The sequence below is a fragment of the Melopsittacus undulatus genome, chromosome 7 (assembly GCF_012275295.1).
Source record: "Melopsittacus undulatus isolate bMelUnd1 chromosome 7, bMelUnd1.mat.Z, whole genome shotgun sequence".
NCBI classification, from domain to species: Eukaryota; Metazoa; Chordata; class Aves; order Psittaciformes; family Psittaculidae; genus Melopsittacus; species Melopsittacus undulatus.
The window spans coordinates 37195817-37256764 of NC_047533.1; the positions used below are offsets into that span (position 1 = coordinate 37195817).

A 60948-nucleotide genomic window follows, 5' to 3' on the forward strand; every position below is an offset into this window, starting at 1 on the left:
TTGATGGGTTCTTACTGGAAATTATCTTTGCCTTTGAAGAGAGGTAGGCCTCATTTTCAGGCAGTCAGCAGCTGTTCTTCAAATTTCCAGTCACTAACTTATTAAAATGGGGGATGAGGAAAAAATAATAGTGCTAACTATTCACCAGGTTGAAGACAACACCTACACAGTCTTATGTCACAAAAAAATCCCCAAACCAAACCATTAAATTTTTATATCAATATCCTTTTAGAAGATTTAGGTATTTGTAAGGACTAATCCCATCCATTTTAAGAAAAAAAAATGTTAAATCTGCAAACTCTTTACCATGGAGAATTCAGAAGTATTATAGCTTAATGCTATTCTGGAATAGCGCATTAGTGAGTTGCTTTGCCAGTTGTTCTACTTATTTGTTATGCTTTCTACAAAGTGAAGAAAAAAAAAAAGTTGTTTACGTAACAAGGAACTGCATTAAAAATCAGATTGTTGAGATGCAAAAAAAATGGAAACGCACAAATACTTATCCTATATCTGGGTCAAAGATGTTATTTTCAACTTTAAAATTAAGTGGCAACAAATTCTAGAAGCAGGAGACTTCTGCTTTTAGACCTTCCAAACAAGCTTATGAGACACACTTCACTTCCTCGCTAAATTAACTTTACGTGTACTCTGTCATAGAGCTGTTCACTAAATACAGAATGATTATGAACTTTATCACAGTGAAGTTTCCTTCTACATATGAAGATATTTTTTTCCTTTTCTTTTTTCCCCTTCTCTTTCTGACAGAAGGATGGCAACTCTAGATGCCAGAACATCAAAGAACCATGGAGATCACTGTGCTTTTTCCAAGACACAGCACTGCTTCACTTGAAGCTGTTCAGAATTTTTTTCTCATCCATCTTCTTGGATTTTAGCAATTATAAGCAATGCATTTCACAACTACAAGTAGTACAAAATATTTATTGACTTTATCTCTGTAAACTTCTCCCTTTACTGAGTCAATGTTTTCAGTGATGTGTACTAAATTGCATGTAACAAATTGTACAACCACTTTCAGCCTGAGAGCAGGAAGCTCCTTTTGAATACAGTTATTAGCAAAAAAGCATTTTAACATCACTAGAAAGTAACATTTTTAATGCTTCCTACTCAGTCCAGGATTATTAAAGCACCAATTCTTTCAGATGAAATCCAGCTTCAGAACTATGCTTAAGAATATGCAGATACAATTGCTCATGTTCTTATATTGCATGGATTTTTGCAATGATATACTTACAGGGAAAATTACTAAATTAAATGCAAAGGAAACTTGCATTAGCTGTGAAGAATACAAATACCACATAATCCTAGTAACTGTTAAATCCACATCTTGCCATTAAGAATCACAAGGGCTATAAAAACAGTGAGTCACCTTTAAGGCCTTTATTTAATCAGCTGTTCAAGATATTAGTACCTAGATTTTTAGAAAAACTAATTTGATAAAGTGAGGGGAAAATTATAAGTAAATAGTCAATTACTAGTACCTCATAAAGCAATTTTTGTTATTCATCTTACATTCTGCTTTTACATGTGTACACAGTTTAAAAAACAAATCTAGGCAGCAATAAACCCAAGCATAATAAAAGCATCCTGGGAATAATCTTTTCATCTGTTATTTTGCCCTAGTTACCCCAAAACAAAAACAAAACAAAAACAACAACAAAAGTATACTTTGCTTAGAGATTTATTTTAACTTTTCTCAGTGCCTAGAACTATTGCTACAGCTCTGTGCTCCTAAGACTGTATTCAGCAAGAAACACTGTATCCCTAAGGGTTGGAAAGGACCTTAAGATCATCTAGTTCCAACTCCCCTGCCATGGGCAGGGACACCTCACATTAAACCCTGATACCAAAGCCTCTGCCCAGCCTGGCCTTGAGCACTGCCAGGGATGGAGCATTCTCAGCTTCCCTGGGCAACCCATTCCAGTGCCTCACCACCCTCACAGTAAAGAATTTCTTCCTTGCATCCAATCTAAACTTCCCCTGTTTAAGTTTTAACTCATTACCCCTTGTCTTTTCACTACAGTCCCTAATGAACAGTCCATCCCCAGCATCCCTGTAGGCCCCTTTCAGACACTGGAAGGCTGCTATGAGGTCTCCATGCAGCCTTCTCCAAACTGAACAGCCCCAACTTTCTCAGCCTATCATCATATAGGAGATGCTCCAGTCCCCTGATCATCCTCATGGCCCTCCTCTGGACTTGTTCCAACAGTTCCATGTCCTTTTTATGTTGAGGACACCAGAACTGCACACAATCCTCCAAGTGAGGTCTCATGAGAGCAGAGTAGAGGGGCAGGATCTCCTCCTTTGACCTGCTGGTCACACTCTATTTGGTGCAGCCCAGGATACAGTTGGCTTTCTGGGTGCAAGAGCACACTGCTGACTCAGGTTAAGTACTGAGGAGTTAACGGATCTATTGCCTAAGTTCCGGTAACTAAGCCATCAAAATTTTGGCACCATACTTTAGTTTCAGGAAATGTTCTCACCCTTTCTGCAGCCTGTAAATTTAACACCACTTGGTGGATCATCTCATACACTCAGGTCAACTGAAATAGTTTCACTTATATTGATGTGATTACATAAATGCCAGTCTGCAACCACAAAATCTTTTCTGCCTCAGCCCTCAAGAACATAACCTAGCTGCTGCCCCATTATCATGACTAAGAGGATGCTACTTCAACTCACCTCCCATTGCTCTGCTCTCCCTCCCAGGGTAGAAAGGGGCTGATAATGACCACATCCATGCAACACAGGTAGGGAATGCTGACATCATTAGACCCCCAAGAGAAACACAATATTTGTGTACACTCACTAATGGCGCAACCCCACCTATACCATCACCTTTCCAGTGATAAGGTTTATCAGCTATAAATCATCCCAGATAAGTTTATGCCACTGTCTATTTCCAGCAACAGTTCCATATCTTCCTAGAAACTCTGTGTCAAGCTTAAAAGTTGTGGGGTTTTTGATGGATGAGGCTGAAGATTCAGACTAAATATTCACATGCAAATACTTTATAAAAGCAGATTCTACTCCCACCTCCAGTAGATGTTACTGTACAAGGGAAAAAAAATAAGTGTTACATAATATGCATTTCAAGACCTAAAACTCAGGTACTCTTAGATGCACACTCCAATAAGCCATATTTTGTAAAAAGCCCACTGACTTCTTATTCTGCACTTCAAGATAGGGAGTGAATGTACAGCCCCCGTTGTCAAAAAAAACCCCAAACACTTCCAGGGTACACCAGCTCTGACTTTTCTAGAGCCAGATAGGGAGAAAAATTTAATACTATTTACTGACTCCTTTTGCTTGAATCTCCAAACAATTGCAACTTTCTACACTGAGCCTAATCTCTATATTTCATTAACTAATACTTCCTATTCTGTCAGCTATGCTATTAATGAAAGTAGCAAATAGCATGAGAGCAAAGAAAAAATAAAAGAACAAACAAACCAAAACCAACAACTTCACCCCTAAAATATGAAGCCAAACAGTCTTCCAGTCTGATATTAAAAAAATTACTACATGTACCTTCTACAGCTCACTATCAAATACCTTATTTCAATCAAAATATCGCTATAGTCTTTGCTGTTTCCAGGGATTAATTCTTCAAAGCCATTTTGCAAGTCACAGAATCAAAGAATCCCAAGAGTTGGAAGGGACCTCGAAAGATCATATAGTCCAACCCACCTGCAAGAGCAGGGTAACCTAGAGTACATCACACAGGAACTTGTCCAGGAGGGCCTTGAATACCTCCAATGTAGGAGACTCCACACCCCCCCCGGGCAACCTGTTCCAGTGCTCTGTCACTCTCACAGTAAAGAAGTTCTTCCTGATGTTCACATGGAACCTCCTATGCTCCAGTTTACACCCATTGCCCCTTGTCCTATCACTGAAAAAAGCCTAGCTCCATCATCCTGACACCCATCCTTTACATATTTGTAAACACTGATGAGGTCACCCCTCAGTCTCCTCTTCTCCAAGCTAAAGAGACCCAGCTCCCTCAGCCTCTCCTCGTAAGGGAGGTGTTCCACTCCCTTCATCATCTTTGTGGCTCTGCGCTGGACTCTTTCAAGCAATTCCCTGTCCTTCTTGAACTGAGGGGCCCAGAACTGGACACAATATTCCAGATGCAGCCTCACCAAGGCAGAGTAGAGGGGGAGGAGAACCTCTCTTGCCCTACTAACCACACCCTTTCTAATGCACCCTAGGATGCCATTGATTTTCTTGGCCACAAGGGCACATTGCTGGCTCATGGTCATCCTCCTATCCACCAGGACCCCCCAGGTCCCTTTCCCCTTCACTACTTTCCAGCAGGTCAACCCCCAACCTGTACTGGTACATGCGGTTGTTCTTCCCCAGATGCAAGACTCTACACTTGCCCTTGTTGAATTTCATCAGGTTTCTCCCCACCCAACTCTCCAGCCTGTCCAGGGTCTCGCTGAATGGCAGCACAGCCTTCTGGTGTGTCAGCCACTCCTCCCAGTTTAGTGTCATCAGCGAACTTGCTGAGGGTACACTCAGTTCCCTCATCCAGATCGTTGATGAAAATATGAAACAGCACTGGTCCCAGCACCAACCCCTGAGGGACTCCACTAGTCACAGACCCCCAGCTAGATTCTGCCCCATTGACCACAGCTCTCTGCCTTCCTCCTTTCAACCAGTTCTTGATCCACCTCACTACCTGATCATCAAGCCCACACTTCCTTAGCTTATCTATGAGAATACTGTGGGAGACAGTATCAGATACTCCATTTAGGAGTGAAACTTCACAATACAGAGGAGTAACAATGAAACAAAGTTCATTACTTGTGTGGAAATGGATGAGAACTTGTGAAATGAGATAGTTCTCACAGTAAGCTCAGATAATATATCTGATTAGATGTATAATTCTAAATAACTGTGACAGCTTAAAATTGTACAAATCACTTTACTTTTTAGCCCTAACTTTTGTAAATGTAAAACACTCCAATCCTTAAAAAGGGGGGGTGCTAGTATTGGCTGTTACCACGTTTGTAGCTATGCTGATTCCCAAAGCAAAAAAAGGAGCAAGTAGTATTTAATGAGAAATGGGAGCTAGAAGGGCAGAAAAGAAAAAGAAGCTTTTTCTTTTTCTGATCCTCTCCTGTCAGTATTGGGAGAAAAAGAAACTTACTTTTTAGAAATAAAAGTAGAATAGATTAAAAAAAAGACTTAAACAGCCACAGACAATCACTCTTACTTCGCAATCACAGTTAACTAGTTTTATCTCAATCTTCAGTTACTACCTTACACAAAAAGAGCTCTTGTGACTGCCTGTCTTGTCAGATGCTCACTATATCTAATGCAAACCATTCTTAAAGGCAAATACTTTTTACACTTAAAAAATAAACACTCATTTCTGGTCTTCCATAGCTGCATACAAAGCCAAATCTCCCTTTTAATAGTTTCTACCACCACTCTGAAACCTCTCCCGAGTATTAAACCAAACTCATTCACCTCAGCATGAGCACCCAGGACCATAACAGTCACTTGGAAAAAAACCCCAAACTCATAAAGCAAGAAAAAACACTGAACAACAAGTGAGTTAAAAAAAAATTGTACCTGTTGTCCTAGTTGCAAAGCAGAAGCAAAACCCCACAGGCAGCATTCAAAACCTAGTTCTGCAAGGCACCTCCTAATTAGGAGGCCCTAATTACCGCCTTGCCTACCAAGCAGGTGGGAGCAGCCTGTGGTTAGTCACACAACACCCCAGGCAATACTAGGTGGGGATGAGTCCTAATTTTGAGGTGGTCACTTGCAAAAGCACTTTTGGTGTGTCTTAAGGATGCCAGCATCTTTGGAAATAAATATGTGTTTTTCTTATAAAGGATTTTGAAACTGATGGATTACAACTGCAAGACACATGCGAATTGCTGTTAATAAAGTTAGGTGTAAAATAAAAACATGTCTTCAAATGACAAAAATGTTTGTTCACTGTCATAGTCCTCTAGTGCTAGAAAGAGGTATATTATCTTTAATGCATTTCTACCAGTTTTAAGATTTTAAAGGAGTGACAGCTATTTACTCAGAGTTAAGGGGCTGGAGCACCACGAACAAGCACAAGGGGGTACAGCTGGAAAGCAGAGGGTAGTTTCAGGTGACATTGGTGAGTGTCATTAGCGCTGAGCTGGTGGAGAGAAAAGGGTTAGGAGGTCAGGCAGCACTTTTGATTTGCATCTGAGTTTTGAAATATTCAAATAGACAATCTCTATAGAAATAGACAATCTTTGGAAAGAGAAATCATAAATCCAACTCTGCTGGAGTTTGGAGTAAACAGAAAAGAGGAGAAAATTCTCACTGTGTTTCCATGTAAAACAAAGGCAAATTAAGAATTGCTAATTAAAAACAATTATTGGCAGATGAACTACATAATAACTTGCAAAAAGGAATTATTACTGTGAGGCAATAGTAAAGGGAAAAAAAAACTCCTAACGATGGAATGTCTGCTTTGTCTTTACCTATGCTTTGTCTCTTCAAGAACATGAAGATTCATAATAACAGTCCCAGGAAAGTGATGGAGGGCACCAGAAAAAGGGCCAGCCACAGTTTGGCTTGTTTAAGCTAAGTTTGGGAGGATTTTGTTTTCGTAACAAAAATATACCTGTTGTGACCCTGTAATATTAGCGTTCACCTGTGTGCGTAGAAAGGGATTCTTCACTTTAAAGAGTATATGACTGTTTGCTTGTTTGTTTGCTTGAGTGTTGGAATGGAAGGTTACAGGCTCTTTAGAAAAGACAGGCCTGGCAGATGGGGAGGGGGAGTAGCTATTTATGTTAAGGATAGGCTGGAGAGTATGGAACTTTGTGTGGGGACAAGTGAGCAGTAAACAGAGAGTTTGTGAGTCAGGGTTAAAGGGAGAACAAGAGATAGGAGACATTACTGTGGGGATCTGTTACAGACTGCCTGATCAAGAGGACTCTGTGGATGAAGCACTCTGCAAACAGATAGGAACAGCCTCATGCTCACAGATCCTTGTTCTCATGGGGGACTTCAACCACCCTGACATCTGTTGGAGCAACAGAACGGCCCGGCACAAGCAATCCAGAAGGTTCCTCAATTGTGTGGAAGACAACTTCCTTCTGCAAGTAACAGAGGAGCTGACAAGTAGAGGTGCCATGCTTGACCAAGTACTCACCAGCTAGGAGGGGCTGGTTGGAAATGTGATGCTCCAGGGCAACCTTGGTTGCAGTGATCATGACATGCTCGAATTCGAGATCCTCAGGACAGTGAGAAGAGTGTGCAGCAAGCTCACTGCCCTGGACTTCAAGAGAGCAGACTCTGGCCTCTTCAGGAACTTGCTTAGTAAGGTTCCATGGGATATAGCCCTAGAGGGCAGGGGAGCCCAAGACTCTTGGTTGTTATTCAAGGATCACCTGCTGCAAGCTCAGGAGTGTTGCATCCCAACTAGAAGGAAGTGCAGCAGGAGGGCCAGGAAACCTCCTTGGATGGATAAGAAGTTGCTGAGGAAACTCTGAAGGAAAAAAGAGGCTTACAAAAGGTGGAAGCAAGGACAGGTGGCCTAGGAAGAAAACAGGGATGTTGTCTGGGAAGCTAGGGACCAGGTTAGGAAAGCTAAAGCCCAGTTAGAATTCAACTTGGCTGGGGATGTTAAAGATAACAAGAAGGGATTCTATAAGTACGCAGCAAATAAAAGATAAACTAGGGACAATGTAGGCCCTCTCCAGAAGCTGTCGGGAGAACTGGCTACCGTGGATTTGGAGAAGGCTGAGGAGCTGAATGACTTCTTTGCATCAGTCTTCACTGGCAAAGGCTCTGACTGCAGCACCCAAGTCTTGGAAGGCAGACGCAGGGACTGTGAGAATGAAGACCTTGGGCCCACTGTAGGAGAGGATCTGGTTTGAGACCATCTTAAGAACCTGAATGTGCACAAGTCCCATCTGTGTGTACTGAAGGAGCTGGTGAATGAAATTGCAAAGCCACTGTCCATCATATTTGAAAAATCATGGCAGTCAGGTGAAGTTCCCAATGACTGGAAAAAGGGAAATATAACCCCCATTTTCAAGAAGGGGAGAATAGATGAGCCGGGGAATTATAGACCAGTCAGTCTCACCTCTGTGCCTGGCAAAATCTTGGAGCAGATTCTCCTGGAAGGCATGCTAGGGCACATGAAAAACAACAAGATGGTTGGTGACAGCCAGCCTGGCTTCAGTAAGGGGAAATCCTGCCTGACCTATTTGGTGGCCTTCCATGGTGGGGCTGCAGAACTGATGGACAGGGGTAGAGCAGTTGATGTCATCTACCTGGACTTGTGCAAGGCATTCAACACTGTCCCACACAACATCCTTGTCTCTAAATTGGAGACATCAGTTTGATAGGTGGATCACTCGGTGGATAAAGAACTGGCTGGATGGCTGCACACCAAGAGTTGTGGTCAGTGGCTCAATATCCAGCTGGAGACCTGTAAGGAGTGGTGTCCCTCAGGGATCAGTGCTGGGACTGGTTTTGTTCAACATCTTTGTCATTGACATGGACAGTGGGATTGAGTGCACCCTCAGCAAATTTGCCAATGACACTAAGCTGTGTGGTTCCGTTGATACGCTGGAGGGAAGGAATGCCATCCAGAGGGACCTTGACATGCTTGTGAGGTGGGCTGATGCCAACCTCATGAAGTTTAACCATGCCAAGTGCAAGGTCCTACACCTGGGTTGGAGCAATCCCAGGCACAGCTACAGGCTGAGCAGAGAAGAGATTCAGAGCAGCCCTGCAGGGAAGGACTTGGGGGTGTTGGTCAATGAGAAAATGAACATGAGCCAGCTTCAGTGTGCACTCACAGCCCAGAAAGCCAACTGTATTCTGGGCTGCATCAAAAAGAAGTGTGACAAGCAGGTCAAAGGAGGTGATCCTGTCCCTCTACCCTGCTCTCTGAGACCTCACTTGGAGTACTGTGTGCAGTTCTGGTGTCCTCAACATAAAAAGGACATGGAACTGTTAGAACAAGTCCAGAGGAGGACCACGAGGATGATCAGGGGACTGGAGCACCTCCAGTATAAAGACAGGCTGAGAAAGTTGGAGCTGTTCAGCCTGGAGAAGGCTACTTGGAGACCTCATAGCAACCTTCCAGTACCTGAAGGGGGGGGCTCTAAGTATGTTGGAGAGGGACTGTAGTGATAAGGACAAGGGTAATGGGTTAAAACTCAAACAGGAGAAGTTTAGAATTGATATAAGGAAGAAATTCTTTACTGTAAGGGTGGTGAGGTATTGGAATGGGTTGCCCAGGGAGGTTGTGAATGCTCCATCCCTGGCAGTGTTCAAGGCCAGGTTGGACAAAGCCTTGGGTAATATGATTTAGTGGGAGGTGTCCCTGCCCATGGCAGGGGAGTTGGAACTTGATGATCTTAAGGGCCTTTCCAAGCCTAACTATTTTATGATTGTAAGAGAAGTGTTTCACGAACAGTTTTAGACTATTTTTAATGGACAAAATTTCAATTTTGGAAGAAAATTGAGATGCCAAATAAACCGGAACAGTCCTTAAATACCAGATATATAAATAATTATTTTTTATATGTTTACTGACAAAAATTAACAGCAAGATTGCTCCTCCAGTACCTGAATGTTTAATCTAGACAGAACTGTTTTTGCAAAACCTCTTGAAATAATTTTCAAAAGAATAATGGTTTCAACATTTGTAATTCAAAAATAGCGCAGAAACTCTACTTAAATCTGACTGAGAAGCTATATAATAGCTAGCTTTAATTTCATTGCTCAGAAGAAACTTCTTAAAAGAATAAACAACCAATAGCAGTCATTTTCTCAATCTCTATTTTCAATATCTACAGTTACAATCTGTGAATAAGACTGTACGCACAAGGGAGCAGAGTCGTAAATACACGTTTTTTTCAAGTTAGCTTTCTTTCCTGCATTGGGCTTTCTGTGTTGTGCTGCATGTTTTCAACAGCAAATGGAAACCCAGTCTATTTTAAAGAGTTTGCATTTTTTCAGTCCTTAGACAAGAACTAAGGACTCAATAAAGGAACTAAGAATCTCAACAAATTGCTATCTGAAATGCATGAGAAATGTTTCAAGTTCAGATTTCCAACAAAAAGGTTTCAAGCCTTTTCCCATTAAGTAAATCAGTTGCTATGGATTACGTCTCTTGCACATAAAGCAACATTATTTATGTAGCAACACATCTAAGAGAGCAATCAGGAATAATACTACTTCTTTTCATACAATGTATAGAAGAGACAAGATAAGTGAATGCCATTTGTTTCCGTAAAAGAGCATTCTTTTTATAAGTAGTTTGAGAATCATCCCAGCAAAATACAGTAGTTATTTTACTTTTTGAAAGGCTTTAAAGAGACCAACTGAGGAATTTATGTCCTTTCTCCCTAAACCAAGAATAAAACAGAGCATCCTGCCCTGTTAGGTGGCTGAGAAGTAAAAAACAAACTATTAGAGTATCATTTAAGTGCTCATCTATGCAGACCTTCCCCTCAGGAAAAAACAAGTTCTTCTTCCCAAGAACTTGTACATAAACTCAGAGATTGTTTCTTCTTCATCCCTCTAAATGACTTCAAACATAATTTCTCATCACTGGGAAAGGCTAGAAAAGCTTCAAGCATCATGTCTGAAGCTACAATTTTAGTACCTTAAAATTGTGCTACTGTCTCCTGGGAGGAACATACTATACTGGAGGAAAATGTAGATTTATCTCTGGAGTTTTTTGACAACAGATCCTTGTCTTTATAGTTAAAGTATCTCTTTCACAGACAGCCCATACTAATGCATTCTAACAGTACTGCAAAAGGAGCACAAGGAAGTGGTTGAATGCCATGCCACAGAAAAAAAATTCAGTAAACATTTCAGGAATATAATTTATGAATAAAACCACAATTTAATTTGGCAATTAACAAAACTCCACAACTTAGCCCAATTGTCTCTAAGAAAAATATTTTTCTGCTTTCCTCCTGTATGACAGTATTAAGATTTCTGTAACAGTTTTTATAACAATATACACATTTTATATCAAAGCACAGAAATAACAGGGTACTCAATGTGCTGATTAGGCTGATCTGCAGAAAACAGCAAAAGTTCACAGAACTGAAATTCATGCAAAAACACTGGATACAAATGAAAAATTGTCCTAAAACATTCCTGTGAAAATTTTTTAATTTCACATTTAAATGAAATTTTGTTTGTAAAGATAAAGCACCTTTTGGAAACGTTTTCAACACTTTCTTGATTGATACACCTGCATCGAGAATGTACTGAATAGTTAGGAATAATTCACAAAGATCCCTTTTTAATAGCAAGTTGGCTTCATCTATCAGCTCTGATGAACTCACAACAAAGGGGGAAGACTCTGCTCTAGTCTTCAGCACCTCTTCTGAAAGGCTTGGCACTGCAAATCTCATCATTTCTCCTTGGTTACCATTTTTTTGTTTGGGTTTTTTTGTTTCCACACCTCACCCCTCCCTTAATTTGCAGTATTAAAAACCTCATAGTTTTAATTTCAGGTTATGTTTACTCTTTTTGAATTTGGCAGTAAATTAACTTCTACCATACTTTGTTTGAAAACATATGTGTACATAGAGAACTGTCAGGAAGGTGGTAGTGGATATACAAGCAAGAAACACTAGTCATTCCATATGAAGCACCATTATTGCCAAGAGGCAATCCTAATAACCTGTTTCTTCTGTCCTTCCAAATATGACAAGCATTTGCAGTTATAGCTGAATGAAGGAGGACACACAGAGCAGGACTTGCAGCCAGAGAGGCTACTTCTTCAGTTGAAGTGCTGATGAACTGCATGCTACTTGATGCAAATCAGGAAGACTTAAAGGCAGTCTCATACCCGTGGTCAAGCTGGTAAATCTGTCTAAATTTCTGTGTTCCCATGGGAAATCCTCTATTTCTTAGATGTTTTCCTAGACTTTTGGAGAACATCTGCCCCATTCCTTGCTATGGAAGAGCCTAATATTAGTCCTAGTGCCCTCTGAAACAAGTATGTTGATTGCTCCTGCTGAGCAGATCCCAGTAAAAAATCAACTGGTCACTTCGTAAGCAGTCTTTCTTTACCTAAAGCTTTTACTCTTCTAACTGCATTATGCTTAATACACTGAAAAAATGTCTTTTTATCCTTACAGTTAGCTGCTTTATAAGCAGTTATTAAAATGTTTTATAATACAGAACTGCATGTGGGCTACATAAATGGCTCTCAAAACACAATGTGATGGTTCATTATCTGTCAGTCAGCCTGTAGCTCTCAAAGAAGCTGTTGGCAGTCCTAAAAGTACAAAACTTAACCTACTGTAACACCCTAAGCAAAACGGTGCAAAACAGAATAGACATTTCCTTCAGGCACTCACAGAAACTGACTCCAGTTGTATTTGACTTCTACACAGACTAAATAACTACCTCAGGACCTAAAAAAAAAAAAAAACCACAGTAAGACTATCTTCTGGTTTAAAAATGTTTATTTAAAAGAAAAGGAGGTCAATACCCAAATGTCCAGGAGAAAAAACAACCGAAACAAAAAAAAAACCCAACCCTGAACTTTCATTTCCTTTTCCTGTGCTGTTAGGCCTGAGGAAATTGGGTACCTTTCACTGAAGGGTTGTGGTATGAGAAGAAACCGCAATAAAATTTATTCACAATATACAATTATAAAAATATCTTGCTTAGGATTCAGTACTATAATTTAATAACTTTTTGTTGTTTCATAGGTATCTGGGAAGGGTACAGACACATGTCCTGATCCTGTTACAAGAGGTAGAATGCCAGCATTTGGTACAACATTCCAGGAGAGAGTCAAAGTGACGTTCCTGTTTCCCCTGTAAAAGCAACAAAGACTATGAGCACAAATACTCAAACAATTTAATTTATAATCACTAATATTAAATTAAGATACAAATTGTTTTCCTGATCCAGAAACAATGACATTAATTTTATTTAGTTACTTCATGAACCTATTTTCCAGGAAAGACTTTTTTTTTGTTGTTGTTGTTACTGTTACTAGCTCCTTTGCACTTGAGTGTATCACCTAGCTCTACACAGGGCAAGTATTGGAAACAGAAACCAGAAGCCCATTGCTCATACTAGCAGTGTATCTTCTAGTCTACAGAAGGAACAAAGTACCTTGTATCCCAAGGTTATCTTTTAACAATCAAGCTACAAAGATGTAACAGACTGACAAAGTATCAGACAGAATCAGCACCTTACCATGGCAAGGAACTAAAATGCAATTAATGCAAGCGCATCAAGACACCATGAATAATAATAATCATGATACTGATAAAAACAGGATATACTTACTTGAGACCATTTCCATCATCAAAAAAAAAGTACTTTGACTTCATATCTTTTAAGAACAGTTTTGGATTATCTCCTCTCAACATGACCTTGTCCCAGAGCACCACCTGATTTAGAGCCTAAAAATACAATTATAATTAAGTCAGCAAGGTAACTTATAAGATCATATTCAGTCATTGGAATTTCATAGCATTATTCATCTAAAACCCCTGAAGCACATGATTGCAATCCATGACTAATTTAATAAAAATAATGCTTTACAGAGGGGGACACTAGTACTACTACACACCGAAGTGTGGCACAGAATAAATGGAAACTACAAAGAACAATCTAGAAAATAAAATTTTGCCATATTTGTGAGAGCTAGTGATTTATGTAAAAAAAGTCTAAAAGATGAAACAAGACAACGAAGTCCCAGACCCTAATAAAGAACCCTGTACACTGTTTTAGTACAAAAAGAATACCTGCCAGCATGTATAAAATAATAAAGGTACTTAAAACCAGTGAGATAGTTTTCTGCAGCAAGTCAAGATATAAAAAACAAGCCTTCACTATATCCTAGCAATGTGACTGTATTAGCTTTAACTAGAATTCAGTGGTACAGTGGCAACATGGTGTTTCAATGCAAACACTTTTTTTGTACACTGTTCCACACAGATCTTATCAGATCAGCTATCTGAAGTGAAACATAAGTAGCAAGCAATTTAAAGGATGCAGCAAGGCCAATTATGAGAAGTGTGATGAGACAAAAATAAATGTATTCTGGGGCTACAGTAACTGGTACAGGCAAATGCTTCAATGATCTATGAAAAGAAAGACCCACCACACCTGCCCAGACCAAAGGCCACTGTATCTTGTTTCTAACAGCAGACAACTGCAGAATGTTAGGGAAAAGTAAAACTGACAGAGCAAATAAGTGAAAAAAGAAATCATTTTGAGCATGCCAGTGTAAGTGAACAACAAGACACGTGTGACTTTTCTCCCACTCTGGTGGGCACATGTGAAGTCCATGAGGCTAAACTTCCCACCATGCAGCTAAACTGTCAAGAAAATAACAATCATGAAGGCCAGTAAAAACAGTCCAAGCTAGTAGGAAATACTGATGCTTTAACTCTTCCCAGCAGAACTTCAGAATGTTAAAAATAGCTGCAGTACGAAATGGGTAATTGCTCCAACTTTCTTTTTGATACTTACATTGTTTTTCGTTGAATATTCTGCAGACAAATATAGAAACAATTGTTTAACATTCCAGTCAAATATACTCTGCAGATGTATGAGAGTTAAGAAAAATATCATATTGTACTTACATAACCTTCTTTTATTTTTACTAGATCTAAACAGACTACAGTAATTGCAGTGAGCTCTTATCTTTCAACATGCCTCATCTTATTTCTTATCAGAGCACTTCAGGAGCTCTAACATATATTTTAACCATATTAAAGGGACAGATTTTTGGTTTTGTGGTGGCTTTGGGTTTTATATTTGACTATTTATGAAATCGAATGGCTATTTCCTCTAATGATTTAAGAGTTCTATATTTGAACACTGTAAGATAGTAACAATCTGCTGCTAAGCAATCTATTACAAAATTGTAAACATAAAAGGCAAGAAAGAACTCTTCAGTAAATATCTTCAATGTGATTATTTCTACTATCAAGGAACCCTGGTATCCAACTGTGGATCAAGATATAACCGTATTAAACAATATATAAATACAAAATTGATGAAGGGTAGAGTTCAAACAGCCTGCAATACCAACAATGAAGAAGTTAGTAAGTGGGAAGTATTTCACATTGGAAGGGACATCAGGAGTTAGCAAATTTACTTACCTACTTACTAGAAAGTCAGCTTGCTAGACTGGAACAAAACTCTGCCCAGTTTTTTGATCAAGAAAAAAAAACCTGATGACTGCCATTTGAAGACTGATCATGTAATAAAGCTGATATTCTAAATACTTGTGTTTCTCTAACAATAAAATGCAGTGTGTGACTGCTATGGAAAAGACCTTTTAAGTAACGATAAAAATTAGCTGTAACTTTTTATTTCCCAATGCTCTTTTTTATTATTATTTGCAACTATCTCAAAGAACAAATTAAGCAGATTCCCCAATCAGCCTTAAAAATCTGTTTTATCTTGTTCCACTCATCCAAAAACTGAATGCCACTAATTCAAAAGGCAAATAAGGAAAGAATTATTTAAATGATGCTGCTGCAAGAATAACTGGAGCTATTTTACTTGAACATTTTTTGCCATCTAACTCAAAACAACAAACAAGATTCTGAAGAACTACTCTGTAGGATTTCTTAACACCTGCTAAAGTTAGCTATTAATTAACTAAGTTAAAAGAGTTTGCAAAAACTGCCTCCTCAGCTTTCCTTTCCCTAGTTTCTTTGTCTGTCATTTTATTTTATCTTTTCTATGACTAACAACTTGTTTCCTTTAATTAAGGAAGCCCATGTACCAGTATCATTAAGATTTTTGTCAAAAAAAAACCCACCTACCAGAAAGTTGTGTTTTACAACTCTACACACTGCAAGTTTTTTTTATGCCAGGCAAGAACAATAAAGTCAGTTTTTCCTCAAACAAATTTTAAGGGTACTGTACTATTAAGAGTCATTAAAACATGGAATCTTTATGTCTGCATACTGCAGACTAATCCTTGTATAAGAACACTTCTTTTAGTGTCTTGCTCTGCCTCCCCCTATATTCACTGCGTACAATTCAATTCACCTACTTTAGAATTTTAGTCTCTGGTTTTAACATGTATAAGCATTTGAGAAGTATAACTCAGACTTAGGAGTTCACCTCTCCTGCTTTCAGCTGATAAAAACCCATCCCTCTTGTTCCTGTGGAACACACACCTGCAAAAATCTGACTAAGCTTTTTATCCAGCATTCACATGTATTCAAGATTTGTATTTTATTTAGTTTATCTACACAAAGTAGTATTCTCCAAAACAGGGAAACCAAAACACAGAGGTAATACCTTGCCTAACAGAGTGACAAAAAACAGCAGGCAGGGAAAAATCTCAGGAATCTCAGCCCAGCTGCAAGGCAAGGATTAGTGTAAACCACCTGAGGTAAAGCACATTGCCTTCTATTTGGTACCAACCTCTGCAGAAAAACACAGCATTTTTTATTATGTCAAGACCCTAAATCCTAAGAATTATTTTCTTCTACTGTCAAAAAGCCAACCAAAATCAACCAAAACCACCCTGACACAACACACTTTCCCCAGTAAAAAACAGACTAGCAAGAAAGCAGAGAAATACAAGACAGGTACTTGTACACAACTATTAAGTGGCAAGAACTTTGAAAGCCTAACAACAAAATAAGTTTGAAAGGTGCATCAAAATTTCTAGATTGAGGATGACAGTCAAAATCATATGTTATATAAACCCCATAATATACACCTCAAACCACTAATAGAAACTTCACTTAATGATAATATTGTCCAGATGTTAAACTTCACTTCTTATTATTACGTATAGGGCACTTCACTAACAGTCTGATTTTAAAAACAGGCATTAAAACCAGAGAAAACAACTTGCCCTATGGCATCTACTAGAGATGGAACAGCTGTTCTAAGGTCTATTTTACTGCTGTAGTTATATAAAACACTACTTTTCACTATGTTATATTTTAAGACAAATTGCTAGTTTTCCTCAAGTCTTAAATATCTGAAGATTATACGTAACTAAAACAGATGCCAAGATATTATTTCAAAATGTTTTCAAACCACTTTTTCCATTAAGGATATCTGCAGTAATGTCAAATGTGACAAATCCCAGATCGCTTCTTTCTCTAGGTCCAGTGAAATCTTCTAGATTTTTTCTAAGACAAACAAAAACACAAAATTAGACTTTCTCGTTATTTCTCTTTCATGCATTACATACACCATTATTCTTATGACATATTTCCCTCGTCTGTTTTCTGTACTTTCTTTGAAATATTTTTGTCAAAATATCCAATCAACATTACAAAATAAAACTGCCTTCCATAAATTCTGCAGTCCCAGTTTTGAGTGACAGGCCTTGCCACCATAGTAGATCAAGTTTCACAAATAGCCTATAGACTTTTTCCTGTTAACAGAAATCTGTATTTTTCTGTACCTGAACTGCACTACATTCCATTTCAATAAAGTACTTAGCCATGCCCAAAGATATAAAGCTGATTGGAACACCAGCAGTACAGCTGTTTGCTGGCAATCATTTTCATTATTATTTCTTAAGTTTCCACAAAAAGAAAAGAAAAGCCTCTAGTGCTCAGGTTTGTACAAGAAACTCCAACCATTCTGATAAAACAGAGTTTGTTTGCAGTTCCCCAACAACTTATAAGATTTCTGCCTGGAACGTTTTTAAGTAGCAGTATAAAGAAGATGCTTATAATCCTCTACAGCACAAAAAAAACCCATAAAATTTTGGAAAACTTTATTACAAATCCACATTTACAGGAATATCTGACCTTGCCACACTAAATCGCATAAAAAAAAGAGATTGGAAAGTAACAGGGACACAGCAGGTATTTTCATAGGTATTCACAAAGCTTAACAACTCACCGAACTTACCCTCTACAGAGAATACCATAAGTATGTTGGCAATCACCTATGAACTTTGATTTTTCATGTAACAAAAATTTCATGAATTATGGATTTCCTAGTTACATTTACTCCAGTTTAAAAATTAATCAATTGAAGTATCATTTCCTTAACACTAAGCTTAGTAATCTCAAACAAAAATCAAGTTCACTAGCAGAACCATCTCCCTCACACACATGCAGTTTCGGATATGGTAGTTAAGAAAAACCACCAAAACATCCCCATTTAAACCTTATTACAAATGTCCATCCCTTTACAAAAAGCAACACCTTTTATATAGCAACTATTACCTAGCACTTGACTACACTTCTGAATCACAATCTGGTGGGATATCAGGCCTTAAATCTGGAGGTCTGCAGAACTTTTGAGAAGTTTAAAAATGCAAGTAAGGTATGACGCCTCTCATTAGTACCAATGTGTACATCAAAAAGGGTATGGGCAGTATAGATTTCATCCAAATTAGGCATTAGTATGCTACCATACAATGTCAAGTTCACTGGAACATTCAGATATATGCTTTCATGCCAGTTTTATGCTGTTGGCAATCTTCAATTTAGCATAAACACAGGATTTCTTTTCCACAGGTTTTAAACCAATCCAAAAGATGGTGGCAGCTCTCCTTATTTTCATTCATCTCCCCTATCAAACCCTGCTGCTAGCCATCCACTTGTGCCACCTACTTCGGGGTGACTCCAAAGCTCCATGAGCTGCTTTAGGTCACTAACTTGACCAAAAAAAGAACCCAAACTCATTAGTCTACTTAAAGCAGCTCAGTAAAGCATCCTATGAGCCCAGTTCCCTTGTGCGACTCTGGTAAAGGACTACAAAGCTAAAAGCAGGAGCAAAGACCACCACTTTTTTGGTGTCAGTAGCAGCTGTTCAGCTGTTTGCAAACGGCAGCCCCTTGCATCATACATATTTAGCTTGATGGAAGTTTTCTGTGACAGTTTCTTTATGGAGAAAAAAGAATAGGAAAACTGAAAAATAATGCCTGTAGCACAAGTTTGCACTAGCACATTGTGTCTTGAGGGCAACATGCTCTTGAAGTGTTTATTATGCATTCTACACCTGGTGCATTTCACAGGAAAATACACCATCCCAGTCAGTCTGCTGTCACAGACCTCGCCAAAAAGAGAAAAATACGTTGCTAATGGAAAAATCTAAGGGGACTACTGATACAACCGGTACTAAACTAACTAAATCTAGTTCATTAAGGTTCTTGCACTCCCTAACTGCCAAAAGCAGTTGGCTTGACTCCCCTGTCACCACCCCGGCTGGTGCTCGCAAGCACGGTGTCACACCAGTCCGCCTGCCCGGACACCGCGGTCCCCGCCGGCATCCCCTGCGAATGAACCAGCGGCGAACCGCCCAACGCGAGCGGCGCCACCCCAGCTCCCACCCGGCCGGAACGCGAGGCGGCGGAGCGCCGTCGTGGGGCTCGCTCATTGGTCCCGGCTGGGAGCGAGGGAGCGGGCAGGAAGCGGGGCTCGGCGGCAACGCCGGCAGGCCTCCGGTCGCGTAGGGTGCTAACGTCCCTCTCCGCGCCCCAGCTGTTACCCTCTCCACAGAGACCCCCCCGGCTGCCAGCCCAGCAAGAGCCGCGGCTCCCCAAACCTTCCCCTCCCCAGCGGGCAGCCGCCGCCCGGCCCGGCCCTCCTCCACCCCTTCTTCCCTCCCTCCCCTCTCCCTCCCGCACTCACAGCGTGACCCGGGAAACAGCGATGCTGACGGGCACGCTGCGCTCCTTGAAGACGGTGGTGATGAAGCAGCCGAAGGTGAGCGCCGCCATCACGCTCAAAGAGAAGGCGAAGAGCGAGTTGGCCCGGGACAGCACCGTGTTCATCTCGCTCGGCCCGGCCGCCCCGCCTCGCAGGCTCCAGCCGCTGTTCGGAGGGAGGGGGGGAGGGGATAGCAGCGGACCAGGCGGCGCTGCTGGGGCGCAGCAGGAAGCGGGCAGCGCCGGCTTCACTGCGGCCGCGGACGAACGGAGGCGCGCGGCCGGTGGGATGGGGCGGCCTCGCCCAGAGCCTGCCTAGTCGGGGCGGTGCTACGCGGCCCCGCACCGCTCTGCGCCTGCGCACCGGGCGGCAACGGTCACTACCAGCTTCCGTTCGCCGCAGGGCTGTGTTGAGGTACCCTTAGCCAGGCAGACGGGTTGCGAATGTAGTTTACAGCTGGTCTGCTGCCAGGGCGTCTTCGGGTTTGCTCTTAGTTTTTGGTTTTGCGCCGCGATGCCTTTTGAGACCTACACCCTCGCACTGTGGAATTTAGAGAAAGAAACGCGCCGTGCCCTTTACGTGTCGTGTAGCGAAAATGATAGGCTTCCGTAAAGGAGCCTGTGCGGCTTGTCTGCGGTCGTCTGCTTTATAGAAGGAAAAAAAGCATATCTACAGAGATCTCACAAACTGCTTGGTTGTGCCCTGCTTAGCTGTGACCGGTGTATTTTCCTTTCGTGAGCTGTGGCTGTAGCGGTTTTCCCGCGTCCTTTGTGTCCGCGGGAAGGTGCTGGCGCGCAGCCGTGGCCCCCAGACGGCTGTGTCCCCTGAGGTCCCTGCGGAGGGCTGCTGGGGCTGGCTCTTAGGTATTCCCACCGCTGACACCTGCAGGACGTGTTCTCGTCCTGGTTCCTTCGTAACTTAGCGAAAATAAAAAAGCGTTGTTCCGTATTGGAGGGGTTTTTGCTTATTAATAGTTTGTCACTTGCTAAGGCTTTTGTCTTTAGAGGGAAGTTGCTATTTATAGCTCTGGTTGATTCTAGTATTAATGTAATATAGCATAGATAACCTTAGAAATGAAGCCTTGCTTTTTCACTTGATGTCTGTGTCTTGCTTTCGTTGATACTGTGCTTTGCCATTTACTGCCTTTTTTCCTATACGATGTTTCTGTGCCTTTGCACTTTGTTGCATACATATTCAGTATGTAAATCATCTTGTTTAGAAGCCTCATTTTGTAGCTGGACATGTCACAGGAATCCTTTTTCTTTACCTGGTGGCTCAATTATCCCACACAACTCGTAGGGTAAGGCAGTTTTGCACCTTATTCCTCCAAGTTGGTTGAAATTTCACTTCAAATTGGTGATAGCAAATCTTACATTATGCAGTGAGGTGGTTTCTGACTCCTTTTTGTAGGTCCCTACTTGGCACCCAGTTCTGCTCCCTGAACCTGCAACACTGGGAGTCTGAGAACTGAGGAAGAGAGATATCTGTTTTTCTTTCTAATTATTATCAGTTGGGTTTTTTTTTTTCCTATATTTCCCTGTATTAAAACAGATTTCTCAGGATGGACAACAGGTGTCAGCAGTGGTTCACTTATATTTAACTTCCTCTTCCTAGCCCTAAGATTCCAATGCTGTAAATGAGAGTAGGAAAAGGAGCTCATATACAAGGATCCATAAAGGTGGAAGGAAGGTCTCATGGTGAATGGATAGGGAGAAGAAAGTGTGGACTGTCAGGCCATTGTTAAATATGTATGTTCTGTAACGATAATGCTGTTTCTTTTCCTCCCCTGTAATTAAGAGTCAGATCTGTGATACAGGGAAGAAAAATCTTTGCAGGTAAAGGTAGGGAATTGAAGAGGAGAAAAGATAATACTAATTCTCTGTGTTTTCACCCAGTTCAAGTATTTATAGCATGTTTCTGTTCAGAAGTATTAGTAAGTATAGGAAGTGAAGGTACCTATGGGGACATTCTTTGCAGCTGGGAATCTGTTCTGCTACGCTGTTGGTTTCTGTGTGTCTGTGCATTTGCCATACTGAAATCAGTTGCAGGCCCAGAAAGAGTAGTTTCTTTAGAAATGTTCAGATGCTAAACTCTTTACTGGTTTGCATTTGGTAATTCTTGATTTTCCTGATATTCCAGACTAATTCCAGAAACATGGAGTTTCTGGTGTAAAGGTTTTTCTTGGCTTGCTATTATTTTATGTTTTTATTTTTTTATTCAAATCATAAATTCTTGTGAGGGAAAGGGTTTTGATTTATGGTCTGGATCCATGTTACTGAATTACTTGATTTATGTTACTGAAACCTTGGATAACTGTTAGTGAAAGGTGGGTACTTTTCCCCAGAATATTTGAAGATCTAGAATCAACAGGCAAGCTTTTACTGCAAACTGGGGAACGTAAATATTTTGGAAATTGTGAAATCTCTTCTATAACCAAAACAATAGTTCCAGATGTGAGCACTTACTTTCTTGTATCTACAAACAAAAGACTCAGTTGCCTTTGCTTTTCCTTTTAGTTCTTATAGTTGCTATTTAGAGTTTTTCATTAGATACTAAACAACTCTGATGTTGGGTATAACTTAAGTAACTAAGGCAGAACTTACAGGATTAAAGTAGTAAAAATTCTGAGTGAGTCTGAATACTGTAATTACTCAATATGCCTGAGCCGTGTACTCAGCTCCAGACCAGCAGAGCACCCAAGGCATAGCAGTGCTCAGGCTGGTTCTTCTTTCAAGAAAGTTAATATTTTTCATTACAAACTAATTGAACAAAATGTAGACATGAGATTGGGAGCAGGTCTGAAACATAGAATTCTCCCTTCTTATCCTGTTCTTCCCCAGAATTATCTGACTTTGGAATTGTGTTCTTATGCACTCTTTGATCTATTAATCATGTGTTCTTTCTTTATAGTGTTTGCACTTCAACAAGATTGATCCCAGTCAGCAGCTGATGGCTAGTGTAGTCTTTTGAGAGAGAAAACTTGCTTTCTTTGGTTGATATGTTTTTACTCTGATGCTCAAGTTAGGGGGTGATTCCTTTAATCATGTATAAGCAAAATGGCAAGTGTTGACATTGACCATCAACATGGATCACTATAAGGTCTTTTCCACTGAAATCAGATTGGTTCTAATATGGTACATGTAGATGGGCACTTCAAGAAGGCTGACAATTTGGAGTGTATGGCTTGTGAATTTCAGCTGAAGGGGAGGTGTTAAATTCAGCCCAGGTGGTAGCACCTTTGGCCTTTTTGGGGATTAAGTTTCTAACTAATTTTACTGGTGAAAGTTTTGGTGCCTAGCTAGTTATATGAGGACTGTATAGGGCCATGTATATCCTTCCTAAATTTTACCACAAATGTCCAAATCTTTTATTGAATTTGTATTTTAATAATTATTAAAATGTTAACACTTTATGAGACAATAGCACCACACAGTCTCTTAGGCAGCTCTGGGTATGCAGGTGAAGACTGAAATAAACATGGCCACGAGCAGCTTGGGAAATCTTTGTCTTTATTGCATTAACTCTATTCCAGTTAGCACCTCTTCTGTGTGGGCCATTTTTCAACTGGTGTGGAAAGGCTGTGGCTAAGAGAAGCAGTCTTTCTGGACTGCATTGGAGGGGTTTTGTTTCTAACCTTCTCACCTCCATTCTTGTGCTTTGTATTTACAAATTATGGAGAATAAGAAGATAAGCAAACAGAAATTTTCACTTGCCTCTATATTGTTATTGCTAGTCCTCCAGCAAGAAAATTTCAAAGAATTAAAAAATTCTGATTTCAGAATGAACTTGATATTTTATTACATTGTCTCATTTTAGTGGCATAAGAATGCTTCATCAGTGATGGAACCAAATGTTCATGGCTCCAAAACCAACTCTAAGTATGTTATGTTTTGTTCTTAACTGGTAAGTTATGTTTTGGGCTCCAGAACATACTTAGAGTTGGTTTTGGAACCCAACACAGTTAATTTTTGGCTGCTGGCAGATTGCTATTGCCCATTCCACATCACACAGATCCATGTTATGTAAAGTCCTTTCATACATCACTGATGCAACTGAAGCTTTTACACTTCATTGTGCTTTTAATTCTGTGGCAAGCAGCCTGTGTGCTGTGAATCCACCTCACTCTGGTTTCACCTCATTTCCTAAGTCAATTGCAAGTTCTAATGAAGTATTTTTGTGTCTCTTGTAAAAGTACCAAGCAGAAACTGTCATGCCTCAGCTTGCAGAAAAGAATGTTTTGCTAGCTCTATCATGATGATATCTCTCAACTGATACCAATTTTGGTGGATGGAAAAAAACCTTTCTGATATGAGCACTAGCCATAGGAGTCACTGTAGGGACACAGGCTTGCAGAGTAATCTTTTTAACTCCAGTCCCTATCAAGTAATGAAATTGACTTTATAATTCCCTTTTATTTGTACCATTCATAGGCCCTAAAATGTACTTTATACAGAAAGCAGGCAAATAAACCAGTTTTTATTTATTCTAGAAGAAAGTTTGGCAAAAGTTTGAAGAAAGTACGAAAGGGGTATAAAGTTAAAGGAAACAGATAATTTCACTGGTTTTAGAAACAGTTTGTAATGAAGAAAAAAAATCAGTTAGTTAAAGAAGAAATAAAAGACAGACTATAATGTAGGATAAAATTTTTGAAAGGAATCCAAATTGGTGATAGAACATTCATAATTTGGATATTATTTCAGGCAAACTTTGCATTCAGAGTAATTGACACTTGTCTTATAATGACAGCATAATTTAAAGGTCTTACACATAAATAAATAAAAAAAAATAAATACAGTGGATCTAAAATAGGTTCATAAGTCCAGGAAGTATTAACTTGAACAGCTGAAAAGGTCTGTCTCAATTTCATAGTGGCAGAGAGATACTATTTACAGATGCATATTTGGTCTTTTGAAAACTCATTTGAAACACAAAATTTCTGTCAAGTTCATTTCTCATATACTAAGTGTATATGTGATGAAAAACAAATCTGCACATGATGGCTCTTCTGGGATTTGAATGTTACCAATTTATTTACGTTCTCATTTATTTAGAGACAGCTATTTAATAAGAACATATGATATTTTTGCAGTTCATTAAAACAAAGAGTAACTGTAAAAACCGCAAAAATACCAGGGTAAGTTGCATGAATTTAGATTAATAGAGTGGTTCCACTGCCTACTAGAAAAATAAGAGCAAAGTTTGTTCTGTCAAGCTACTTCAAATATCGAAAGCATAGTAGCTATAGTACCGCATGCCTAAGAAAGAGGGTGAATTAGTTGCTGAAGAAGGAATTTTTAAAGTTCTTACAGACATGGGGTTGGTGATGAAAACACTTATTTGGACCTAAGAAAGGATCTGTACAAAGGGAAGGAGATGCAAAATGAGACTTTTCAAAGTTTCACTGATACAGACATATCAGTAGACTGAGCCATCAAAAAATACAGCTAAATATCCTTCAGAGGAAGCTTGTATGGTGCATTTTGACATAGTCTCCCCCCAGTTTGATATTATATTTTAACAGGAGGTTACTGTCTCTATAGCAGAATGGGTGGTAGGGGGTGAGAGTGTTTTTTTCAGTGTAAAGGCCCGCACATTAAACTCATCAACAGCTTAAATTGACAGATTTTGAACTGAAGTGGTTGAATACCAATACACATTCCTTCCTGTGGGTTTCCAGGAAGGGAGAAAGAGGGGAAGAACTTTTAGCTGAGGAATTGAATGGGCAGCTGGAGGTGGTAACTTCTTTGACTCCTGGGGGCCAAGATTTGTTACAGTTTGTCTGTCAGTGGGCTGTGTGGGCCTGCTGACACATTTGTAGTTCGAGTAATGTCTCCAAGCACATACATGCCTTATTTTGGAATCATCTTCTATAATGCTGCCTTGGTGAGGCCGCATCTGGAATATTGCATCCAGTTCTGGGCCCTCTGTTCAAGAAGGACAGGGAATTGCTTGAAAGAGTCCAGCGCAGAGCCACAAAGATGATTAAGGGAGTGGAACACCTCCTTTATGAGGAGAGGCTGAGGGAGCTGGGTCTCTTTAGCTTGGAGAAGAGGAGACTGAGGGGTGACCTCATCAATGTTTACAAATATGTAAAGGATGGGTGTCAGGATGATGGAGCTAGGCTTTTTTCACTGATATCCAGTGGTAGGATGTTGACGCAGGAGTCCCGGACGATGCGGAGACGATCAATATGATCAAGTGATTGCCAAAGTTTATTCAGATACAGTGCTCCCTTTAAACCGTTAACACCCTTAGGTTTCTTATGTAACAGCCTTGGATACTGAGCTCTAATTGGTTAGTCCAGAGGTTACTACCATTTACAAAGCTAATGTTTATAACTTGTTATAATTGCGATTAAATACCTTACCCTAAAAATACAGTGGGAAACTACAACCTTGGCAGAGATCATTCTCTGCACATTTTCAGTGGAAAATTACAGAGGCCTAACAAGACAATTGACCTTGCTTATGCCTGCCAAGAATCTTCTTACTCTACAGTAATAAGGCTCAGGGTATCGGGATTGCTCACTACGTGGCCTTGGCTCTTTAAGAATTCTCACAGTAGGACAAGGGGCAATGGGTGTAAACTTGAGCATAGGAGGTTCCACATTAACATCAGGAAGAACTTTACTGTAAGAGTGACAGAGCACTGGAACAGGTTGGCTAGGGGGGTTGTGGAGTCTCCTACATTGGAGATATTCAAGGCCCGTCTGAACAAGTTCCTGTGTGATGTACTCTAGGTTTCCCTGCTCTTGCAGGGGGGTTGGACTAGGTGATCTTTCGAGGTCCCTTCCAACCCTTGGGATTCTGTGATTCTGTGTAATTGGGTTGTGTTAGGTATCCAGAGGACTGCAACAAGTACTGTAGTGCAAACTTACTGTGTTAGCAGAACTCAGATTGAATTTACTTGTAAGCAGGTCAGTTATACTTCCCTTCTGTATAGAACTTTGCTGCCAGTGATTAGATAGACTGGTTAAGCAGATCAAGCATGCTCATATAATAATGTTGCTGAGAGCAGGGATTGCTTGATATTAGACTTGTACTTGAAGTGGCATCTGTCACCATTGTGAGAAGCAGAGGGTGTATAACTAGATGATACAGCTTTAAAATGTCTGTGTATTCTTTCAAAGGAATGAGAAAGTGACAAAACTGGAATCTCTTAAATATCTGAGTCACTTTTTATATTTTTAAATATATGTGGTACAGGGAGTGTCTGTTTTGTCTAGAGATACTGATTGATATTTAAATCCTTGACTGGTAATGCCATTCTCTGGAAATCCAGATATGCAAGAAGTATTGTCTAAGATAGGAGTACAGACAGGAAGGATGAAACACCTGAATAAACCCACCTTAAATTCATTAAAAGTTAGCAGCAGAATAAGCAAACTCTTTGTGATGTTGCAAACAAAAGGGTGCACCATTCATGTACCAGAACTTTGTATAGAGCCTAAACTATATCAGAGCACCAATTTAAATACAAGGAAGGGGAAAAAAAAGTATTATGGCATTCACCCAAAGGCATACATTTCTATTTCCGAAACAGTTTGAGAAATTATGGAAATAATGTACTACACTAAAATATAAAGAGATAATACATATGTAACGAAACTCACTATAAGAAATTTTTTTTGTGTTAAAGCTTTTTAAAGTAGCACCTTTCATAGTCTTATGAGAAAAGAGGAATGGTGTCTAAATACACAGCTGCTTAGTAGAATGAGTGTCAAAAGTTGGAGCATGACTACTAAGAGGAGGAGGGTGACATGTTTTACGATACTTATTCTGATTTTCCCTATTACAACAATTAAGATACCATTGCATTGCATTTTGAAAGAGACTTTTGGCTAAAGTCTTCAGTTGGATGATCAGAGGGCTATCATTAATTATGAGAACTGAAAAAATCTGAATGAAACATAACTTTGGGGATCAGAACTTTACACTGGATTTGTTATGTAGATTCTGAGTAGCCATGTCATGAAGGTACTTCAGGAAGCTGTAAAAGGGAGATATAGGCCTTTTGTTTGTTTTACAGTGTTGTGTTTGATTCAGTGGGTGACATAATTCTTGGGTTTTTGTACCACAAATATGGCTTTGTCATGTAAGTGTAGAATTTTTAAGGATACCCATAGGATGCAATGAAAAAGCGGTTCACATCTGAACCAAGCTTTGGCTTTTCTGAATCAAAGTTTGTCTTCTCTCACTATTCTTTTCATTCCCCCCAAAACAGAGGCATGAAGTCTGTGCTTCTCTTTGCATTTTATGAAGAAAGCACATCTGAGTTGTGCTAATGTGCTTGCATTCCTGTTTGGAAAAGGACTCAGCAGCTGTTTGATATCTTCCAGTTCTCCAGTTTCTGGATTTCTTGTAGCTATCAGATGAATATGATTTATTTGGTTTTCTATGCCTAAGCATAGATGCATATGCTTAAGCTATGAAGGTTATTGAACAGAACATTTAATATTTTTTGACAATCATTTTATGGTATGTCTGTCTTTTTTGTCTTACTTTCAATGTTAATTTAAGGTAATGTTTTATGTAGCAACATATATGAGCAAATTTATTTTAAAATAGATGCTCTAGATTTGTTCAGTTCAAATGCTTTGAGTGGGACATAATAGAAAAAATTGTTTAACATACATCAAGGAGGAAACAACATAAACAACATTCAGTAACTTTAGAGGAGTTGGATAAAATTTTAAGTGTTGAAGATTAGCATCCTGTACACCTGTTAAAATACAAGTCAGCAGGTCATTTTTCATGCTCAATTAGACATTGCCTTTTTAGTAGCTAGGGCTTCTCAGCATTTCTAAGTTCTTCCTCAAGTTTTGTGTGCTTACGTCAGAAACTTAGTACTAGTACTAGTGGATTTATTTTAAACTCTGTTTTGACATAATTGTTTTAGAAGTTTTTCCTGCTTGGTTGTCTATAATGTATAAAATAATGTATTCTTCCAAGCACCTATGAGTTCCCGTTCCTCTGCCTGGCAGCCCATTTAGTTAAATCGTCTCCTCTTGTATTTGGTATTAACCAGAAGCTTCAAAACAGGGACAGCTACCTGAACTTCTTGGGTATTTTTAGCTATGTTGAGAAAGATATGCAAGTGAAGCATCACAGGAATAATTCCTTATACTGCATTGCATATCTTGTCTTTAACAAAAAACAAACCAAAACCATTTTCTTTTTCAAACATTTAGATGCATCTTCAAAATATTTGAGAAAAATATTAAGACTAACTGTAACAGTATTTGTGCCATAACTGTAATTACTCTTATACAACCCATGTTAATCTCACTTAAGTATGTTATTTTAAAAGACTTAATTAGAAATATATTTTCCAGAACCAAGGACACCATATATGCTATAAAGAAATCATACTTCAAAGGGGTTTACAGTCTTTAGTATTAAAAAATGCCTTCAAAGTCTAAATATTATGTCAGTTGTGTTATTTTTCTTGTGTACTTTGTCTTACTGGAAATTAAGCACACCTGTCTTTGACAGCATTGAGGAAAAATTGCCAGAATAAAACAGTTTATTAATACGGTTTTTTAATTGATCATAGAAGATAGTGCATATTTGTTTCTAAAAGTTACTTCCTTAGCTTGTGGGCAAATTGCACTAGATTTCACAAACTGTTGGAATTAGCATGAACAGGTGCACTGCTGAATACTTTCTTTCTGTGTTTGGCTACTACATAGTAAAGCAGTAAAGGGCAGGTTGATTTGTCTCAGCATTGGAGTTTGAAATGAACCCCTTTTATAAATGTCTTTATAAATAGCAATATTGGTATCTGGGATGTGTGGATTATGTTCTTTACAAATGATAACTGACCAACCTACATTAAAAGGGAATTTAAGACAATAAATTCCCTAATTTGAAGTTTTTAAAATGGTTTTAAAATTAAAAATAGTTAATTATCCAAAATGGGGAAAGCATACCAGCTGATTACATTGTTCTTATTCTATTTGCTCAGAATGTGATAATATGTCAAGCTGGAGGGATTCTTGTGTGTTGCAGTATTATGTGTTTTAAAAACAAACCAGAAATCCTAATATTGTTTATCTGTAGTGTAGCTTTGTGCCATTTTCCTCTGTGCTGTAATAAAACCTTAAAGATTATAATAATTTTTCATGCAATCCATTTTGTAGACATTGAGTGAACATTCAATATTTCATTTAGGTTTGTTATCCAAATTTTGTAAAAGAAAAATTATTAGATACCTAATAAGTTTCAGTATTGATTTTGCCAGAATATCAGTGTTTTAGTAAGGACAATGGAGTCTTCTTCAGAATACTCCTCTTGAGTTGGAGTCATTTAAAACTGTTTTATAAGTCAGATGAGGCAGAGAACTTTCACTCCCCAAAAACAAAACTATACAGGAAATATGAATTCCCAGACTAACCTACTGCTCTTTTCAAGTACTTTGATGTTTTTGCAACATTGTATATTCTACACCACTGCAAGACCAGACTCCAATCACTTCATGTTGCTGTGCAACAGAAAATTTGGAACATTTAGATGCCAGTTTTTTTACACTTTAATGGCATCACATTGACTGTTGGATCCTATATTTGTTTACTTACACTTCTACGTTCTGATTTCTGTTACAATGTATGTAGCTTTCTGTTCCTAGCTCTCCCAGTCTGCATGGGCTTGCTCTCAGCTATTTGGTTGGTGTTCGAATCTCAGTATTCACATTCTTGATTCTTCCAAAATGCCATGTGAGCGTTAACATCTGAACAGTTGTTCTATTTTCATGACTGGGTGCCTGGTAGCATGGTTTTGTCAGCAAGCTGTAATGGCAGTTTCTGCTGAGCTTTAGTAGCCTTAGATTAGGATGAATTTAGTTCTGTGCAGTTGGGAGAGTTTCCAGTTAAGCTGGCCCATATAAGTTATAGAGCTTTAAAAAAGAAATATTATTAGGAGAGTAATTTTTCTAGCTTCTTATGAGCATGTGTGAATTGAAATTCTGAAAACTCATAATTTCTTTAATTTTTATGTAGGTTATAGCTGAGGAGGGAAATTTTTGAGAAGACAGAAGACAAGCTTTGTTGTAGGAATAATTCTTTTGCTCAATATTCATATTGTTTCTAAATCCAGAAGTTTTATAGATCAATGAGGATTTTTTAAAGATCATTTACAAAATATTAAATACATCCACAGCCTTATTTTTGAAAAAAAAAAAAAAAAAAAAAGCTTTTGTTATATTTTTGTTGACCCTTTATGGAAAAATTCAAATTGAAGAAGACAACCTAACAAGTGAGAAATTTCAGTGGTTTATCTAATGCAAATATAAGAAGCAGGAAACAGTATTGTAAGGGGAAGATTGACTCTGAGCACTGCTGTTAAATACAGACAGCTGTTATTTATAGTAATTACTATTTGGATTTTTGCCTCTACACAGAAAGACTATTTTGTTAATTAGCAAAACATGGGAGAAGTCCAGATGACAAAGCACTGTCACAAGATGACAGTGCGTCATGAAGAAAAAAGGGGTCAGGTAAAACACTATAAAGAAGAGAAAGGTTTTCTGTGAGATAATTAGGATTCTTCCTTATTCTGCATGGTATATTTGCAAAACAGGTACTTAAGATGGCTGTGGAATTCTGTGGACTGATTAAGCTTAATAATACTAATAGAAATATGGAAGGAGTAAGGAATTCCAATACTAGATGTGTCACTAAGGAAAATATCATTTCTATTAATGATTGAAACGGAAATTGGCAATGGTGTCTCAGAACATAATGCCTATTTATCCTTACGGAAAACATGACACCTCAATTCAGTGTCAGATAACAATATGCCAAATATAAAAAGGGATTTTCATTTGGCATTTTAAGTACTCACTCCTGCTTCTAACTATGGTATGAAGAGAGCAGATCCTATTCTGGCTGGATGAGAAAATGTCTATAAATGAAATTGAGGAGAAAATGTGGATATTTTTCTTTGCAGACTAACATAGTTAATGGTGTAACTGCTTTTTAATTTCCTTTTTTGGTTACTGTTTAGGCTTTTGTGTGGATTAAATTTTTTTTTCAAAGAAAAAGATGAAATGTCTGTTTCTCTCAAGATAAGCTCAATTCAGTTTCTGTCTATAAAAGAATCTGTATATTTATTTCCAAGCACATTTCCTTTTATCATTGTCTTCATTTATATAGGCTTATTTCAATGTAGTTTTAAAAACCATTATACATTCTTACTCTTTTAAATTACCTCTGTAGCCAGATGATAAGAGGTCTTTTATTTTGCCACTTCTGTTTCAGAAATATGATTTTGTATCATATCCTTAGTGTCCGCTCTGCTGTTCATTGAAGTTGGGGGATCTGTGGATGCAGTGACATTTGTGTCATACCCTGTGTTCCTGATAGACAGTTGCCAACATTCTAAAATGCTTTTTTTCTGACCATCACACTACAGAATCCAAGATAGAATAGAAGGGGTGTTTCAGTTTAAGATTACTATGGGTAGACTATTTTAAACTGTAATTCGAGACATTATTTCTTTTATTTAAAAGGAAATATAAAAGCTTAGAATGGGACCCTTTTCAATGCTGTCATGATCCTTTATTTAAGGATTATAATACTTAGGAATCCAGTTCTGTCTGGCAGCTCCTCAGTTTGTATCATGTTGTGACACCATTATTTACTCAGCAATTACGCTAATGGAACAACTTGTGCATAACTGCTGATGACTGTGAGTAATGGCTTTATGGTATATAAGCAAATTAATTCTTGAAACATCAGAGGAATTTAGATTCATCTGTCTAAAACTGGCCAAGAAATAAAGCCTTTCATGTCATAGGTTTAAAATAATATGATGCAGTACAATGAACTGTATCATAAGCATTAGAAATTTCCCATGTTGTATGCTTACCAATTGCATTTACTCAATTTTAATTACATTTTAAGTAACTTAATTTTAGGTGCCTCAAGATCTTGCTTATAAAAATATCTAATAGTTTCATTCTTATAATATGCTCTCTTTGTTTTGTATAATGCTTAAGGACATGTATACTAGATGTTTTCATTCAGCCTGAACAAAATAATAAGAGACTGTCATAGCTGGTGTATATTCAACCTCTGTTTCTTTATTAATGTGTATTTCAAGTATTCAGTTGATGTGATTTTAGTTTTGTAGGAAAAAAATACTAGTCTAACATAAAATGAAGGATTGTACTTGAGAAGCAGGAGAACTTGTTTTAGCAAAAAACTCATTACCTGGGTTACCTGGTTTAGTGCATGAAATTGTAGTCCTTATTAATAATTTTGACAGTGTATTTTTAAACAAGTATTAATAGGGTATGAATAAATTAGTTAGAAATGCAGAATTTGTAATGAAACAGACCTTTCAAGTGGAACAAGTACAATCCTGGGTCTTGGAACTTGTCTCTGTTATATTCTGTCTCACTTGAATATTACCAGGCTAGCAGGAGTGGCAGTGAACTCTATACTATGTACAGTATAAATAATCGTCATATTTTGAGCAGCAGCATCATGACCAGCTGATATTTTCTTTCCTCAGTACCAGTTGTTCCCAAGAGTGCAGGGCTGGAGCCATTTGATCTTATCAACACATTTGAGAGCCCTACCCAAACAGTGTGAGAGATTTTGCTGCAGCAATGACTGTCATAGAAGAAAGTCGCCCTTTTGCTCAGCAGCTATCCAATGTCTACTTTACTATACTTTCACTTTTTTGTTTTAAACTTTTTGTGAAGATCAGCCTTGCTATACTTAGTCATTTCTACATTGTGAAAGGAAACCGTAAGGAAGCAGCAAGAATAGCTGCTGAATTTTACGGAGTTCCTCAAGGACAAGGTATATTTGTATTTACTATCTTATCACTGCTGTCTGGGGATTTTGTTGTTACTCTTTGTTTTCACAGGTAATTACTTACTTGCTATCCTCATTTATACTTAGTTTGTCAAATAATATGTGTGACTTGTTTTTTTCTCTGTAGCTCTCTCTGTTTTTTAACTCTGTTGCCAGATTATTTAAGCTTTTTTTTTTTCCTTCTTTCCTTTTTTTTTCAGGTTAATATTAGGTTCAGAATAAAACTGCAGTATACAGCCAATGTCTGTTGGGAGAGAGGCCTATGCTTAAAATGGCTATATTTAAGATTGCCAAACACTTTTCAACCTAAGACTTTTCCCCAATTTCTTCTGAAAGTTAAAATGTTCTTATAATAATTTATTCGAGAAGATATAGTCCTTCTGTACTTTCAATAAGTTAGTGTCTTGGCTCATATCAGGAAGCTTATTTACTGTTTGTCAGAGTGAACTTTTGGGCATTTCTGTGGAAATCCATCAAATTTTACTTGGTTGAAAGCTCTTGTAAAGATTCTACTTTCTCTTTGATCAAGCAGAATTTTGGCAGAGCTCAGCACTGGTGTTCCCCAAAGCTCATCTGTGGTTAGGCAGTACCATTTTCATTCAGTTCTTTTTCTGGGTAACAGAACACAGAAAACTTTCTTCTCAATTGTGATATGGCATGAGTGAGCTATGGTTTTGCTCAGCTTGGGATCCCTACTGCCTCACTACTGTTCCTTTTATTCAGGGATAACATCAAATTTCAGTTAGGTGATGGAACAGGAAAACTTGTCTTGCTTCTTATCGCCTTCATCACTCATCCGTAGCTACCATGAACAAGAAATAGTAATCCAAGTTAAATGTAAATGGAGAAACTATAGAAAGGAGCCAGAAACTGTTTCAAACCTAAAGATATTTTCAGTCTTCAGTGAGAAAAGCTAGACATTTTGTGTGTATGTGTTTAAATTTGCAAACCAGAAGGACTTACATCCTAAAGCAGGAATTAACATGCTTTGCAGAATATTACTCAAAGTAGGTTTTTAACATGTGTTCCTTGAAAAGTTTAGAGAGAAAGTTCAGAAACCTAGGAGTTTTACATCTGAGTATGTTAATGACATAATTTGAACTATTAAGCAGTGTGCTTTTGTGTGAGCATATGTACAGATATATATGCATGTAGAGTTGTGTGTATGTTTTCACTAGAGTAGGATGGGAAAGACTTTCTATCCCATTGTCAGAAATACAGAGAATGTGGTAGCCCTGACTTGAAATCAAGAATTTTTTGACAGAAGCTGCTGGGTAGCTTATTCTGGGAAGGCTGATGCAGTATGTGAGTAAGGAAGGAGAAAGACTGGGAAAAAACAGAGGAAAAAGAATAATAACATCACATCCAACACATCAAGTTGGAAAGTAAAATCATCTTTCTACAGTGTTACTTGTTGCTAAATCCAGGAGATTTTAGATTGGTCGTTTTTCAAATGTCTGAACTATTACATCTAAATAAATGTATAGTCAGCATTCTAGTAGTTAGCTTATGCAAAAGATAAAAATTTATCACTCCTACAGGTTACTGTTTTGCTCAAGTAGCAGAGATTTATATTGATTTCAAGGCTCAAACATATGGTAGAGTTTTTTGGTTTTCTGCTTTGTTTATTAAAAGAAAATACAACTTGACACCACTGTGTCTTAACTTTTCACTGCCTAATTTGTACTGCTTGGGTCTGGGTTTGTAACAGTTCTAAGCACATTTTCAGCTAATGTTAGATAATCTGCAAATTCAGCCATTTGTTGTGATTAACAAGACCAGTCTTTGCTCTTTGGGATGCAGATAACTCTCTTCAAAATTACTATTTGATCCCATTTTCTCTATACCTTTGTTCTGTGTTTGTAGAAGAAGTCATGTTACTGTCTTAACTCACATCCTGTTGTGGGATTTGGTTTGTTTATGTTTGTGAAATACAGTACAGAGATACCTCAGTAGGGTTTATACGATACCATGCAACAAAATGTCCTGTTTAAAGTAGTAGCTAGAAGATGTACAATAACTAATGTGAAGCTGCACCTTGAAACATTAAATTATAAAATTATAAAATTAAATGCTGAGTATCCTCCTCATTAGTGTTCCTGTTCTGTGTTTTTTTAAGCAAGAGAGATTCCTGAGTAGAAAAAAAGAAACAAAAAAATAGCCTATAATTGCCTAATAGAAGTTTATAATGTTCCAAGAAGTAATTAAAATTAGAGGAAATACTAGTTTTAATTTTCTAGTTATAACCTAATTACATACTCTTAAAAGTCTGTTAGTGATGGTATTTTCAGTTTGCTGGTAATAGTACAGAATTACGTTTTGCTGTCGTAATGGCTTGGTTAGGATGGAGTGCTGTAGTTTTGAAGAAGATCCTTTGGAAATAATGTGCTACTAGGAACAGGCATTATTCCATGTTTACTGAATTTAGCTCTTGAGTTAAAATAAGCCTTCATTTTACAAAGCTTGTATAAATTATACATTTCATCGCTGACTTTGTTTTGTGTCTTGTTCTTTCTTGAATACAGGGAGACAGCTTTACCTGCGTCATCTGCCTACTGTGTTTTTGAAGCTACATGTTAGTAGTGAGACGGGTCATATTTTGTTTCTTAATATTTCAGGAGTATTTTCTCTCCAGTTTGGATAGTCACCAATTCACTGTGTTAAATCTATCCTTTGATCTCATGTGTATGTGAATAGCTAGATAGGGATAATGTTCCAATAATTAATTAGAAATTATTATACTGTGTATATTGCATTGAAATATAAGAGCTGGATCAGTATTCAGCATCAACTAAGACCACAAAAGTGTATAAAAACTCCATTGATTATAAGTCACATTGAGTTGTTTATGGAGAGGAGGTCTGAATAAAACTTTTCTTGCATACAGCTGAAAGGCACCTTCAGATGTTATTTGGATATTCTAGAATCAAATATACAGGGATTGTCTGGCAAACGTTTCGCTAACCTGTTTTTAAAATGCTTAATAATCATGATTCTTGCAGCATCCCTGCGCAATCAATCACAGCTTTTACTGTTCTCATTGCTAGGATGCTTACCACTCCACCCAAGACCTACCTAGATCTTTATTTCTGCAAACTGATACATAAAATATGATTAAGATATTTATCAGTTTTTCTCCATGTATGAAAAATAATCTATTTAAAGATTATTATCATTTGTCTTTCTACATCTGCTGTGTCTTTTCTACAATAAAGAAAAAGGGATTTAACTTAGTCTGTCCTTCTAAGTCTTGTTTTCTAGACCTGGAATTACTGTAGTTGCGCTCCTTTGGACTTGTGCCAGTTCATCGTATGCAGTTCATGGGCCTCTTTATTGAAGTCTGATTCCTCATGTTAAGCAGAATGCTCCAGCTGAGAATTTGTTAGTGCAGTCAGTGGAACTATTACTTGTGTAAAAGTGGAACAGTCATGTCATGTGCCATATATGTGATACCCTATGTATGTAAGGATACAGCCTGTAGCTTATAAAACCCATGTTAAGATAGAGTCACTGTACTATACATTTGCTTTTTTCTCTCTAAGTCTAATATGTTGTGCTGGCCTTCAGCTAACTTCATGCTTTTGATATCAGAGAATTTCTCCATTTTGCTCAAGTTCTGTTTGGAATTGTTTCTCTCTGGGCAGTTGCAGCATCTGCCATTTAGTGTCATCTACTGATTTTATAAAAATAAATACAGTACCCATTCATCCACAATATAAAAAACGGAATAGCACAAATTCAAAACAGTTTTTACTGTAGAGTAAAAGTTTGTTTAAAGTTAAAGACCCATATCTTTATGAGAATTGATTTATTAGGGTTTTTTTTTCCAGTGAAATCAGTGGTATTACTATTGTAAAAGAATTAAAGAAAAAGGGATCCATTCTATCACAAAGGTCCCATTTACTGGATTAATTTTAACTTTGACACTAATTTTGTATACTCTTACTCATATGCACATACTTCCCCAATTGAATTGAAAGGAACTGATAAGCTGTTTAGATCTAAGTGCTTTGCAATCAGGGGCTATAGCTGTGTTGTAAGTAGGCTATGGTGCCCAGCTTTTCTTTTTTTATCCTGTTGAAGTGAATGTGTATTTATTCATTACACTAGAAACTTTGGAAAAGTCAACTCTTTGTTAATTTATTTCTTTATGGAAAAAATTGCAGTACATATGTGTTTATTCCATTTTAAAATTTTGAGCCCTACTAAATGACCTACAGAAATGAACTCACTTGCAAATTAACTGTGGGTGTAATTAGCTCCTTAGTAGGCTAGTTGCAATGACAGTGATCTGCACAGTAAGATTACTTCTCTCACTGTATTTCCAGACCTGTGAAGAGTTACTAACACAGCCTTTGTACAGCTGTTGTTGGATACAAATGGGAGGATCAAAAGCAACCTTTAAATTCTCCCTACTATACTGAGTAGCTGGTCATGTCATGAAAGTGCTCTGTATATACAAGGGCTGAGTTGGACCTTCAGCTGAGTTTTATAGTTCAGTTGCTTTAGGGTGAGGTAATATCACTGTGGTATGGAGTGATTTCAAAGTGTGTGTATCAAATCTTAAGAGTTAATTTATTGTTAGGTGATTTGGGTCTGTAAGATATAAACTTTACTGACTAATGTTAAGAGCTTGGTTTGCATGGAAGAATCCATTCTTTGATAATACAGATGACTTTATGGAAGAAGATATAGGTCCTATTTATAAACTTTTTATAAGGAAAAAAGTCTTTTATTAAAATTAAACCTGATAGTAACTGTCAAAATGCTTTTAGCTGCAAGCAGAAGGTGATACAAAAGAACTTTCTTATGAAAGAATCATTTTGCAGAAGTTAATGTATCATAAATGACAAACTAGTCATGTACTTAGATACCTGGAGTCTGATTCACAAGCTAAGTAGTTCTGACAACATAAAATGCATTTCTTTAGTATCTTATTTTTTAATCATGTCAGCGCTCTTTACAAAAATTTTCATAGAATATCGCTTTATGCATAACTACACTGCTTTAAAGTAATATTTGAAAGTTCTTTGAAAACAAAATTTATATTTGTAGTATTTGAGTATAACTTCTCAAAATACACTGGTTTTTGCAGAACTGGCAGGGTGAAAGTAGCCTGATTTCTTTTAAGCTTTTCTAAAATGGTTTACTCATGAATGAGCACAGCAAGTTCTAAGCTACCTGTCTTTGCTCTGTCTGCCTTTGCCTGGCATGGTAGGAATGCTCAGTACACTAGTTACTCCTAGTTACTCTAAATTAAGCCATTATGGGATTGTGGGAGTTCAAGACTGGAGTTGCCATCTCCTTTCAGGAGTAGGAAGTTTGTAAATAGTATGAAGCCTTATGTTCCCTTGTTAATCTCATACATTGAGTGCTGTTTGGGTGGACTCAAGAAACTGTCCCCTTAAATACAACTCATAAATAGGAAATAATGCTGTGTTTCACTGTTAGAGATCCACTCTTTGGAAAGCTTGATTACATTTTGAACTGTAGTGAATGATTAGAGGAAAATTTTCCTATTATTTAGTTTTAACAAGTTGCAATTGATAATGTCACTCAGCAACAGTTGTTAGGTAGGGAAGATAGGCATGAGGCATTTTCTCAACTTGCATTCCACAGAGATCACAGTTCTATTAATAAAAGCCATATAAGACCTCTACTAGCTTCCTGGATACAATAGAGATTCATTTAGTAATGATAGGAATATTGTATGGCATACCTATTTGCCATACCACTTGGTGTAAGGCACCACATTTAGCATTTGTTTTTCATATGCAGCACGTAAGCTAATGGTGTAAAAATGCTTAAGATGGTGTGAATGTTCTTTTTTGAAAGTTCAAGACGGAGGTTTTCTTTTATACGGTTCATCACCTTCTCTTAATATGCTAAATAACTTTGCCTAGTATGACAAATAACTGCCAAAGTCAGGTACTTCAAAATAAATCTCAAGAAGACACTTGTTTAGAATGAAGCAAATGACACAACGTATCAGCAAGATACCAGAACCATTGATATGAAGAATATAATCTACCTTACAGGGGTTTTGGTGAAAGCTCCATGATGCAACTATAATGGCATGGCCAGAGCGCTGACCTATTTGCATCAATGAAAGCCAAGCACTTCTGTTGACAAGCATTGATTCTTCCCTTACTTTAAATAAAATCTTCAAGGCTAAGGAAACTTATAGTGAATATATCTGCTGGAGCCTGTTTGCATATTTGCTTCCCTGAAAGGAACTGAGATATCCTACCAGGTAGATTCCTTTGTGATTATTTTTTTTTTTAACTTCTATCTGTATTTTTATGTCAGGACCTCCTTGAGAATAGCATTGCCACAGCTGTATTTTAGAGTTAGTATAATTTACGTGTACATCCTTGAAATGCGTCTTATCTGAAGTTGGATCTTAACTTGTCACCAGCCTAGGTCCAATTTGCTTGCTTGATGCGCACACTCTTAACTCAAATGGAAATCCTCTTCATCAAATTATTCTTTGATTTTTTCTGGATGAAATGAAGGATGCTTGAATTACAAACAAGTCCAAAATGAAACGTGAACTCTGATGTATCTTAAAACCTGAAGTTTTAAAGGTACATAGCAATAATACTAAAAGATTCTCCTGGAGCAATCTGCCTGCAGGGCCTTGAAGATGACTGTTGCTAAAGAAAATCCATTAGGAAACTCCATTACTGGACTGGGGCAAGCTCAAATATATCACCTGCACTGGTCTTTTTTGTGGAGATGGGGAGTAAGGTAACAGGGAAAGACCAAAATAGCATAGCTCTCTGAAGGTGATGTTCCTTCTCTCAGTCATAGACTTGTTATGGACAGGGTTATGCTATTCACACTCCTCTCTTGTAGGGGATGTTCTCAAACATTTGCAATGCAGACGAGCAGCGAGTGAACTTCTGCCAGGTTTAGATGATGGCTTTGGGGGAATGCATTACATGCCTAAGTACTGAGCTCCCTTCATGATTGCAGCAATGCTGGCTGGTCGGTAATAAATCCATTATGGCATGCTGCATCTGTTGCACTAGTGGATGTTACTTTTTGCTACATCTAGTCTTTTTGGCAGTATGTATGATCTCTATGGCTGTTCTCTCACAGTAGTTGGCTGAAGATTCACACTGTGGTACTCTATGCCACTCCCAGGCTGACTGCTGAGCTCATGCCTTCTGTCTTCTCTGTCAATATCTGAAGTCCAGGCCTGCTTGATAACTGATTTGGCTAGATTCATCAGCATGACTGCTGTGATTTGTTTTACTTTAGTCTGTGTGTTAGCACATATTATGTGTTACCACTGCCTGCCTGCATAAAGAAGTTTGGTAAGTATGCATTGCAAATCCACAAGCCAAGAAATGTAGTAAATGTATCATTGTTCCATATTTGACTTCTGTGGGGGCTGAGACAAAACCCTTATCATATCAGAATATTAAATCTTACCTCAGCCTTCCATTCTGATTCCCAACATCCAGGGATACAAAGCCTAACAACTAAAAATTTCATGGGAAGAGATAGAAAAATTACTAGCCATCCATGCTGTTGCTACAATAATAATAATAATAATAATCATCATTCTTATTCACAGCCAAGAGAGGTAGATGGCAATGTATATAGAAAGAGCAGGAATGTGTACTAGGCTTTTTTAGTCCTTACAGTGGCATAGAGAAATGTCATTTTATGTTTGAATAACTAATGACCATTTAAGTAATGTCTGAATACTTGCTGGCATTTGTCAAGATGTGGAGGGGAGTTTGGTGACACCTGGGTAATGCTTAAGCTGGTTGTCTGCTAATGACTTATAATCGTTGTATTGGCCATGAAGTATGGCTTGATGCAAGAATGTGTTTTTAAAAAATTTAAATTGTTCCAGTCCTTTCCCTGTCCTAGTGTTAGAGCTTTATCCTGTACTTTTATAGTGCATTGAAGTTCCCTGGTGCTGAGCCACTACTGTGGGATGTAATAGTGGCACTGTGGCTTCTTAGGATTTTCGTTTTGTTGGTAACCATGTTTCTTTTAATTATTCCTAAAACCTCCTTTGTCTTGGCTTCTCCTACAGGGAGAAATATTCAAGATCTCTGCTGGTTCTTTTCTGGCAGTGTCAAATGACAGGCAACTGTTGGGGTACTGGCACTGAGAACCAAGGAGCCTGTTGATCATTTAGCTTCATGGCTATAGTCTGTTGATTACATCAGCAGGCAGAGACAGTTCCTAGTCTGTTCTAGCATTTAGTGTTGCAGATTCTGTACAGTCACTATGACCCTATCATAATCCTGGTCATCAGTGTGAATCTGAAAGTACAGAATAGGATGTGGCTCATCAGTTGGCTACCTTGAGCAGGGTTGCACACAAACCACTCATATTTGAAAATAGTGCAATTTTGTCCAGTTTTTCCAAAGTTAAATTGCTGTTATTGGAATTCAGACTGTATTGCATTGGGCTGCATCATGTGTCGGAAGGTGAAGGGTAGAGGGGGATTGTCATTGTTTTTCTTAACACTTGTGCTGTCACAATTGCATCTTTATTGCCTTAAGAACAGTCTTCAGAATAGAACAAGTTCCTCGTTGAAGGGGGGGAACAAAAATATCTTTCCATTTTCATTCCCACCTCTTAAGAACTGCTGCCCTTGTAAACTCAGAGCTATTTGCTGACAGAGAAGTTGAAACTGTACTTACACATCTTGTTATAGAAATCTGAATTTAAGACTCTTCTGAAGAAAATCACTTGAAAGTTTCCTTTAACAGCTCTTCCTCTGCATTATAAAAGTTGAATATAAATTATTAGTGAAATGCAACATCATAGTGGTTTGTTTAAAGCTTGTCTGCTAAATTAAGTCAGAATTCCAAACTCATCAGTAAAATCCTTACTCTCAGACTGTAGTGTCTACCCCTTCCTCTGGCTGCTTTTCTGCAGGTAGCTGTGTTGCTTTCATGGGTAACTGTAATCTAAATACTGTCCCTAATTGCCTGTGTGCCCAGGCAGGGGAAATAGTGGTCTGCTGTGCTTTCGACATACTTGGATGTCGACTTAAATTTCTGTATAGGTTTTCTGGCAGATTTTGGAAGCATCTGAGTGTCTTCTATAGAGAAAAATCTGAAGAACAGAATATGAATACCAAGTCGAAGTAGTTTCAAATATTAATAGTTTTATTACCTAATGAAGTCAAGAGATACTAATTTTTATATTGTAGCTAACATAATCCAGTGCATGGATGGCTGACTTAAGGAAGACCACATACTATTTCACTTCCACCTCTAACATGGAATTACTGAGTTCTTCAGTCTTACTTCACAATTTTAATTGTATGTTCATCCCCTTTTTATATCAACATTTCAAATATATTTTTAATACATTTCTAGTTGGTTTCTGATGTTGGTCTGGCTTTTCTTTTTAATACCCCTTTTATTTACACACTGCTTTAATAGGACTTTTTAGTGAGGAGGATGAATGGTTGTGCCTAGCAGAATTTAGGGAAAAGTTGATTCTAGAGTCCTGAATGGGATAAGCTACGCCTTCTTTAAAAGCTGAAGAAAGACAGTGCGCCTATTTTTATACATTGCATTCTGATGTCCTACAAAGTATTCCAAGTAACATAATAATAGAGTGGTATGTCTCTGTGGAATAGAGGGACCTTTCCTAGTACCCTTGCCTTGGAGATGACAGGTTCTGTTGGTAGCTCACTGCTTTCTATTGAGCTCTGTGTGTGAGTGACAGGGTGCTGCTGGCTCCCCTGGGGTCTTCCTCTTTGAAGCCGTGGCAGTTGTCTGTGTGTCTGATGGTTTTCTTGCCCCTGCAAGTCGCATCTCTGAAATTAGTAAGAGAGAAGGGGAGGCTGGAATATCTGTGGGAAGCAAATTGTATGAACTACTTCTGTGTTTGCACCACTATTCTAGAAGGACCCAGCTTCATTCTCAGCTAAATAGCTCACCCACAAAACTCCTACAAAAACATGTAGGTCTTTTGTTCATAGCCCACTGTCAATCCCTGTCCTGCAGTGCCAGATGCTTTTTGCTTGATCCTGATCCTCACCAGCTTCTCCCGGAAGTTCTAGGATGCCATTCCAAATGGAAAGGAATTGTAAAACTGAGATGAGCCTCAGAGCTGTGACAAAGCACAGAAATTGTCATTGATTATTTCTCACCCAGGGAATAATGCTGATACCTCCCTAACAGAGACATCCATCGTCAGCTTTCCTGTTAATTAATTTTCCAGTATTTATTTGCTTGAAGAAAACATAAATTTTAACAAATAATTCTAGAATTAAAGTGACATATTTTTAATGTGCCTTTTTTAATGAGCCCTTTAGTAAAAGCTCTGTTCAAGACTTACTTGCAGAGTCTGATTGCTGGATGTGTAGAAGTGTTTATTTCAGCCAGATACCCTGGCTCATTCAGCTAGATAAAACTGAGGAAAACAGCTGTCTGAAAGCAGCATATAAGGCCTGAGAGAGTGCAGTTTTGGTCTCTTTTGCGAGAATAACAGTAGCCCACCTGTTTCTGTTCTGTAAAAAGTATAGCACCATTCCAGTGGGGCAGTTCTCATGTGCTTCTATTTCAAGGTGAAATTTGCAGCAGCTCCTCCTTCTTTGCCTCAGCCTGCCTAACTGTAGTCCTGCCTCTGATTGTTCTCCTAAATTAAAATATGAGGGATATAGAAAATTTCATTAAATGCCTGTTTATTATGTCAGCGTTTTAGGAGTTAATTTTTGTCAGGTACTGCAAGAGGTAGTAATAATGAAAGCCTGTAATGGTAATTTTCTTTTTAAAAGTTTGCAAATGGCTAGTTTTTATATCAGTAGAAGAAGATAGGAAAAGTGGTAAAGCCAGCATCTTGGCATGTTATTAGTGCAGACAAATCACTGTCCTTTTTATGCATTTGGAATTTTACAGATTGCTTCTCCTTGCAGATTTCTGTTGCATAGTACCAGTGTGATACACAGTAACAAAATCCCCGCCCCTAAACCCCCCCCCCAAAAAAAACACCAAAAAACTCAAAAAACCTCCCATTTTGTTTTTTATTATTTAGATAATATTGACTTGTGCTTCTTTTGACAAGACTGCAGCCTTACTTTCATAATGGGATCAGACTTTCAAAGAACCAGTGAAATCTTTTATTTTGCAAGTCAAACCATGCTTTTGCTTATTCAGGTTTTATTTTGTAGTTGACATCTGTAGGATACCTTGTCCCCTATTAGAAAAAAAAAAAAATCCCCAACCAACCCAAAGCAAAAAAAAAAAAAAAACTCCAATAAACAACCAAACAACAACAAAATTCCTATAAAACCACAAAAAAAAAAAAGGAAAAAAATGGGAAGTGCTTCATAGTTTCACGGATTCTTCTAAACTCCAAAATCTCTCTTGACTGCAAATTACATGAATAAAGCTTGATGCACTATAATTATTGTTTCTATTACTAAAAGAATTGACAGTCTGAGAATACAGCTTTAGTTTTTCTGGTTTAGGCTGCTTATTATTCAAACAACAAAGCATAGAATACTTATGCTTTAAGAATCTGTTTCTTTTTTTTTTGTTATGTTGTTAAAAAACTAACATCTTCTTTCCATTTAAACCATGTAAATAGTTAAGACTCATGCTGTAGCTAAGCTGATTCTTTCTCCGTTTTAAAAATAGAAAATGCTAGAGCAGTCCTTCCCTTCCCCCACTACGTACTCACTAGTCCAAGCTAGTAAATGTTACTGAATGGATTTCAGTGTTGTAGCCATTCTACAGTAAGTACAGCAAGATCCTTTGTGAAAAACCAAAAGGAGGAAAAGAGGTAGTAGAAATCCCTTTGGCAGTGCTCGTCAGACCAGAGTACCTGCACCAATGACAGACAGGCTTTCCTCGAGAAACAAATAATGACAACAAGCACTGCTGTTCAAAGGAGCCAGAATCTCCCCAAAAGATGCCTAGAATATATAGGGGAGTGTCCTGCGAAACGAAAAGCTAGCTGGGGTATTCTGACCAGCCAAGGTTAGTATAGCAGCCATTTCAGCAACTGTGTACTGAAATATGCTAAGCTGACCCAATTTGTGATATTCTAGCTTTAAACTGTTTTTTGGTTTTTATTTTCTTAGCTGTGATATAAATGCATGCTTATGTTAGTGGCACTTTATTGTCTTGCATGGGTTAACATAAGGGTGTTGAAGCTATTTTAGTCTGTTCTGCGCTCTTATCAGCTGATCTAAAATACCTTTTCTTGTTTATCTGCCCTATTTGTTTTATGCAAGTGTTTAAGGCTTGACTTATCCTGACTTTTGCTGTCCTGTCACAAGGTAACTGGATACTGAGGGGTAATTGTTTACAGCAAGTAACCGGGGAAGGAAAGGAGGGGGAGGAGTAAACTTTACATATAACTTTATATGTAAAGTGTATGGGTAGCTGAAATAGGAGACAATGGAGGAACTACAGGTGACAGAACCTGTAATTTGCTAGGATATTAAAACCAAAGAGAAAATTGTAAAGGTTTGCACAGAGAAGTACTTAGGAGGCATTTAAGTTGCTGAACACATGTTTTCAGCCATGAAGAACAAACACTATTCTAAAAGAAGTGTTTTGGACTGCAATTGTCTGTGTCATATTTTCCTATATCTTTCATAACACAAGTGTGTAAAAGGAGGCCATGAACAATTGCAAGAATAATAGGAATATTTTAATCATAATTATTCATATAAGTCATCATAATTCCAGTTTACATTGATCTTGTCATAAGGCTTAGAGTGAAGAAAAAAAAAAGAAAGAAACCCATGATAATAAGATGTCAAATTAAAACCTGGAGATGTAAAAATAGTCAAGGAAAGGGAGATTTGATATATTGTACATAAAAATATTTATGCATTTACCGTGTAAAATATAACTGTATGCTACAGGAATCGGAGGTATTCTTAAAATACCTTTGCTAATTTCCAGTACTGCCAGTTTTAGAATTAAGCAAAATTCAAGAACTTAAGCAACAGTTACCATAGCTTCACAAGTAGCTGTTTGAATATTTTAATATGCAGTGTATCTTTTGCCCTCACACTGTTTGCTGTTACAGATTTCCTGATCTATAGAAAGTTCTGTTTCTGAACATTTCAGCTAGTTAGGTTAGTACTTTCCAAAACACGAGGACATTCTTCCTTGAACAGAAAAGAAATACACAAGTTTATCAATGTTAGCACTAATCCTCCTCAGTATGGTTCTGGGTTAGCCTCTTTTGCCATTCTTATAAAGAAATAGCCAAATTCAAGTTTTGAAATTTTGAAAATCACAATAAAATATGGAAAGTAATTTTTCCTGAAGAATCCATCTCAATTCAGTGCAGCTACTTACAACCTCTTTGTGACTGCCAAGCCGGGCGTATATGTATTTATTGATGGACATCCTTGAAGTACTGAGAGGCTTGTGTTGCAGTTGAGGCTTCTGGTTGTTGCAGTTCACTTGAATAGCAAGTATATCTAATATCAAGTCTGAAGGAGGCTGTGTTCTTCCCTCTCGGTTCCCATCCATGGAGGTATCCAAACCTGACTTTATTCTTCAGCCACCCTTGCAGACCAAAGTCATACTGCAGTGCATCATGTAATTAAATACGCAGATTGGAAAATGGACTAAAAGTGATGCAGGAGGTGGGATATGCCATCATAAGATTTGGTAGAGGGGTGAAAAGTTAGAGTCATGCTAGGAAAAGGTCTTCAGCCTACTAGCTTGAGGGTCCACAGCTGGGCTAGTTTACCAAAGTCTCCTGCATGTGGCAAAAGTCAGCACACTAGGCCCAGGTTTGCTGCCAGCTGGATTCTGCTTTTAAGGCTAGGGTTTAGGTCATGTGCTGCATTCACTCTCCAGCAGGCTGGGAAAATACTAAGAATTTTGAGCACGGCTAGGGGAATATTGCTTGCGGACTGGATTAAGGCTGAGACTGCATTTAAGGAGCAAAATTATTCCAGGCAGAAGGTCTCCAGAGTCTGGGCTCAGCTCAAAATGTTCGTATGCCTTTTCTGTCACTTTCTAGTTGGGAAGGCTACTTAAAAGCCCTTACTTTGTGACTTTTTCAAGGAAATAATAACAGCCTAAGAGTACTACCACCTGCTCCATGTACTCAAATCAAATCTGATGTGGATCTAACAGATCACTGAATTTAGAGGTTGATGTGATTTTGTACTTGTCACTACCTCTGGCACACAGAGCTTGCAAGCTGCTTTCAGCTAGAAAATTATCCATTCAGTTGTTGAGCCTTCAAGAAGATGGCAAAACCAAACTGTTCATGAGCAATGGACCAGGGGAGTTGTGGCTATGCTTTCATGTGATGTGAGAAGGGGTTAACACACTTCCTCCTGTGTGTGCAAAGCCTGGCACAGCTGCCATCATCATTGCCAGTGCCTTCACGTAGGATAATGTTGCTTCTGTCGGGAGCCAAGTGAGCTATATTTGATACTGCTGCTGTGATTTTTTAGAATTTTTAATAGAGTTTAGTGACTCATGTCTCTGTGTGAAATGTGTGTAAAATTGCAATACCAAAGCACTCAAAATTTAGGAATTGTTAAAAGTAACCCTGCCTGTGTCACACTGATTTGACCCTCTGATGCATTGTCACAGTATCATAGAATGGTCAAGGCTGTAAGGGACCAACAGAGATCATCTAGTCCAACCTCCCTGCTCAGTCAGGGTCATCTAGAGCACATTACTCACAACTGTGTTCAGAAAGTTCTTGAGTATCTCCAGGGAAGGAGACTCCACAAACCTTTCTGGGCAACGAATTCCAATGTTCAGTCACCCTCAGTATTTGACAACACAGTCACATGCTATACTTTTCCACAAAGCCCCTTCTTTCTTTGATGTGCAAGATGGGTGATGTGCTGAGAATGCAATCACTTTATACTCAGAAAAAAATACACCTTATATTTTCCTGCATGTTGTAAAGTTTAGAAGGCCTGTAGTGAATGGTAGGGAAAAAGGGTTAACATTTTAATGTCCTTAAAAGCAAATTCTATTCTTGTCTTCACTGTGGCACCTGTGTGTTTTAAGACCAATCGCCTAACCTGAAAGTTTCTTGACTGATCATGGTTATTATTATCTAAGGCTGAAATTTCAGAAGCTCAAAGGTCTCATAACCATAATTAAACTATGCTTTCAGTGTACACTCTAAGGCCTAACTACTCTGACAAAAATAAGCTATTAGATTGGTCTTACAATTTTAGCGTTAAAACTCTCTATGTTTTGGTTCCTTAGTTATAAAATAGTTATAAAATTATAAAGATAGATTCAGCAAGGGGTTTGAAGTATTCTTTGTTATCAGGAGAATATCATTAAAATGTAACATAAAGTTAACAATGTTATAGTCAGTTTATAATTTGGATAGCATATCTCAAAGAGCAAGAGATCCTATTAGATATGGAGGTAAAAAATAGATGGAATGCTAACTCACTCATTGAATAAACAGTGGAATGGCAAAACCACTGATCATGGGACTATAATGTTAGAGATTTTCTGTTCTATTTATTGATCCTGTCTGTTGCTTCAGTTGCCACAAACTGAAACACTCAAAATACATCTTAAGGAATAAAAGGGAGCAGTGATAAACTTATACATAGCATTTGTTGGATTTGCAGAATTGAATGTTAGCTACAACAGTTCCAGAATAGTTTGTGTTTCTCATCTCCCAATAAAGGACTGTGGCAGGATCCTACTTTTGGGTTTTCTCTGATGATACTGCTTTTTCTGGGGGCTGGGACAACATCTATTAACCTTTATGCAGTATTTTTCTGAAATGATGAGCGTTGGCATCAATCTTCTCCCACTGAAGTCAGGGAGGAGCCTTTCATTCATTTCCAGTCTTCCTTGCTTCAAAAATCCCATTTTTAATTTTTTTTAATATACCTTTTATACTGAGGTGGGGTTTGCTTTTCTTCGGTTTGGTTTTTTTGTTTGCTTGTTTAAGACTACACAAATTTTTAGAAATAAAACTGAAAAGGACAGGATGAATGGAGTCAAAGACTACTACAAAAATGCATTTCTACTTAGTATTTTACTGTTATGATCATAACTACATGACATGACAAATAATAACATGACAAATAATAGGTAAATGTAAAGAAATGAAGTCTGTGGGAAAACATGAAGAAAAGAATATTAATGACTTAGAAATGGATCAAAGTTAGAATTAAAAATCCCCATTTTGGGGGTTTTCACTGCTGTGAATGGTTATCAGACCCCCAATTTAACAACCAAAGAATTGTTTAGAAAATGACTGAGGCAATAGTGAGCTGCTAAAAGAAAAACACAGTTCAGCATACAAATCAAATAGCATTTGGAATATATTCAGAATATCTGTGCGTATTTCTTTTCTACGTATGTTATGAGTAAGTAGTAAAATAACATGAATATTTGGCAGTGCTTCCCTTACAAATTTGTGTACTAGCACTGATATTTGAGGATACAAAACTGTGTATCTCATTGCACGAGGTTAAAAGGGAGGAGTTTGTCCTGCAGTTCTTATTCTCCTCAAGGTTCTCTTGATTTCACTGTGAGTTTCTCTTGTGTTGAAATTCCAGTCCATCTGTCTTGGAAGGCAAATGCACAGTTACTGGCACTATGAAAAGTTGTTATATTACAAAATGAAATGTGAAAATGAATAAAAGGGGCTGCAGTCTTTCAACATAAGAAAAGTAACTGGCAACTTGTTTATGCGCATATCATCAAAGCTGTGTTTACTGAAGGGTGCAAGTTCGTGTTACAGTGAGCTGCTGATCTCCTTCCAAACATAGCTGGAGTGAACAGGCCCAACTAGCAAGAACAGATGTTTATTTTTTTATTTTCCAGATTGAAAGAAATGAGTAGGATTTATAATTGCAATTGGCTGGAAGTGCCATGGGGAGATGGAGACTTAGGTATTGTATGATACTTTGTAATTTATTTGTTTTTAACTTCACCTGTTAATGCAGTGAATATATTTATTCTTTCTTGTTAGTGTTTACAAAGCAATGTAGGCTGCCCTTCCTTGTAAACTATACACCAGAGAACTTGGAACTAATGTGACTTCTATCTATATACAGAGATACTTTGTAGTCAGCGTGTCAGAGCCAACTTCAGTAGGGAATTAATGCATTAACAGTTTCGGAATAGATCATGTTTGCCAAGACTGCTGTTACAGACAACAATGGATGAAAACTGTCCTTGTTTATGTTCTTGTTAATGCTTTCTAAGTGAGAGACATAGCAAGTTTGTAGGTTAACAGGAGGCAGCAATCTAGACAAAAAATTTAAGACACCTTTGATGTTTGTTTATGATGCATATTTATCTTGAATATATTCTTGTTCCTGTGGTATTTACTGATGAATTACTGTTTAGTGATAAATCAGGTGTAATGTGAGATTTTTTTTTTCCAAACTGGGTTTGCACAAAAGTTTCTGTAGCATTTTGGTTGTAGCTTTTATTTCTAGTAGAGATGATACAGGCCTTTTGTATTTAATGGATTTAGCAGAAACAGCTAGCTGCCGGATGTCTCTATGTGAAGACAGGGATATGAAGTGGGTCTAGGTGCAAAATAGAGCTCACAGTGATATCTGGCATCACTTTATTGATCTCAAATGTCACTGGAGTAATGACATTAACAGACGTACTTCTGGGCAATCCAAGAGGAAAGAAGGTGAAGGGAAGAAAGGTGGAAAACATGTTGCTTTCAGATCGTACCTGCACATTTGTTCTGTTTAGAGTTACAAACAGCTACAAAAATGTAGTGTATTTATGGGCATAAACACCTCACAACACTTGCAATTTTATTAGATGTTTTTCTTTATAATAATGTGTCATTTTTTCGCCTGTTAATTTAGGAGTAGGATAAACTGTCAAGAAGTTCTCATCTATAGCGACAGGGTGACAAAATTTCAAATGCAGCCTCTAAATACAGCTATCATTATTTTTGAGGAATTTTTGCAGCTGCCAGCGGGAGAACTTAATGGATCTAATTAAGTTGAATTAAAACAACTTGAGAGCTGGTTCACATACTGCTAAGAAGGAAGACATTGGTCAAAATTCTCATAGTGATTGCACACATCCAGCCTACAGTAGGATTAATATATCTTAGCTTATTGGGATGACAGAGAAAATACTGATGTGTTGTCAAAATTGGGTCACTTTCAGATTTCTGAGGTCAGGTTTTGTAGTCTAATACCCTTAAAATCCCAGTCACTTTTGCTTACAGTTTTTTTAGCTGTTATTCTGACTAACAGTAAGAATTGCAAAATATTACATTTAGTAAACCTTAAGTAAAAAGTATAGGAAATCACATCAAAGTTTAGTGCAAATAATTCTGGGGGTACTGGAAGCTGGATCTTGCCTGTGAAGGACCCTCACAGATGCTAGATACCCTGACAGAATAGAAATCTCCATGCATTTTTAAGATCAAGTTTACAAAGCTTTAATTTGCTGCATTTTTTAACATCTGTGATCAGCTTTGTATGGTTTTAGGGTAATTTTAATACTCAGCAGTGCTTTTTGCTATGTTTTTTGATCTGAAGAGCATTCAGTAGTGTTGAGTTCTACAGTGTAGTTATTTGTTCTGTGAGGAGATACAGTCTTATATCTGAGTAAGTTTTAGTTTCGTTCATTAACACCTCTAGGAAAGCTGAGGTTTTATCTCAATTTCCATATTGTGCACTATTTCACAGGCTTTAACTGTGCCCCAATTTCTTTTCAGGTTGAGCAGTTTTAATCTTTTCTGTCATTTGAGGGAGCTGTTTATTGTAACCAAAAGTGTCCTTTCTGAAACAGGCCAGTGGACAGAAGGGGTCCAAAAGGAAATGGAAATTGTGTATTTCTAGTGAATAGTTACCTTAGAACTTAGAGGGATGACTGCCTGTGATTGAGCAATAGCCTCCTTATTTAAAATTCATCATCCTGTCACCAAATTGCAGTAACTGGCTTTGCAGGCAGACCTAGTTCATTGCAACAAAGTCAAAATAACTTTACGCATTAGAGATTTATTTGCTGTTGTTACCAATTCATTTTACTTAGCTAATTCTCTCTGCCTTTGTGCAGGGACTTTTGAGGATTGATATTTCTCACATGAGTGATTGCATTGGCATTTTTAGAGTTCCAGTTCTCACAAGAATAAATACTGGTAATTTATAATATATCTTGAAGATGGTTCTTCCTTGCACAATCTCTCAAAATTTGTCTGCAACATTCATAAAGTAAATTGGTATCAGCTGTGTTTGCAGCCATGTCTGGCTAGAATGGATCTGTCAGTGGCCCATCTTTTAGAGGAAAGTACAGGTTCTTCACCAGGAACCATGGGATGACCCTGAGACCTGGGCTGGGAGTTAAAGGCGGGTATGTGTGGGTAAGGTGGGGTTGTTGGTTTTCTTACTTCCCTCTTCCCCCCTTCGTTTTTGTGGGTGATAAGAAAATGAAAATATATGCCAAATCTTTACATTAAGCATATCTGACTTTTTAGTTCCAATAGCGAACTGGAACGAGAACTTAGACTCATTTCTACTATAGCCATTTTTAGTGTGATTCTCACCATACTTCTTTCTTTGCACTTGTGTAGTAGCCGCAGAATAATTTCATACATGAGGATTTCAGTATTGATTTTTATATGCCTCAGCTTTTTCAGGACTTCTTTAGGCAGGTTTATGTCTAGTTTAGGTCCAAATATCAGTTTGCTAAAATCTATAAATTTCTATATGCCCGCTGCAAACATAAATTATATTAAGTTTTTAAAGGAACAAAAATAGAAGTGAGAGATAGGAAACATGGTAGTTGATGGATTTATTAAATCAGATTAATGAAATTGGTATATGAATATTTTGTTGTCTGCAACACATAATCATTTATTACAGCTGTTTACAGTTAATAATAGAGCAGTTTTTATTGTCTAGAAACTGATCATTTGAACTAGAGTCTCTAAAGAGGAAAAAATTTCATTGGACAGTTGTCTTCATTCTTTGTATTATGTTTTTTGCTTTGCTCTATGCATTTCAAAATCTTCTTAATTCATATGGTTTACTCAATAAATGTTTTTATTATATAGGTTCTTGGGCAGATCGCTCACCTCTGCATGAGGCAGCCAGTCAAGGACGTCTTCTTTCTCTAAAGACTTTATTGTCACAGGTGAAGGCCATGTTCTTGATATTTCTTTCATTTCTAATGTTACTTAGTCTCTCATAGATTATTAATGCAGATTTGGTATGCTTTCCTTTGCTTTGTTCGCTTGAATTTTGCAGAGCAATACACATTTAAGATTTTTTTAATGTGATAAGATACAAGTTAATATTTTAAATATATTCTCTGTATGTTTTAAAACTTCTCTCTTCCCTAAAAAAAACTTGTCAAAGCTGTATCTAAATTCATATCAATCTTCCCCTCTTGCATAGTATGTTAATGCAGTTCTACTGTGTTAAGCCCTCAGGTAAATAGAGCTGGTCAGGAAGATACTTGCTGAGGGGAAGAATCACTGAAACATTCTGGGTTTTGCACAGCTGTGGTTTAAAAAATATATATATTTTTTAATACAAAGGGAGGGACTGTGAACTGCTATACTTATACTATTACAGTATTGTCATATTATCTACTACAATACTAAAAAATTATACTATGGAATACATTTGATAAAAGCCAATAGATACAACGAGTAGTTCTTAAGAATCAAGCAACATCTACTGCAGAAAATTTCAAAGGCTTGATGATTTTATCAGTCCAAGACATGTTTTCCTTGCTAAATTCATGGTTTTAGATAGTTCAAACCTTAAGTTGGAGAACCATGGTATCACAGAAAAGTTTAGACTCAGGGCCTTGTTGATTTTTAAAGATCACCATCAGTGGAGATGCATCAACCTCTCTGAACCCCTGTTCCAGGGTTTCACTGTCCCCACAGTGATTCTTTTTGTGTTCACTGAAGATTTATTTATTGCAAGTAGAGTTTTAAGCCTAATTATTGTAGACTATTAATTTGAAAAAACCAGTTGTTTTATGATCTTTATATGTCATTCATGTCCTGTATAGGGGTACAATGTTGACACACTAACAATTGACCAAGTAACACCACTTCATGAAGCCTGCTTGGGAGATCATGTAGGATGTGCAAGAATTCTTCTTGAAGCAGGAGCAAACGTAAGGAGGTTTGATTTTGTATATGGAGTCCAGTGCTAACCTTGGTTTAACTGAGAAGGATATATTCCATGATTTGTGTTTTAATTGGTATTTCTCTCTGCTCACCCTATTGCTTGTATTGCTCTCATTTAATTATAATAAACTGCCATCTGAAAGCTAGCAAAGGAAAGCAATGGGCAGACACTAAGACAAGTGACAAACTGGAGAGAATCTGCTAGCAATATGTCACCAGCCTTATTTCTTTGAATTTCATTACATTATTTCTGTTGTAACTATGGAATGCATCCCTCTTCTCTTCCATTTTCTTCTGGCTTTGAGTGGCTTCCAGAAGATTGCTCTTTTAATCTTTTAGTCTCCAGAATGTCTTTTTGTCACACTGCACTTGTGTGATCTTAAAGTTCTTTGGTCTGAGAACAAAAAGGCACATCTTTTCTGTGCTCCTGACACAGGCTGTTATCCCAAAACTTTATGGGACCTTAGAGACCACTTTCCTACAATCTTTGCTGACACTGCAAATATATGCATAGTTCACCAAATCTCTGATCTTTCTGATGGAAATATTTATTGTCCTTAAAATTCAGTCTTGACAACCATGTAGATTATATTTGTTATTACAGAAGATGAAGAAGAGAAAATGTACATAGATGTTTCCAAACCCAATTCCTCTTCACCTCAGCTAGCATGAGGATCCTAAAGACACAAATCTAGACATCCTATGAGCAAAACTATAAGAACAAATATAATTTTTCTATCTAATTTTTTTTTAGTACTTTTTATTGCTTTGGTGGGCTTGGGTGTTGTGTGGAAGAGGATATGCCAGAACCTGGGAAGGAGTCCTCTCCTAATACCTGTGCTCCCTCTTTTAGTATGATTATCCCTCACAAGTTTGCCTAGTTTCTCTCCTCATTCTCTCACACTGGGAATATTCAGTTAACAAGTGAGTTGATGAGGTTGGTATTAAATCAGCAAGCCTGTACTATCAGCTTTGTTTCCATCCTGTGAAATATTCCTTTGACCAGGAGGTTAAAACCACAGAAGAAAATGGAAAATCTCACATCTAACATGGAGTTTGCATTCTTAACAGAGCTGTGGAGAGAAACCCCCCATTATCCCATTATTATCCACAGTGTATATTTTCAGCATCAGTGAAACAAAGTGCAGTGGCTTTCAAAAATTATTTACTGGTCAGGTGTTAATGTGTGCTCTTTGTTATTCCAGGTGTGTTTTGGTTTATTCAACATAGTTTAACCAGAATAATAGTAAACTAATTTTAACTGAGGGATGTGGTGAGAGGAAGACAGTAGCACAGGGACTGATCAATTAAGCAATCAATTCTAGCCACTTATTTTGGGGGTTTTTTGTTATTCTAATGCAATTTCTAACTATATCCTGTTCAAAATTTTACCTTTCTTTCAGTTCTGTTCTGAAATAGATTTTATATATTCTAGGTAAACGCTACAACAATTGATGGAGTCACACCTTTATTTAATGCATGTTCAAGAGGCAGTGCAGCATGTGCTGAGCTCCTGTTAGAGTATGGCGCCAAAGCTCAGTGGGAGTCCTGCCTTCCATCACCAACGCATGAAGCAGCCAGTAGAGGTAAGAAATTACCTGCTGAATAAATGTGGAGCACTCAACAAATGTCTCAATGACTTTGTTAAGAAATGTGTCTTGTTTTGTCTATGAAACAGCTTACTGAAGTTGAGCAAACTCTGTCATGCTTTGTACTGACAGGTCACAGTGAATGTCTGGAGGTACTGATATCCTCAGGTATAGATATTGACCAAGATCTCCCGCATTTAGGAACACCTCTGTATGTAGCCTGTGTTTCACAGCAGATCCATTGTATTCGAAAGCTTCTTTATGCAGGTATGTAATGTTTTAAATAGAAGTATTGGTAATTTGTATAATAAGCCTTTGAAGTGAGCTGTGCTCCACAAGTGAAACTAGAACCCTTGCTTGCAGGGTTGTACTATGAAGTTTATTCTGTGCTGCATGTTTCCTTATGATAAGTTACTGGGTCTTTCATAATTTTTGTGGCGTAGCAAGCATATTAGGGAAAAAAGAAGTAAGACAAATAAGAACAGATGTTCTAGTAGATGCAAATTTTTAGCATCTAATACTGACAGCTTTGTAGGTGTTCATTTTCTGTAGGAAAAACAAAGGTTAAAAATTGGCTTTTGAGAAAAGAATTTTTTACAGTAGTCATTGAGCTTTCACCAGAACATTTTTAGCAATGTAGTCACACCACTTTTCATTTTTCAGCATGTTCTGATAGATCTTTTTACAAGGCATAGAGACTGAGTTGCCAGAGAGAAGTAAGGTAAAAGGCATTTGATCCCTAATTTCTCATTATTTAATCAGTGAGGAAGAGGTGTTGGAGGCTCAGTCTATTTCAGCATAAGTCCAGAGATACAACTGGCACAGCTAAAGGATCATCTGCTGTATTTCAGGTGACAGAAAAGGCTTTTGTATTCTGCAGCACAATGCATGAAAATGTATATATGAATAATTACAGACTTGCCATCTTTGCATTGGAATCGTTTTCTTAGTTAACTGCAGGTTATTTAAAACTTAAGCAAGCAGTTAAATTGTCTCTCATAAAGTCAGTCTCCTTGTATGATTAACTGTTCTGTGTCATGATTTTTATATTTAAGAACCACAGGGGTATAATTAGTGTATTTGGGATTCAAATACTACCATACATTAAAAACAGTAACAGAAGGACATATTCTACACTCATTGGCGGCCTGAAATAGAAAAGAGTATGTAAATTGCAATTTAAGTAAACCGCTCATGTGAATCTGATTTTTTTCTTATTTCATCAATTTGTAAAGATGTATTGGAAGTTGAAAAGCAAATAGACAATGAAATAAGCAAGAGAATAATACTGTGGAATTGTTTCCAAATTGTTAATACTGAGAACAGTGGTTTATTCAGACTTCAATTCTAATTGCCTGGCCTGTGATATTATTATTTTACCCAAATGGAGATTAAAAAGGAAAAAAGTATTGATTAAGGGAGAAAAGTTGGTACAGAAGCCAATATTTGGTCTCAGAAGATTAGTAAATCTCTTTCAAGAAGTCTGGGTTTTTCTTCTAGAATAGTCTAGAAAGCTGTCCAGCCAACCTCAATTTTAGGTGATTAACATCTTGCCTATAAAGGAAATTCTTTCATACTGGCTAGTTTTATTTAATTCTTATATGGACTATTTTTTTCTGGAATATGAGTGCATTATTGCAAAATAATTTAGTTGGTTTTAATTTAATATAAGTTAGGAATTCCTTATTAATACAGAAGTGCAATAGTTGCAATTTTGTGGATTAGGAGAATGAATGGTTTGTTGGGTTTTTTTTTTTGTTTTTTTTTTTCCTATTGGCTTTCTTGACTTAATTAAAATTAAGTCCTTTATAGAAAAATCCTTAATAATGGTTGAATGGGATGAGAATCTATTTCAAACCCTTTGGCAACTTCAACACATGAAAAACTGTAAAGCATCCATGTTACATTCCTTGCTGAGTTGGTGTACTTACAGAAATATAAGTACTACAGCTTAGTGATCATTTTTGTAGACTTAAATAGGGAAAGTATATTTTTATGTAGTGCAAATACTCTCTAACATGTACAAAATGTACTTTTTTATTATTACGACAATAATGATGCTCACATGACCTAATCTGATTTTTCTTTTCCTTTTATTTTTGTGAAGTGTTTTCCTTTGAAACCTAGTTATGCTTAGGTAGTAAAACCTAGGATAAGTGTACGGGTTCAAAACAATCCACTCATATGATTAGCTACATTGCTATGTGACAAAATTAATGAGGTGGCTAACTTCACTGTGGGGTTCTAGGACAGTGGGTGTTTTTTTGTTTGTTTTGTAATATCATCTTTACTCAATGACAGTTTTGATTGATCTCTTCTTACGTCTCCTTATGTGCATCTGCCCACCAGGTGCCAATGTGCAGAAAGGAAAGCATCTGGAAACCCCACTCCATGCTGCTGCCCAGCATTCTAGTACAGAGATTGTAAACTTACTCCTTGAATTTGGGGCAGACATAAATGCCAAAAATACAGACTTTGAGAGGCCTGTCGATTTAGCTGCTCCAAGCAGTTTAGTGGAGAGAGTGCTGCTCCTCCAGGAAGGTAATATTGACATGTGTCTCTTTGCAACTGTCATTTGTATTCTTAAAAACAATCGCCTCCCCCCACGCCCCTGAAAAAACCCCAACAGCCCATACAACCCATGTTGCAGAAGCTAATGCTGCGCTTTATGAAATAATCAAGTGAATTCCTTTCTGACTATGAAAATACCCAGTAATATTTAGTCTCAGGACAGAGCCTGTTGACCAAGCAGCATCTGAATTTTTACAAGCCAGAAAAGTATCTTCCTATGTTTACTAGGTGTTTACACAATTATACATTAAATGATACATTAAAGCTACATTTTTATTGGCTGTTACAGACCTTTTCTTGTTAAAAAGAAACAGAAAATTTCAATTTCAGATGAAAAACATATTTAGTCTTGACCAGCTGTCCCAATAATTTTAAAAATATCTTTTCAAGTGCATGTAAAGCAGTTTATTTTGATAGTAGGCAAAAAGTTTCATTTTCTGAATTTTCTTTGCTGCTTTATTTATATCTGAGAAGTAGTTACTGGCACTTTACAGTCCCTTAATACTCTTGCGGTATGTTGCCTTAGAGGGAGAGAGAACATCCCAAAGGGAATTGGATTTGCTCAGACTGACCTATGTGCAGCATAAAAATAAGTTAAAAAAAAAAAAAGGTGGGGTATAAGCAGAGGAACTATTGCAGTAACTGTGAACATGTCTTTAGAGGTATTACTGATTAATGATTTTCTCCAGTCTGAATGCTGCTAAAAAGGAAAAAACCTCTAAAAACATTTGGTTATCACAAAATTATCAAGGTCACGAGGATTTTTAAAAGCCACAGCAAACATGTGAAAATGAAAATGAATTGACATGGAATGCATGTGGGTTTGTTTCCCAGGAAACACAGCAATGTGTTCATCTTGAGGGAGTGGGGTCTTAGAGGGACAAAGGCGTGATCATGAGCTAGTAAGTGCAACAAACATGGTCCAGGGTCTCGGGGCATTTTCCCTACTTATGTGTGTTGCAATGATGCATTGGTAGTGCAGCCTGTAGTGCTGTAGTATGTATTTCACCTGCCATGTGAATAAAAAATAAAAATACGATTTCCAAAGTTGCTGACATGTTAACATATTTTCTGGGAGCAGGTTTTTAATTTAAAAACACAGATTTGCTGACCTGATCTTGCTTTTTTGAGTGTTTGCCTGATTATAAATAAGGCTTCAGTAGCCCCAGTATTTCTCTTTGAAGGCAAAAAGGCCATGAAGAAAAAGGACAAATTTGCAAAATGTGGACTTTTTTTTTAGAAATCCCATTATTGTGCAAGACTGTTGTAAAACAAGTACTGGCCTTCACACCTGTATGATTATATCCTTTCTTTTTTGTTTGCAGCCACACCCTCTTCTCTTTGTCAGCTCTGCCGATTATGTATCCGAAATTACATAGGAAGAGCTAGACTGCATCTTGTCCCACAACTCCAGTTGCCAACCATACTGAAGAATTTCTTACAGTACAGATAACAGAGTAACTAACCTTTATGAACATGAATAACAAGTACTTCTGTTTATTGTATGTTTTACCTAAAAAACTGCTGGGCAGAAAAATGCCATTTACATATTACTTTAAAAAAATATGTATCTTTGACAGCTGGTGTTGGTAAATAATAATTGGGAACCATTCAGCAATTGGTACCAAGGTGCTATTAAGGCTGAATTGAATAAGTGTGCTCATACTTGGAGGAAATTATTGTATAGCTTTAGCTTAACACTTACTAAATAGCTTTAGTGCTGTTAATTTTAATTGTATTTACACTTCTAAGATCTGTTTGACACATCTGAAACATGAAGAGTTTCTTCATTATTATTTGTTAAGTTTGTCCAGTTGGAGTCATTATTTTATCTGTTTTTAAATTTCCATTGTTTGTGTACCTAAAAATACTGGATGACAGGTGCACTATATGCATTGTTAACAATAATAATAAAAAATGTTAATTTTTTTCTTTTTCCTTATATAGAAAATTCATTAATGAAAAAGTGTGAGAGAAACTTCCTTTATTTCCTTCTAACTGCCTGTGCTGTGAATTGGAATTATGCTGCTGCGAATATAGCCGTAGTTTTTTCAGCCACACACACTTCTGTGGTGGGGTGACCCTGGCTGGACACGAATATCCCACGAAAGCTGCTCTGTCACTCCCCTCTGCAGCTGGACAGGGAAGAGAATATATAACAAAAGGCTCATGGCTTGAGATAAGAACAGGGAGAGATCACTCACCAGTTACTGTCACTGTTTAATTTATCTCTAATGAAATCAGA

At 37.6% G+C, this 60948-nt stretch overlaps 2 protein-coding genes across 4 annotated transcripts; one reads left to right on the forward strand and one right to left on the reverse strand.

The window, feature by feature from the left end:
- Positions 1-12458: 12458 nt before the first annotated feature.
- SPCS3 (signal peptidase complex subunit 3) lies at positions 12459-19936 on the reverse strand. The gene is made up of 5 exons (XM_005145534.3): positions 19608-19936; positions 17071-17144; positions 14506-14582; positions 13315-13430; positions 12459-12833 (listed from the first exon to the last, which is right to left on the reverse strand). The coding sequence occupies exons 1-5, from the start codon at positions 19748-19750 to the stop codon at positions 12701-12703; spliced, it is 543 nt and encodes a 180-aa protein (XP_005145591.1). The 5' UTR covers positions 19751-19936; the 3' UTR covers positions 12459-12700.
- Positions 19902-60617, forward strand: ASB5 (ankyrin repeat and SOCS box containing 5). Of its 3 annotated transcripts, XM_031045784.1 has the most exons (8): positions 19902-20039; positions 50238-50305; positions 53452-53531; positions 54423-54530; positions 55979-56129; positions 56265-56399; positions 58482-58673; positions 60029-60617. In XM_031045784.1, exons 2-8 carry the CDS (start codon positions 50248-50250, stop codon positions 60154-60156), a joined length of 852 nt encoding a protein of 283 aa, XP_030901644.1. In that variant the 5' UTR covers positions 19902-20039; positions 50238-50247; the 3' UTR covers positions 60157-60617. The 3 variants fall into 3 exon arrangements, with proteins under 3 accessions (XP_030901644.1, XP_030901645.2, XP_030901643.2); XM_031045783.2 differs by lacking the exon at positions 19902-20039 and having other exon boundaries at positions 50010-50305; XM_031045785.2 differs by lacking the exons at positions 19902-20039; positions 58482-58673 and having other exon boundaries at positions 49936-50305; positions 60029-60582.
- The last annotated feature ends 331 nt before the right edge of the window (positions 60618-60948 follow it).

Bases quoted from the DNA above. Each gene is read 5' to 3' on its own strand.
- SPCS3 (XM_005145534.3), bottom strand. From the start codon at position 19,750: ATGAACACGGTGCTGTCCCGGGCCAACTCGCTCTTCGCCTTCTCTTTG. The intron at 17,145-19,607 runs GTGAGTGCGGGA...TGTTTGTCTTAG, and splicing joins GCTGTTTCCCGGGTCACGCT to AAAAAATCTAGAAGATTTCA. The intron at 12,834-13,314 runs GTAAGTATATCC...TTGCTTTTACAG, and splicing joins GATGATGGAAATGGTCTCAA to GGGAAACAGGAACGTCACTT.
- ASB5 (XM_031045783.2), top strand. From the start codon at position 50,215: ATGTTTATTTTTTTATTTTCCAGATTGAAAGAAATGAGTAGGATTTAT. The intron at 53,532-54,422 runs GTGAAGGCCATG...TGTCCTGTATAG, and splicing joins TAAAGACTTTATTGTCACAG to GGGTACAATGTTGACACACT. The intron at 58,674-60,028 runs GTAATATTGACA...TTTTGTTTGCAG, and splicing joins AGTGCTGCTCCTCCAGGAAG to CCACACCCTCTTCTCTTTGT.